The following is a 69,428-nucleotide window of genomic DNA, read 5'->3' as shown; positions in this document are numbered from 1 at the left end:
GAAGAGAGAGGCTGAACTTGAAGCCACAAACATCAAGAAAGAAGTTGCAGAGTCAAGAGTCAAAGCTTTGGAACTTGAGCTTCAGATGCTGCGATCAAGCATCTGTAATTTGGAAGAAGATATTCAGAAAGAACGTGCTCTGTCAGATGAAGCTTTTGCAAATTGTCAGAAACTGAATGCTGAGATCTTACAATTAAAATATAAATCTCAGCTTTGGAAAGCAGCAACTACTGGAGAGGTCAAAATAAATCAGGTAAGTTACTAAACACAGTCTTGAGGACTTGCAACACGAAACTTATTAAGTACTAAGTTGAAAAATCAAAGTTATAAGCTACTACACTGCCATCTGCTTGAATTTCTTTAGATCATCTCATGGTTTCATATTACCTACTTCAATAGCGTGACTCTGATTTTGTCAATATGGTTCATGATGACTACACGGGTTCGGACAACCTATACCTGTCATGCTATTTGGTCTGATTTAGCTATCTAAGTATGTCCTGGACATGAAAGCATTGAATTAGCCTAGAAATACTCATTCCTGGAAATTTCCATTCCTAGAGGACAATTTCAATGGTCTTTACTGATTACTGGCAATGTTTCTTAAATAGGATAGTGTTACTGGTATTTCATCCGCAACGTTATCATCTTGCATCAAGCTGTTGCTAGTACTTCATCTGCAACCTTAAAATGGAGCACTGTTGCCATTGTACCAAGGCTTCCCCTTGGAAAAGCTGAAAGAATTGGCAATTATCCTACAATTGGAGGATTTTAGATCATGTCAAGATTTTGCATTGCCTACTTGGAAAAGATGGTTCTGAATTTGCCAATATGGTTTATATATGATGTCTCATGGATTTGGACCACTGATATTTGTCCTACTATTTGGGCTCTTTTAGCATTCTAAGTATTTTTTAGGGCATAAATTGCTTTGAACTAGCCTGGCAATATCAATCATTCTTGTGGTTATTTTTCAAGATTGCTTGAGGACAACTCTGATTATCATTTGAAATGTTATTATTAATTAGGCACAGTGTTGCTAAGGCTTTGTCAGTAAGATCTGTCATCTTCATCAAGGTGAAAAAACATTACATCGATGCATCAAATAAAATTCTACATGAAGTTTTAGGATAGACATGGTCTAAAATCTTGTTGCTAACAGATGAAACAATGCTTTATCAAGGATGCTTGCAAGGCTTTCTATTTTTCTCAGTATTTCAAAGTTTCTTACACTTCAGCCATTCAATTGTGACTTGCTAACTTGGCCTAACTCTAAGAAAGGCTTGTGTGTTTCTTGGGTTGCATTCATGAGGTCCTCAGCTTTCAAGTAATTGTGTCCTTTCCATTGAAAAACATTCTAGGTAACTCCACAGATGTAATTTGGTTTGGATGTTACTTTAAGTATCCCTTATTTCAAAACTTATCTGACATGAATGAAATTTTACTGATGGCTTTCCTTGGGATCTTGAAGAGGAATCGCACCAATACGTAATTTGTAGATGACACAATTACAATGAGTGGGACAAATGGCACTAAAGACGTTTCTGTTGCTAGACTTCCTTTTTTATTTTACCCTTCCCAGTATCATGTATAAAAGCCTTACAAATAATTTGTTGATCTGTGTATGCTTGTTTGTCTGTCACAGGAGAAGGAATTAGCACTGGCAGCTAGTAAATTTGCAGAGTGCCAAAAAACAATTGCTTCTCTTGGTCAGCAGTTAAGTTCTCTTGCAAAATTTGAAGATTTCTTTATTGATTCAGGGATACCAATAGAGATCAATTAAATATGGACGGCATACCCCGAATGTTGCAAGATGATGGATTTTCTTCATGTATATATCCGTCCTAAAAAGGACATCACAAGCTTCGGTAGTGGTTATGATCTTCACAACATCCCAAAAGAATACCATGAATAAAGAGCGTGAGCTTTATATCTCTGAAGTTCCAGAAAGAAGCCCAATCAACAAAAGGGATACACAACACATTCCAGGTACTTGAATGTGATTAAGAGCTGCGGCGGAATTACTAAACTGGGATTGTTGAATGCAGGAGTTTTAGGTAGAAATACTGGAAGTTGGAAACATAGAGATGTCTGAGTTGATAGAGCTATATATCAATTTACTTATCATTGATTAAATGTTTATACACGAGCCTTACACACATACACCAACTTTTTGCTCTTGGACTTTTTGCAGGCTACAGAAGGTAAATTAATGTATAGAATACAAATTAATCGGTAACGTTTTGCTGTCAAAAGAATGGTGTATAATAGTTTTTGTATGTGCACTCTGTTGAAATGGCTAGCTGCAAATAGCAGCTTCAAGTCATGTACTCTAGATACCATTGACCTCTTCTTTTGGGTTTCTTTCAAATTACTGTGCCGGTTGAGTTAATGTATGAAATAATTATAATATCAGAAAGATGTCGAATTCTACAGGAGGTGTTTCATGTTTACCTTCATGGGGAAATTGTACATGGGTTTATGAAGCATAAATGTGATCTGTGGTAGTATTGTGGAAAAGCCAAAAAAATTAAGTGCAGTTGATTTTAGATTAAGGACTCGTTTGGAGTTGTGGTAACTAATTGTGGAAAAGCACTTTTTCAATAGAGTTTTTAATAAAAGTATTTATTATGTATTTTAAGTGCTTTTAAATATATTATTTGGAAACATAGTTTAATAAGTATTTATTGTATTAAATAATGTGTGATTTTAAAATTTTTAAATATATTTATCTTTTTATTTAGTTTATAATATAGAATAAAATGATTAAATTAATATTTTATTTTTTAAATCACAAAAATTACTCTAAAAGTACCAAATTTGAACTTTTACTAAAAATGATTTTAACACCAAAAACTCCGTTCCGAATTTTATGTGATTATATTCTCCAAATGTCTTAAAAGCATTTTTAAAAGCACTATAATTTCAAACGAGGCTTAAGTGTCCCACGTTTAAGAGTATGATTTTGTCTTTTTTTTTTTTTCTTTTTGTCATTTTCTTATAGAAATCGGTGGATGAGGATAAGTTGTGTATCTCTATGTGTGTGTGTGTGTGTGTGCGTTTTTTTTTTTTTTTTTTGGGATATGAAGTGTTATTAATGGCTCCATTTAGATGCCATTTTTTTGAAAGGAAAAATGTTCTTAGAAAAAGATGTCCATTTAGAGATTGTGTCTTTTTTGAGAATTTGCTTAAAACTTCACTATACTATAAACCACTATACTTTTTTAGGAGTTCACTCAAAACACCAAAGAATTGATATGAATTTTATCGAAACACCCCTTCCACATGCTCTCCTCTCGTCTCTCCTCCTTCCCCATCCTTCTCTCCACCTCCTCCCTCCCAAGTCGCACCGCCCCCCTCCTGTGCTTCTTACCCTCTTCCTCTCACCTCCTTCTCACCTCCCCAGTGCTTCACTCATATGATCGGCGTTTGTAAAAAGGTTGTAGGTTGAGCTTAGAATAATAAATAACTAGGCAAATATACTTTGCATGGCTTGTGAAGTAGACAACACGAGCTGATTTGTTTACTACTTGATATAGGCTATTGCAATTCAATCTTCAAAATCTGATGAGTACATACATCTAAAGAATTAGGCTGCCAATGAATTTTGTGGTTATGATAAATTACTGATCAGTGGTGTCACTTTTACAAGTTTTGTGTATTTTGCTCTTTTATTATATCTTGTTTCACTAGGATTAATAGGAAAGTTGTTGAAATTCTTAAAATACTGAAAAGTCAGTATAACAAGGAAAACTTGGTATTTTTTATCTTTACTTTTTTTTTTTTAAAGTGGGAGGTCACCCTCCCCCTTTTGATCTTTACTTTTTTTTTTCCTAACGATAATAATTCCCTTTTGATCTTTACTTGCTCAAGACTTCTTGTACATAATATGGACAATTTTTTTGAAAAAAATTTTCAATTTATATCCAATTTAAGTCTAGTTTGACTTTTGCAAGTTGAGCTTGATTATGTTCATCAAAAGATATGGAACCGAATTAATATTTGAAGAGGATGTTAGGGCATATCCCAGGAAATTGATAAAGGAAGCCCATAAAAGATAATTACTTGATTTGTGCTCATAAAATTGATTTGTGCTCTTGGCAGCCCATAAAAGATAATAGCAAAGAAGAAATTAATAAAATGGATAGACAATAGATTTAGGTGGTTCAGTCAAATTGACCTATGTCCACGGTCAGATGAGCAAAATTTCACTATGAAAAAGAGAATATATATTATGGAAGCGAATCCCAAAGAAAAAAGTTTCACAAACCAATTCCTATCAACGAATCAACAATTTGTTGAAACGAGAGAAATTTCGTTGTTGATTGGAAAAATCCAACAAAGTTTGATCAAAGTTGATGAATGAATAATAAGAAGTACTTAGGGTTGGCCAATTTATAGACTACAATATTTATGAACCAAAAGAAAAGAAAATAAAATAAAATAAAACGAGGAAATAAGCAGCAACATCAAGCAATGTTCAGCCTTACATCAAGCTCAATGACCGGCGCTAGGGCTGCAAACGAGCCGAGTCGAGTCGAGTTTTGGCTTAATCGAGCCGAGTTTCGATATAATTTCATTGAACTCGAACTCGAGCTTGAAAAAAATAAAAAATAATTATTTTATTTTTTTAAAAAATAAATAAAATAATTTTTTTCTTAATAAATAATAAAATATTAAGGATATATATGTAATTTTACTATTAAAATTAAAAAAATATAAAATATATATACTTAAAATTATATATATATATATATATATATATATATATATATATATATATATATATATATATATATATATATATATATATATATATATATATATATATATACTCGAGCTTGTGAGCCTAACGGGCTTAATATTTTGAGCTCGAGTTCGACTCGAGGCAGCTCGAACTCGACTCGAGCCGCTCGCGAGTCGATTCGTTTGCAGCCCTACGGCGCCCATCATAGTGGCTCTACAAACTGAATAAGAACTAAACAATGACTGGCCTAAGTTGGGCGCCAAACTCTGCTAGGCCCGTCTCATTTATGATCTTTCTTCTTTGCACAATCCATTGTACTCCAAAACACATCCACTATGTGTTCTACATCAGTCCCTCCTACTTGAGAAGAACTCAACTTCGAGTTCGTAGAGAAATCTCACACAAGAATGAACAAGTGCTCCAACAATTCTCCCTCTAAACTTGTAAGGTTTCCATACCATTGCCACACAAGAACGAACAAGTGCTCCAACAATTCTCCCTCTAAACTTGTAAGGTTTCCATACCATTGCAAATTGGAGGTGTGTAGGAAAACGCAACTTTCCTAGGAAAACATTTGCCACGAACTGCATTGTATGAATTGCACCATCCAAGGTTTTGAAACCCAGACCGTTCATTGACTCGAAAAAATGATTGGATCAAAGGTCACTGCTTCAACCACCGGGCAAAACCGTTATTAACCCATGATGTCATAAATATATCATAAATATTAAACATCTAAAAATATGCAAATATTTGCAGAAACATCAATAATAATGTTAAAAAGAATCACTTCAATCCTTATTCTAATCTTTTTTGTCTTACTTGTTTGAAATTCAAGAATAACTTTTATAAGTAAAATGTAAAAGAAATATAGAATAGCATTATTATCTACATCTTTAATTTTTTACATTTTTAATTTTCCAAAATTATATGATAAGTAGTTTATAAGAAAGGAATAAAAATACATAGAATGTAATGACAAACAATTGAAACGCACTAAAGAGTTAACATAATTAACATACTATATGCAATAAATGTTAGACAAAAGTTAAGATATCATTATGAGAGAGAGAGAGAGAGAGAGAGAGAGAGAGAGAGAGAGAGAGAGAGAGTGAGGAGTAGAAAGAAGGTAATAATTGTTAATACCTAACTAATTGGAGGCAATTATGCATTGGTAATTTGTAAGGTTTATCTTTGGAATGTCATTGAATTAGACTAGATGACCAAAATTAATTTTTTTTTGGTTAATTAAAGTTGGGCAAGAAACTGGTCGGTTTAATGAAAACTGTTTCGGTTCAACGGTCTAGCGGTCAAAACATTCGGGCTAATTGCTTTTCACAAAAGAGGGTGGTTTCTTAACCCCTCCAGGTTCGAGGCATAACCCGGCCCGCCTAGCAGCCCAATCGACAGTTCAATTGGTCCGACAAACGGTCCGGGTTGGGTTTCAAAACCTTGACACCATCCATCAAGGTCAAAATGAGCTAGCAATATTCCTCCCGAATAACACGAACTTCTACATTGTTGGGTCTTAATTGCAATCCTAGTGATATCATCTCCATATTTTTGTCAAGAGATAGGGCATCAAATTTATTGTCTTCATGTTTCTCTTTACCTACAATTGACTCGCACTTCAGTAACACAATATTTAACAATTGATAGCAATAAATTGAGACCTCGGCTTTAGAGGCAGTAATATGATCTTCCAACTATCCTTGACAAAACAGTAAATATCATCCCTTCTGCTCAGACTCACATCCATGTCATACTGCTAAGGCTCCCAAGCAACACATCATGTGTCCATGTCAACACATCATAAACTATCTTATCTTTGTAAAATCCGCCTATGGAAAATTCACTTTACACCTCTCAGTCATCCTCACGGGATCCATATTCTTTATCCAACCCACCACCTACAAGGTTCAGGGTGTTTCTCTACAGGTAAGTTGGCTAATTTCACTAAGGAGCTAGAAATAATATTCTCACAACTTCCATTGTCAATAATTAAGTAAAAAATGCAGTTAAAAATTGTTCATGTGGTACTAAAAAGTTGATCACATTGAGTAGCCACCTCTTTAACAGGCTCCACTTTGCGCACCATATACACTGGCTAGTTGTAGTCATACTCAACCACAAGTGTATTCCTCCTTATCCCGTGGTTCCTCTACATCTCTGGTGTGCTAAGCCAAATTAATTTGCCTTTGGCGATTAATGCAATTATTAGACCTGTGTCCAGACTGCTTGTACCTCTCCAGCAATGGTCACCCCCTAGACTTGGCATATGGGTTGTTTGGCTGGTTATTTCTCTGGGAAAGTACAAGATTGATAGGTTGGCATTTAGGAACTGCCTTAGTTTCAGCCACTGGCCTCTTGTTAGCCCTATAACGCCCACGCTGTGACTCTAGTGTTGGCCATAAATATCCCTTGTCAAGAGGCTCTATCGGCCCTTTAAGATGCAAATGTAACACACTACTCCTAGAATTTTTCTTTGTTGCTATTTTCATCTCAACCTTTATGGCTAAATTTTGGGCCACAGATAATGTAAAAATAGGATTACAATCCATCTCATCGCAAATGTTGTCATTCAACCCATTCATGTATCTTGACACTAATTGATTCTCAATTTCTTTGATATCATTCCGAGACAACAAGCATAAAAATTCAAAATTACACTCTAAAATTGACCGGGCACCTTAGACATAGTTTTGCAATGTGAGTAGAGGTACTGCTCATAATCTGTGAGCAAGAAATGCGGCTTCAATAGCCACTTCATCTTTAACCAGGATCGAACATACTGTTTTCCTTGCCTTTGCCTATTCATTTGCAATTGCTCCCACCAAGAGGAAGCCCCACACTCCAATTTGGAAGAAACAAATTTGACTTGCTTCTCCTTTGGAATATCCATATAGTCGAACAAACGTTCAATTTCAGCAAGTCAATCAAGAAAATCCTCGATGCCTAGGATTTCACTGAAAGCCGGGACATCGACCTTCAACTTGAATTCATTGGACTCACAATTTTGTTGAACCCTAGGGTTAGGATTTTTCACACGAGCATCATCATCTGAAGAACTATCCTCAGGGTTCTGATTTCCATAAGGAATATACACCTCATGTTGATTCTGGTGTCAATCTTGAGCAACTCTTTCGACTCGATCACTATCCTCGTCTTGATCCTAACTATTCTACAACCCTATTCGCTCCATGAAAGTAGTTAATATCCTCTCCATGTGCTCAGAGTTTTCTTCCATTGGATCAAAGAATGTGTCCATAGCCCCCAAGCGAGTCGTATGCGCAACATTCATGTTATTTGAACCTCAACTCTATCTTTTGGGTTAGGGTTAAGATTCCTATTATCAATTGCCATTCCAAGAGAAATCCACTATAGTACCAACTAATATGAAAGCGAATCCCAAAGGAAAAGGTTTCATGCACTAATTCCTGAAAACAAATCAACGACGCATTGAAACGACAGAAATCTCATAGTTAATTGGAAAAACCCAACAAAGTTTGATCAAAGTTGATGAATGAATAATAAGAAATACCTAGGGTTGGCCAGTTTAGGCTACAATATTTATGAACCAAAAGAAAAGAAAAGAAAATAAAGTGAGCAAAATAAGCAGCAACATCAATCAATGTTCAGTCTTATATCGGACTCAATGATCGGCACCAGTCATAGTGGCTCTGCAAACTGAACAGGAACCATACAATATTTGGCCCTAAGTTGAGCGCTAGACTCTGCTAGGCTCAGCTCTATCTGTGAACTTTCTTCTTTGTGCAATTCACCCAACTCTAAAACACACCCTTTACATGTTATGCATCAATATAAAAAAGCCTTATGAAAGTATTCTTGTAAAAGGCCTTACGAAAGTATTCTAGGCATAAAAGCACAAATACTATAATATTAATATTGTATACCCTAATTCCAATCGAATTTAGAGTTGTATTTACATTTTTATATTTACTCAATTTAATCATAGCATCTTTATTATTTTTTATTACGCATATTGTTATATACAATGCAAATTATAAAGTTCTTTGAATAATTAATCATATATAGAAAATCATATAGAGTTATGATGATGAGATTATTACACTTATTGTTTTATTTTTAAATATCTCTTGTCACAGTATTAGCAAGTAAGGACATTACTAATATAGGATAGACTAGCAATCATTGCAATCAATGCATTTGCTTGTATAATCCATGGGTGCATTGGTGTTTCTCTCCTAATTGCAAAACATTTCTTTAATATCCCAAATGTTCGATCACATTCCTTAAATATGCATGCCTAGGATTAAATAATTCTCGGGTATTTTTAGGATTCCGTCCAGTGAATTCATTCAAATGGTATTTTATTTTAAAAATGAGAGATAAGATATTTTAAAAAAGCCAATCATGTATCTACTAGGTAGTATTTTCCTACATGTAATAAAATATAACTAATTAATAAGATATTTTAAAAAAGCCAATCATGTATCTACTAGGTAGTATTTTCCTACATGTAATAAAATATAACTAATTAATAAAGAAAATACCAAAACAACATTATTCATCATTAAATATATAAAATTTTATCATTAGAATATTTAATCTTTTAATTACAAGTAAGAGCATAAACCAATATCCTTGAGCTTCCCATCCTGAAATAACATATGTTATTTTTATATCAAATGAGCACACCATTAAAATCTTTTGAGTTGGTTTGCCTTGTCTACCATAAAATTGAGCTACAATTCTTTTTGGTACTTGGGCATCAATATGAGTTTCATCTATTGCATCCACACAATCCTATATTTTAGGAAAATATTAATTGCATAAATATAAGGTTTTTAAAATTATTTAAGGTAACAAATAATTATATGTACCTTAAAATATGGTATAAAGCGTAAACTAGCCAACATTTCTTGTGGAGTTTCCCCAGTTGGTTGTACGATGAAATCATCTCACAATGATATTATTGTATTTATGACCTCTGAAAAGTATCTACATATAGTTTCTCCATAATATTTGAAATAGCATTTTAGATTATGATATTTCTCATTATGACCAATACCATACAGAACATTGCTAATTGTTCCTCAATGCATACATGTAATGTGTCATATAAACTACCAATATCTTTGAGAATGTAAATTAATCTGTTAAAAGCTTAGACATTCATCCTTAAAATATTGTGACATTCTTCATCTATCTCCAATATTTCCGAGTAAATGGTCTATTGGTTAAATATCTATTACGAGGTGGATTTTTATGTAAATAGTCTTAATAATACAATCAAGAATTAATCACCAAGCTATCCATCTAAAATCACAAAAACTGAAATTAAGTTACAAAAATAACTATGATTCATATAAATACATGTACGAAATAAATCTTTTTTCAATTCTGTTTGAAAAATTTAAAACTGTTACACACTTAAAGAAAGATATTTGGTAATAGTTAAATAACACTAGCAAGAAAGAAAGGAAAAAAAAAAAGGCGTGACTAAAATGAAAAAAAATAAAAACTACTATCATTAGTTGGCAAAGGTAAATGACAGTGATTCCATAGCAATTTATTTACACATTACAATCTAATAGCATAGTTCGCCTAAAATAGAACATATAATTCAATAGAAAACAAACAAACAGTCCACCGTACAACCTCTAGTAACACAGGCCTCTCTTGGAAATATAGTCAAGTTCCAGCAACACTAAGATGTTGAGTTAAAAAAAAAAAACTTGTACATAGGTTGATCTAGTCCCTCAAGTATAATAAAAAGAGAGTGGTGGTCACTGTAGCATCTCTCTTTTTGACAAGTGGCTAGCTACTTATTTGACACTTGGCTAGATTTTTTTTAATGAGGGCAACAATGGAACAAAGGCATACAAGAAACCAACGGAACCAGCAAGAAGATATTCCATTGCCCGTTACATTGTAATAGAACCAATAGGACCCATTTCATTTCAACCACTTCAGACGAACACTTCAGACAACCGGCCCATTTCATTTCAAGCACTTCAGACAAACAAGAAACCAGCATCTCTTCTTTTCTTCTTCTTCGGGTGAAAGTACTAGCAAGTACTCTTCCCTTCCTGTAGCTGAGATGGCTCCTTCACATGCTTATTGTACTTGGAAGCATGGAAGGCTTGAAATCCCTCAAAGATTAGGTGTCTTCTTTTTCCCCAAAATTCAGGGATTTTTCCCCACAAAAGTGGCCAGTCGTTTGATTTCTTTCATTTGTACTGGAATTGGTTTTGCAGCCATCCAATTTTCCCATGAACACCGTAATTCTAAATCATATTTTCAGGGATTTGATGTGATAGACATTAAGTGAGTAGTAATTTAGGTTTTTAGGTTTTAAAAAGGAAAAGAAAGGGAAGTGCCCATATACAGGGTGTATATCTTTCTCTGAAGACCTTGCGTTTGGAAGGGAGCTTCTTCTGCCTCTAGCTTTGGTAAGGGTCCTTTTCATTTGTAATACTTCAAACGATTTTTTTTGCTCCTGTAATTCGATCTGTAATTCGATATAATACTTCACTTAATCAGGTTTATTCTTCTTTTCTTTTTCCTATTTAATTTGCATTGCATGTATTCTTTTTTGTTCCTTTTGCAGTTGTGTTTGGGTTAGCTGTTCAATTAGCTTTTTGAGTTTTCATTTTCGGCCAATTTTGAAGCTTAGATATCTTGATTATCAGTTTCGTTTAGATAAAGTGCACTTCTTGCCATTGATACCAACCTCTTAACTTTATTTAAGATATTGGAATTGATACTTTTATTTTTTTCTGAAAAAAAGGATGTTGCTTTTTCAATATTTGTTGACAAATTTTCGTTCCCTTTCAAGAAATTTCTTGTAAATCAAATTTTGGTAGGTTATGGTGCAAAAACTACATATATCATGAATAAAAAATACTACTGCAGAAACTACAGTCACTTAAGATTATGCTCCATGAAGAACCTGTATACTTAATTATTTTCCATTGCACTTTTTCTTTGGCCTCTCCTTAAAAAACAGATTTATCAGTCTGCTTATTAATTAACTAAACATCCATGTAGAAGCCATGTATTATAGCAACTTAGGAAATAGCTACAACTTCAGCCATATACAGGGATATAGGAGACCATGGCCACGTTAACTTCCTATCAACAATAAAAACTAAAATTGTCATTAAGAATTTGTTAATGGTTCATAAATGCCCTGACCTTAGAGTCTCTAAATCTGCAAACTATCACTTCTACCACAGATAGACATGTCTTCATAACCTTATAGGATCAAGGTTTTTTTTTTTTTTTTTTTCAGGTTTTCACCATTATATAACAATATTAGTAAACAGCTTATCCAGACAATGTTTTAGGCTCAGATCATTTGACTATATTTTCACTAGCAGTAAAACTTAACATAATAGTAAACAGATCAATAATGAGAGTTATAAGACCATTATTGATTAATTTGGTTGATTTTCTTCTCACAATGTACTTACTTTACTTGAAAACATATTTTTATACTTCTAGATCATAACTAAACAATAGCACTGCTATTGTAATTCTTCAATTTTCTTTTTCATTGTGAATCTTTATTCTTCCTTTTCTTATACTGATTTTGCTTTTTTTTTTTGCCTATGCTTACAAAATGTTGACCTGTTTCTTCAACTGAAGCTGGCTATTCTATTTGGTGTGCATCTTTTGCTCCAACAAGTTGGCATATACAGCTCTCAGGTTTGTCTAAGAAACTAAATTTTGTGCTGCTTTTTTTTTTGGTCTAAAGGATTTGGATTTATCTGCTGTTGATTATATTACAGGTTGTATGTCTCATGTTAAAAAATTTTAAGCTTCAGGCATATTAATTGCTATCTGTTTCATTTTTACATGATTGTGAGATACATGATGTAGTTAATGGTTTTCTTTCTGTTATGAAGAGTAAAAGCCTTCTCTCAATTGCTGGAAAAAATGGTCCTGAAGACAACAAGCCTGCATCTTCAAAATCTGCTCATATGAGCCCTCTCAAGAAGCCCCGTGAATCTGCAAAATGAAGTAGTCACACAGCTTCATGTTCTCTTTTGTTCATCATGGATACTACTAAACTTCTAGCATACTATCTTTTGCCATCATATTAGAATCCATTAACATTCTCTCTATGACTAGAAGTCAATGAATCCTAATATATGATATTATGTAACTATTAGCATGCATTATGTATCTCTACTTGGGACTTAATTGTACTAAAAGGTGTGTAACTGCTACTGAAATTATTGACAGCTATCTATGAATGGTAATTATGATATTATGTACCTATTTTGCAACTAGATTTGTTATATATGCTTTTCCAATGATCAATATTTTTAGGAGGGCCAAGGCTCTGCCTTGCACAGCCTAGTTCCTCTGGTTCAAACTATAAAGAGACTGCAACTATTGGTTGCTTTCTTTCTGTTAGGGTGTTAATTGTTAGTAACTTTATTGTTAATTTTCCTCTTTGTTCTTGCCAAATATTGCCTAATTGTTAACATATACTTATATTTGGTATTTGGACCAATCTACAGGAAGTGGAACTGAAAAGTGCTAAAAAAATGGAGACCTTCTGGAAAAAATTGCTCCACACGTGGAAGACTTCTAAAAGCTGCACAAACCTGGCCCACAGAGTACGAAGCAACAGACTTCATTTTCCTTTGCTGATGAAGACATGACTTGTATGAGGGAGTCTTATTAGCAAGAGGAAATGGTAAAAAAAAAACATTGAGTAGGGCCTTGTCTTTTCTTCTGATTTTCGGCAAGGACCACGTAGGGATAGGAGATTTAGTCATTGCTTAGAGATAGGACAGTTGCGTCTTTTCTTTTCATGCATTCCTGGTGTTCGACAATATTCCTAACTGAAGAAACATCTTTTACTTCTTGATTATCTAGTGAAAAGCCTGATGTCTTGTGAATCAATTAATTTACGTGGAGTTTACTTATACGGCGTGGCTAAGTTTTTCATCTAGTCAAGGATCAACGCGACGACGCAATTCTGAATATTTGTGAGATCGAATTAATTTTCATGCGTTCCTTAATTTGTTAATATTTGCACGTTATCTGCTTGAATTTTCGTGAGATTACTTTGTTAATTGGATGTCAAGGGTCCAATGTTCAATGCGACTTATTAAACTCCTGCCAAATTAGTCAATTAAATTCATAATTGTTTAAATTGATTAATATCAGTGGCAAATAGCATTTTTATACATTAGGAACGTGCAATCTGATTTAAATAACCCTCGTAACGTGTTATTGATTGGGATTAGGTTTTTCTAGTTCTTAATGTAATTAGGAAATTAATTCCTATGGTCGTATTTAGGAGTATTTTCTGATTAGGGGTAATCAATGGTCGTACTTTGGTTATAAATAAATTAAGAAAAAATTGGTCGTCAAAACTCGTTGGTAACTATAACTAACCTATTAATAAATTAGGTGAACCTCCCTTGCATTAATGATCGGATGAGCGGATTGTGTCTGAGATGTTGTATTCTTGGTTAGAGTTTGTCTTTTATTGATTTAATTCTTATCTATGGTCGTTTTAGTTAATTATTTATTTTTGGTTGAATTGTTTAATTTCTCTTACTCTTATTTCGACAAAAATCCCTTATTGCCAATTGGAACTTCAAAGAGACAAATATCCCAAATCCCCGAGGAGACGATCCTACTTGCCACTATCTATTTGTTAGTAAAATTTGTTAGCTAATTCATTATGGTATATCGGATTAAACAAATTCTTTGAGAATAGGGTGAATCAAGTGACCTATTGCACACCTAGAGTTCCTACTCTAGTAACTAGAATTGATTATTGACTGCTTTTGGTGGTAGTTAGGTTTTATTATTATTATTGCACAGGTGTCAATTTTTGGCGCCGTTGTCGGGGACTAGCGTTAATTATTTGTTTCTTTGTAAGTTTTATTTTATTTTAATTTTCTGATATTTTTTCTAATTTATGCATCGTTCTTCTCGTACAGGCGAATTGATTTTCGACCCTGAAGTAGAGAAAACTGCACGCCAAACTAGGAAATAAACTAGACAACTCAGCGAGGAGCAATCCAGTGTTGCACCTCAAGGACTTGATCCAGAGGTTGAGTCGATGAGTTTACGTGGTGATATTTCGAGTGATTCAGACCAAAAGGAAGTCACCATGGCAAATGCACGCACACTAAGAGAGTTGTCTGCTCCTGATTTAAATCAGCAGTTCTTATGCATTACTTTTTCGCATTTAAATGATAACACATCTTTTGAATTAAAATCTGAGCTAATTCATTTTTTACCATTTTTTCATTGCTTATCAGGTGAGGAGCCTGACAAACACTTGCATGAAACAAGAGTTCGATATTATCTGCAACAGTATGAAACCCCCGAAAATTACAGAAGAATAAATAAAAATGAGAGCATTCCCCTTCTCTTTGAAGGACTCCGCAAAAGACTGCTATACTACCTACCACCAGGTAACATCACTGCGTGGGACTAGTTGAAGAAAAATTTCTGAAAAAATATTTTCATGCGTCTCGGGCCGCCAGTTTAAGGAAAGAAATATGCGATATCAAACAACACCCAAATGAGTCTTCCTATGAGTACTGGAAAAGGTTCAAAAAATTGTGCATCAAATGCCCTCAACACCAGATCAGTGAGTAACTGCTTATTCAATATTTTTATGAGGGCTTACTCTTCAGAGATAGAAACATAATCGATGCTGCAAGTGGGAGAACATTGGTAAACAAGACTCCTCAAGAGGCTTGAGAGCTGATTGAGGGGATAGCTGAGAATTTACAGTAGTTCAGTTCAAGAGAGGATGTCCCGATACGTAGGGTGAATGAGGTAGAAATATCCTCCACCCAATAACAACTCTCTGAATTGACATCTTTCGTGCTACAACTAATTGTGAGAAGTGCCTTACAAGCCAAAGTATGTGGAATATGCACTGTTTTGAGTCATTCTACGGAGATGTGTCCGCTAGTTCAAGAAGAAAATGCAGAACACGTAAATATGGCTGGCCACGCGCCCGCACCAAAAAAGCAATACGACCCATATTCAAGTACATACAATCTTGGTTGGAGAGATCATCCCAACCTTAGTTATGGAGGGAATAGGTAGTCTAACTTTGTACCAAGTAGATAACAAGGGTACCAGCAGCAGTACTAACCTCGACCACCGCCTCCTTCACCGAGCTCTAGTCCATCTTTGGAGGAGATGATGAAACAACCGATGGCTACTACCGCACAACATCAATGAAGGACGGACTCCGAATTGCAAAACATAAGAAATCAAATAAGCCAGATGCAATTCATGCAAAGTCAAATGAATCAAATGACCATAACAATCAATCGTTTGGAATCCCAAGTTCAAGGGAAGTTGCTATCTCAACCTGAGTTGAATCCCAAAAATATAAGCAAAATGACTTTGAGGAGTGACAAGAAAATCCAAGGACCCGAACCTGTGATTCTTAAGGACAAGAACGAGGAACGAATTGAGAAAGAGTTGGAAGAGGATAGTAGAGGCAACAAAAATCCAAAGGTACTTTCGGACCCACTCATTACAGTTAAAACTAATTCACCTCCCTTTCCTAACAGGTTGGAGAAACCAAAGAAGTAGAATAAAGAGAAAGAGGTCCTGGAGATCTTCCGTAAGATAGAGATCAACATTCCCCTACTAGATACAATTAAACAAGTACCCAAATATGCAAAGTTTTTGAAGGACTTGTATGTCAACCGAAGGCGGTTGAAAGGAGATGAGCGAGTGGTAGTGGGGGAGAATGTGTTGGCAATTCTACAACGAAAACTTTCACCGAAATACGGGAATTCGGATATGTTCACTATTCCCTGTAGGATAGGTAATACCTTAATTGGAAAGACCATGTTAAACCTAGAAACCTCAATTAATGTCATGCCAAAATCCATATATACTTCTTTGAAAGAAATTGGGATAATAATCCAATTAGCTGATCGAACCAATACATATCCCGACGGGTTCGTTGAAGATGTTTTGATAAAAATTAATGAATTGGTTTTCACAACGGATTTCTATGTATTTGACATGGATGATGAACACTCTCATGACTTATTACCCTTACTGTTAGGTAAACCTTTTTTTAGTACAACCAGGATAAAAAACTGACAGGTGCCGAACCTGTGTAATAATAATAATAAAACCTAACTACCACCAAAAGCAATCAATAATCAATTCTAGGTACTGGAGCAGGGACTTTAGGTGTGCAATGGGTTACTTGATTCACCTTGTTCCCTAAAAGTTTGCTTAATTTGATATACTAGAATGAATTAGCTAACAAATTCTATCAATAAATAGACAGTGACAAGCAGGATCGTCTCCTCAGGGATTGGAGATATTTGTCTCTTTGAAATTCGTATTGGCAATAGGGGATTTTTGTCGAAATAAGAGAAAGAGCAATTAAACAATTCAACCAAAAATAAATAATTAACTAAAACGACCGTAGAGAAGAATTAAATCAATAAAAGACAAACTCTAGCCAAGAATACAACATCTCAAACACAGTCCGCTTATCCGATCATTGATGCAAGGGAGGTTCACTTAATTTATTAATAGGTTAGTTATAGTCATCAACGAGCTCTGACGATCAATTTTTCCTTAATTTATTGATAATCAATGTATGACAATTGATTACCCCTAACCAGAAAATACTCCTAGGTACGACCGTAGGAAATAATTTTCCAATTACATTAAGAACTAGAAAAACCTAAGCCTAATCAATAACATGCTACGAGGGTTATTTAAATCAGATTGCACGTTCCCCTAGTATGTAAAAACGCTATTTGCCACTGATATTAATCAATTTAAATAATTATAGATTTAATTGACTAATTTGGCAGGAGATTAATAAATCGCATTGAACATCGGGGTCTTGACATCCAATTAACAAAGTAATTTCATGGAAATTCAAGCAGATAACGTGCAAATATTAACAAATTAAAGAATGCACGAAAATTAATTCAATCTCACAGATATTCGGGACTGCGTCCTCGCGTTGATCCTTGACTAGATGGAAAGTTTAGCCACGCCGCATAAGTAAATTTTCACGTTAATTAATTGATTCACAAGACATCACGCTTTTCACTAGATAATCAAGAAGTAAAAGATATTTCTCCAGTTGGGAATATTGTCGAACACCAGGAATGCATGAAAAGAAAAGAGGCAACTGTCCTATCTCAAAGCAATGACTAATCTCCTATCCCTACGTGGTCCCTGCCGAAAATCAGAAGAAAAGGCAAGGCCCTACTTAATATTTTTTTTCCCGTTTTCTCTTGCTAATAAGACTCCCTCGTACAAGTCATCTCTTCATCAGCAAAGGAAAAGGAAGTCCGTTGCTTCGTACTCTATGGGCCAGGTTTGTGAAGCTTTTAGAAGTCTCCCACGTGTGGAGCAATTTTTTCCAGAAGTTCCCCCCTTTTTAGCACTTTTCAGTTCTACTTCCTGTAGATAAGTTCAAATACCAAATATAAGTATATGTTAACAATTAGACAATATTTGGCAAGGACAAAGAGAAAAATTAACAATAAAGTTAATAACAATTAACACCTTATCAATTCCCCCTACACCTAAATCATGCTTGTTCTCAAGCATGAGAACAACTAAACTCATCAATAGCCAGCTCTCACGTCATCTATTGTCAAGCTGTGCTTACACCAAAATCAAGATTCAGTGGCTAAGTGTCAAGACATATTCCTCCCGATTAGCTCCTGAAATCAGAGACTTGTCCAATTCATGGCTAACTCGTCTAGGAAATCGGAATATTAAACTAGCAAAAGTCAGCAATTGGTTCAATTATCAACCAAAACCTCAACATTAAAGAATAAGGATCGGCAGGCTAACATGATCATAAGCTTACATATTTTTCACATCTGTTCTTTTTCTTTGTTCCATTTTTTTTGTTGTTCTCTTTTTTTTTATTTTTTTATTTTTTTGAGAACAAATAAATGTTTAGTTCCAAGTCATTCAAGTCTTTTGACGTGAACTCTAATATTTTTAGATGAAAGAACCTAGTTACTCAACTTTTCACAGCTTCAGTACTACCTACTCATAGATATCGCTATTTTTTTGACGCGAGAGTTGACACTTGTGGTGAAAACTCCCGGTTACTGGGTGACGACACTAGCGGAGTATAGCTATTTGTTATTCATGATCAAAACACCAAAATGCCAGACAATTAAAGACCACAGCCTACGTCATCTCCTAAACATGGAGAACTAAGGTCAACAGGGACCAATCCACACAACAGTTGCCAGCAAAATATTTATACTGCATAAATAAGTTAACCACAATTCGCACAAAGTCATTAAACTCATGATATTCACCAAGACAATATGCTCTTACTTGCCACCGAAACTAAATTTATAAAATAAAACACATCTTATAATAGAAGAGTGAGTTGCAGGCAATTGTTGATCACCAAGACAACAGTAAGACAAGCAAAAAATTAAAGAAACACTAGTCGAATCCAATGCTGATTGTTGTGAACAACGGATTATTCCCTACCGATATCGAGATGCCGCCACCTTAGGCCTTTTGAATATTAGGGCCTACTTTGACTGCTTGATCCGGGTAATTGGATGGCGTCTCTACACTTATATTGTTGACCGTCCAGCTTTTGTCAAGTTGGTTAGGGAGTTCTATACCACATTCGAGTTCGATCTCCCCACTGGTTACACAGTCTCTACCCCCAATGTCATCCGTTTTTGATTAATAGGTCAAGAGTTCCATCACTCCATTACTGATTTCAATCTAACCCTTGGTTTTACTGATCCAACCTATGCCGAGTCTCGGGAGTATGCTGAGAGTGCGTGTGATTACGTAGATCCTTTTTTCTCCAGCTATCGATATATTTGGGAGGATATATCTATAGACCGTGCTGATTATGACTCCCGTCAGTCTAAGAGTTGTTATCTGAAGGACCCAGCATCTCGCTATATCCAGCATTTCTTGACCTATAGTTTCTCGGGTAGGCGAAATAGTTAGGGTATTTTGTCTAAGCCAAATTTTTTTTTATTTGGCGCATGCATAACAACATTAAGGCTAATCTGGGGTGCTGGCTCACTTCTTAATTCAAATCTGTTTTACCTAAAAAGAAGCGTCCCCTGATTTTTGGATCCTATATTCCTCATTTGACTGTTAATTTGCATGTGCTTGATCTCTCTAATCATGATTTATATGTAGCCTGTCAAATGGATCCCTTAGACATTCCTTGTCTAGAGAAAATGGGCTTGGTATGGGAAGGTGACAACGGGTGGGAAGTTGTTCTCCCGAGACCGACTCGTGTCCCCCCTCGTTCCTCTTTGTTCGTTTTTTCACTGCTGGCGATAACCCTGGCCAGATCTATCTCCGCTCATCCCCAGGGGCTGATGATTGGGACGTGTTACGAGCACAGGTTGACATTTTGGATGCTAGAGTGAAAAATATTGACATCAATGCGACCAACATTGCCCAAAATCTAGCAGCATTTATACAGCACGCGGGATTTTCGCCTCCCTTTGGGCCTAACCCGCCATTGTTTTGACGATTTAAGGGAGGTTCCATTGCCTTTCTATTTGCTTTTACTGTTTATTTGTCACATTGAGGGCAATGTGTGCCTTAGGTGTGGGGGGATTTGGATTCGACCAGTGTTTCTTTAATTTTCTGCTTGTCTTATTATTGTCTTGGTGATCAACAATTGCCTACAACTCACTCTTCTATTGCTAGATATGTTTTATTCTATAAATTTAGTTTCAGTGGCAAGTAAGAGCATATTGTCTTGATGAATATCATGAGTTTAATGACTTTGTGTGAATTGTGGTTAACTTATTTAGGCGGTATAAATATTTTGCTGGCAACTGTTGTGTGGATTGGTCCCCTGTCGACCTTAGCTCTCCATGTTTAGGATATGACGTAGGCTGTGGTCTTTAATTGTCTAGCATGTTGGTGTTTTGATCATGAATAACAAATGGCTATACTCCGCTAGTGTTGTCACCCAGTAATCGGGAGTTTTCACCACAAGTGTCGACTCTCGCGTAAAAAAAATGGCGATATTTATGAGTAGGTAGTACTGAAGCTGTGAAAAGTTGAGTAACTGGGCTCTTTCATCTAAAAATGTTAGAGTTCACGTCAAAAGACTTGAATGGCTTGGAACTAAACATTTATTCGTTCTCAAAAAAATAAAAAAATAAAAAAATAAAAAAATAAAAAAATAAAAAATAAAATAATAAAATAATAAAATAATAAAAAAAGAGAACAACAAAAAAAAAGGAGAAAAGAAAAAGAACAGATGTGAAAAATATGTAAGCATATGATCATGTTGGCCTGCCGATCCTTGTTCTTTAATGTTGAGATTTTGGTTGACAATTGAACCAATTGCTGACTTTTGCTAATTTAATATTCTGATTTCCTAGACGAGTTAGTTATGAATTGGACAAGTCTTTGATTTCAGGAGCTAATCGGAAGGAATATGTCTTGACACTTAGCCACTGAACCTTGATTTTAGTGTAAGCATAACTTGACAATAGAGAACGTGAGAGCTGGCCATTGATGAGTTTAGTTGTTCTCATGCTTGAGGTCAAGCATGATTTAGGTGTAGAGGGAATTGATAGGGTGTTAATTGTTTGTAATTTTATTATTAATTTTCCTCTTTGTCCTTGCCAAATATTACCTAATTGTTAACATATACTTATACTTGATATTTAGACCTATCTACAGGAAGTGGAACTGAAAAGTGCTAAAAAGAGGGGGACCTTCTGGAAAAAATTGCTCCACACGTGGGACACTTCTAAAAGCTTCACAAACCTAGCCCATAGGGTATGAAGCAACGGACTTCCTTTTCCTTTGCTGATGAAGAGATGACTTGTACGAGGAAGTTTTATTAGCAAGAGGAAACAGGAAAAGAAAACATTGAGTAGGGCCTTGCCTTTTCTTCTGATTTTTTGCAGGGACCACATAGGGATAGGAGATTTAGTCATTGCTTAGAGACAGGATAGTTGCCTCTTTTCTTGTCATGCATTTCCTGGTGTTCGACAATATTCCCAACTGGAGAAACATCTTTTACTTCTTGATTATCTAGTGAAAAGCGTGATGTCTTGTGAATCAATTAATTTACATGGAGTTTACTTATGCGATGTGGCTAAACTTTCCATTTAGTCAAGGATCAACGCGACGACACAATCCTGAATATTTGTGAGATCGAATTAATTTTCATGCGTTCCTTAATTTGTTAATATTTGCACGTTATCTGCTTGAATTTTCATGGAATTATTTTGTTAATTGGATGTCAAGGGCCCGATATTCAATGCAACTTATTAATCTCCTGCCAAATTAGTCAATTAAATCTGTAATTGTTTAAATTGATTAATATCAGTGGCAAATAGCGTTTTTACACATTAGGAGAACGTGCAATCTGATTTAAATAACCCTCGTAGCGTGTTATTGATTGGGGTTAGGTTTTTCTAATTCTTAATGCAATTGGGGAATTAATTCCTATGATCATACTTAGGAGTATTTTCTGGTTATGGGTAATCAATGGTCGTACCTTGGTTATCAATAAATTAAAGAAAAATTGATCGTCAGAACTCGTTGGTGACTATAACTAACCTATTAATAAATTAGGTGTACCTCCCTTGCATCAATGATCGGATGAGCGAACTATGTCTGAGATGTTGTATTCTTGGTTAGAGTTTGTCTTTTATTGATTTAATTCCTGTCTACGGTCGTTTTAGTTAATTATTTATTTTTTGTTGAATTGTTGAATTACTTTTACTCTTATTTCGACGAAAACCCCTATTGCCAATTGGAATTTCAAAGAGACAAATATCCCTAGTCCTTGAGGAGACGATCCGGCTTGCCACTGTCTATTTGTTAGTAAAATTTGTCAGCTAATTCATTCTGGTATATCGGATTAAATAAACTCTTCGGGAACAGGGTGAATCAAGTAACCCATTGCACACCTAGAGTCCCTACTCCAGTACCTAGAATTGATTATTGACTGCTTTTGGTGGTAGTTAGGTTTTATTATTATTATTGCACAGGTTCGGCACCTGTCACTTTCTTTAAATTCTTCTAACAACTTAAATTTAAAGAGATATTGAAAGCACAAAATGAACAAAGACATCAAATATTCTAAACTGGTCATTTTTTTGGCATCACAGAATTTCTCACATTCTTCATTTCATGGAGATGGAGATCTGATAAATAAGAAGTGGACAAATTTCTTAGTGAATAAGTTTTTACAATTGACAAAAATAGATTAAGTAGTTGAAAGAATTTGCAATCCCATACATTAACTAACTATGAACTGATTCTCATACAAATCATGTATTTTATTATGCCAAAAAAATGTGTTACGAGATATAAGATATAACAACAAATGAAGAACGATTCTACACATACCTGAATTTGCACTGATCCCTTCCTTACTCAAATTGTTGTCTTTCTCTGCATGATTGCCATAGGCTTATTTTTATAGCTGTTTATAAAATCATTTTAACAAAAAAAAAATCAAACTTATTGTACTATAACTTACTAGAAATTTTTATCCAAGATATGAATATGAAGATATGAAGATATGAAGATATGAAGATGAAGAGAAGAAAAAGAATGATTTTTTTAAAAGGAGAAAAAAAGAAAAATTTTAATTGTTGGTGTTTCGATACGTTATAATAGTGGTACGTATAGATGATTGAAATAGATAAAAAGATTTGAGTAGAGATTTTAGAATTAATAGTTCTACCTAAACCATTTGAGGACAGATTTTAGCATTAATATTTCTGCGCGAACCATTTGAAAAACAAGAAACGAGATAAGATACGATTTTAGTATTAGTAGTTCTACCTGAACGAACTAATGAACAAAAAAGTGAGACATAATATGGTATAATCTTCAACAGTATTATCTTGATTTAAAAAGATATTTTGATTCAAAAAATTTATTCGTGAAGATGTTCCCATGACTTATTTTCCTGTGAATTTTGCAAGATAAGTTTTGTTGAAAATTTGACAGTTTTAGGAAATTTTTTTCTTGTAGATCCCACGACTTTCTTATCAAACAAATGACAAAAAAATTGTAAGAATCCTATTTTCCCTCACTTTTCCTCCACTTTACTTACAACCAACACTATCTTGAGGCTTACATATAGGAAAAATTTAGAAGATGAAAATGGGAAGTTTTACAATTCAAAACAAGGGTACCACTTCTAGGTAATTTGTATTTGGGTGATTGCTTACTATTCATACTGATTTAAAATATTGAATATTAGGTAATATGACTAATTTGCCTATTTGGCACTTGCAATAAAGATGAGATCTACATATGACGTGGTTGCTGCATAATAAGGTTGGACCCACTGACAAGTGTCACTTACATCCATGGTTGGTAGGCCCTGACTGATGTGTCCACGATGTCATTTTCCATGTTATTGTAATTAACATGGTACATAGTTGGAAGACCCTATTTAGGGATGTAATTAAGTTGAATCAAACTTGAGTATGACGACTCGAGCTCAACTCAACTTGTAGGAAAGATACTTGAGTTCGAGCTCGAATGAGTAACATTGCTGGAGCTCGAGCTCGAGCATGATATATTGCTCATAGAACTTGAGTTCGACTTGCATGGGCTCGAGTCAAAGCGAGTCTTATAGCGTTCGAGTCTAGATGATTTCGAAATTTCATTTTTTTGACAAATTTTTACCAAAAAAACATTATCGCCCTTCAAAAAAATTCATACAACCTAAAACATTTCGTAAATTCAACCACTCTTGTGGGCAGAAGAGTAATTTCATAATAATAATATATTAAAAATTAAAATTAAAAAACTCGATAAAATTCGACGAGTCTTCGAGTCTTGCTACTTAATACTCGAACTTGATTCGTTAGGGTCTATCGAGCTCTACTCGGGTTAATCGAGTTCGAGTCGATATCATTTGTCATGTTAGTGCAATTGACATGTTTACCATCAAACCATCGTAATTTCTTGTGACATTCTATAAACTATTAGTGGCAATGGCACATGCAATGTGTGAGCAAATCTAAAAGGAAAATATTCAAAAAATATGTTAAATTTTTTAGTAGCAGTTGGAGTTTTGTTTTAGAACTATGGATGAGAGAATTGTGTTTTCATTTTTTCATTTTTTTGGATAGGAAGTTGTAGACAGTTATTGGCTTATTGGAAGTTTTTTAGGCTAAAAAAGGGGGTATGTATATGTATTTGTGTGTTTATTGTGCTGGTAGTCATGTAGGGGTGGTAAGTTTAATAGATAAAATATTAATAGATAATAGTGAATATTAGAAAGATATATTTGGCAAAACCAATAAAGACACTTTTCTTTTTACACCAAACCCTGCTCAAACTTTATATATAAAAAGATATTATACTTATACTTTTTTTAATACACCATTGAATGTTTTTCCAAATAGTTGTATGTGCACATTCTAACAGATATCTGTGCACATTCAGATATACACATATATTTATCAAAGTGCAATTATATTTAGTTACTCGTATGTATGCATTTACATATGTATACATATTAATTAAGTTGATACAAATTTTAATATATACTTGTATTCTTCGAAATGCACAACTTTATTCATTAAGGTGCACATTACTATTCAATAAAATGCATATGGCAAATAGGATGATTTAGTCATCTAAAGATATATTCATTAACCATCATAAATGTTGAAAAATAATTCATTCAAAAAATTTTCAAAACTTAAACCGTTTTGATGAATTTTGGATCTTTGAGTTCCTATTTTTCAAATATTATATAAGTTGACTTCTATATTACATTTTAGCATTGTTTTTTTTGCAAAATAAGAAAACACTAGGGTATTTATATTATATACAGAGTTCGAATACATTGCATGCACACATTTAGTATATTAAACACATTATAATTGTGCATTTTGGTACAAAATTAAATATATGTATAGCATATTAGAGAACAAAATCAGCCTTAAAAAAGGCATTTCATATGTAAATTTTTATCTACTTTTTTCAAAATTTGTTTTAAGTTGTAATTTTCTAATCTAATGATGATAAAATTAAAGCTATGCAAGGACATGTCGGCACACCCTTATTTTACTTCATAATATAATAAAGGACACAAACAAAATAGGCATGTACACAACTATTTTGTTTTTGTTACACATAGATTTTTCCAACATATGAAATAAAGTGTATTTCTAGCACACACAACATATAAACTTAGCTATCTTACTAATAATATTTACAAAAAAAAAGGATGAAAATGATGTTGATATAATATATTAATTGCATTTAATTTTACATAATGTGAAAAGAAATGATATGTTCAAAACTTTGATTGGTCAATCGTGTAGAATGAAGCAATGTCAGACATATCGAAAAGGATTAGTATTTAGTACAATAGATTATCATTTGGTACATGTATTAGATTTTTTTGATTACTACGTAAGTACCATATATATAAGAGTCGTTGTATAAATCAAATGTAATTAAGTTATGAATAACATACTTGTATTATAGGTTAGTTTGTTTTAGACAACAAAATCAAATTTGGTTCATCTATGGAATGTATGTATTGCTTGTATAAAAGTACTCATGTAATGTATAAAATATATCACTTGTTATAGAAAAAGTACTTATGTGGTGTTCCATTGTCATCAATTGCGATTAAAATGATGAACATATTCGTATTATAGGTTAGTAAGTTTTGGATAACAAGATAAAATTTGATTCATTAATAAAATTGACATATACAAAAAGTATTCACATGATGTATGAAATGTATCATTTATTATGCAAAATATATTTGCATGGTGTATGAAATATACCACTTGCTATAAAAAAAAGTGTACCATTGTCATAGTTGTAATTAAGTGGTGAAGAACTTACACGTACTATAGCTTAGTACATTTTGGATAACAATATCAATTTTGTTTTGTCTATGAAATATACACATTCTTGTATAAAATGTACTTACGTAGTGTATAAAATATGCTACTTGATCCATAAAAAGTACTTGTATATTATTCTATTGTCATCAATTGCCCTAAAATGGTTAAGAATATGTTCGTATTATAGGTTAGTATGCTTTCGACAACAACATCAAATTTGATTCATTAATGGAATGTACATACTACTTGTAAAAAAAGTACTTACATGACTTATGAAATTTACCACTTATTATACAAAAGGTACTTACATGGTTTCTGAAATATATCATTGTTTGTAAAATATAATGTATTTAATTTATGTACAATTATGATTACTTATAATTAATTGATGAAGAACTTACATGTACAATAAGTTGGTACGTTTTGGACAACAATGTCGAACTTGTTTCATCTAATGTACGTATGGCTTGTATAAAAAGTACTTATATGAAATGTACAACTTATTGCATAAAACGTACTCATATAGTGTACTATTGTCAATAATTGCAATTAAGTGATGAAGAACATATTTGATAAATCAGAACGTTTTGAAAAAAAAAAAAAAATTTCAAGTTTTACTTCATTTATAGAACGCACCACTTGTACAAAAAAAAAAAAAAAAAAAACGTACATGGTATATAAAACATATCACTTGTTGCACAAAAAGTAGTTATACGTGTACTATTTTTGTCTTTAGCCATTTATAATTGTTCAAAAAAGATACGTGTTAATATTTTTGTCCATTTACCCTATTATTTCCAATAATATTCCAAAAAAATAAGGAATTTGATCATTTACATCGATTGAACATTTCTAATATAAAAATATGCAATTAATACATAATTGTTTAAGATGATTTCATTATAGTGACAAAAAAAATTTAATGATTCTAGAAGGATCTAATAAATTAAAGATGATTACATGTTTTAGTCCCTTAAAAAAGCCCTAAGCATAACAGTTTTTAAGCATAATGTTAATGATAATGCTATTAATGTAAAAAAAAAATACTAAAATTGTGTATTTAATGCATTTTTTGTTTGACTAGTTTGTGAAATTAATTTCCTTATATAGTAGGCAAAGAATTGGTGTGTTATTGTAATGTATCCAAAAACGTGTGTGGTACTATATAATGTTCATTTCAATAAATTTAATACTATAAAAAAAGAAACTAAAAATATAAGTTTAAGACATCAAGAGGAACCATTACATAAGAAAGATCTTTTATTTATTTTTTTTTTAAAAAGAAAACATACCAATACTTTCTACACTACCATAAAAGGATGTTATCTCAAAAGAAACCAAGATATTTCCTTCAATAAAAATTTAAGGAATTGTATACAAAAGGTTGAAGCAAACAAGCAAATGTTGCCCTCACCTTCAAAACTTAGGCTTGACACCTGGTGGTAACTTCCAAGTACTTTTGGAAGTTAACTATTATGGCATGGGCTTTTTATGATGACTAGGCATTGGAAACCTCTTAGTACCTTCCAGTTAGTTTTGGAAGTTAACTTTATGCACTTTCCAATCAGTTTTGGAAGTTAACTATTATGCCACGGGCTTTTTTTTTTTTTGCAAGGCATGCATGCGGATATGAGTATACCTTTAATTACTAGACTTTCTTGTTAACATGAAAAAAGAAGACAGGGGCTTGCAAGGTAGGAGGAAAAAAGGGGAGGGGCTGTAGAGGGCGTGGGATGGTGGGCAGAAGGCAGAGAGGGGAAGATGGTCGGGATGAATGGGGAGATGTGACGGGCTAAGGATGCAAAGGTAAAAGATGGAGAGGAATAGGAAGGTAGCGAGGGACAATTGTTGGCGGAATATACAAGAAAATTGAGGGGAAAATGCCCGTTTCGATTCTCAAACTTTGGTTCATGGACACATTTTGTTCTTAAATTTTCTAGCGCTAACACATTTAGTATCCGAGTCTCAACTATAAAATTTTGGACAATTTCATCATCAAATTGGAAATTAATCAATTTGAATGGAATTGGGTACGTGATGAGTACGAATATGTTAAGTAAAAAGTTTTGCATGATTTAAAATCAGTAAAATAAAACAGGTATCTTCACTTTCTCAACTCTAATACCGCTCTTCCCAGCTCCGATTTTCGTTCAAATTGATTAATTTTCCTCCATTTGAGAATGAAATTAGTCAAAAGTTAATAGTTCAAATACTAAATGTGTTATGCTAGAAAGTTTGAAGATAAAATATGTCCATAGCCCAAAACTTATGGGTGAAAACTGGCATTTTTCTCCAAAAAAAAAAAAAAAAAAAAGAGAGGCCTGTTCCAACATTTAAAAACAATACTAAAAAACACAAAAAACAAGTACTCTGTACACATTCCACTCATAAATGTTTCTAAAAATACTTTAGTATATAACTTTTTAAAAATATCCCTTAAAAAGGAAATAAAACAAACACCCAATCCAATCTAAACTGTGTATTATACTATTATCTCTTACTAGTCACCACTACTATAACAGAACCATGAGAAAGTGACCATAATGAATGAAGTGAAATGAGGTGTGGAAGATTATTATTCAAAAACAAAAACAAAATGAAAGTAGTAATTTTCTAATGAATATTTTTAGAACACTCGTTAACACACATAATATTCATATAATCTATCATATATATATTAATAATTATTATTCTCCCTTATATTTATATATATTTTTTATTTATTTTTATTTATTTTTTTTTGTATTTATTTATTTTTTAATTAATTTTATATTTTTAAATATAAAATCGTTGAAATATATCTTAATCTATAGAACTGTATTGTTTGTATTTATGGACTGAGCTGTGGATTGTACCTTTATAAGTATCAGTAGTAGTCTGAGTAGTCCCCACCACCCATGTGCCCCTCCTCCTGTCTCCACCAACTCCTGCCCCTCAATCATTGATTACCCTCTCCCTCTTCTCTGCTTCCCCCCAAGGCAAAAACCCCCCAGCCCTGCCCCCGGAAAAACACACACTCACACACTAAAAAAAAAAAGGAGGAGTTTTATTTTTTATTTTTTTTTAATCCTTCGCTTCATATCGTTATGGTGAAATAGAGCTGAAGAAAGAAAAACGTCTAATTTTTACTCAATCAAGAAAAGGGGGGGGAAAGGTCTGTTTCTACAGCCACTGAAAGGTTGCAGCTGCCAAGACTACTACTACCGATGTCATCGGCGTCGGCAGACGGTAACGGTAATGGTAACGGAGCAATTATTGACCCGAGTCAAAGGGTTACGAGCAGTAATAACGGCTCTGCTGCTTTGGCCGTTAAGAAGCCGCCGGCGAAAGACCGGCATAGCAAGGTGGACGGAAGGGGCCGCCGTATTCGTATGCCGATTATTTGCGCAGCTAGGGTTTTTCAGTTGACGAGGGAGCTAGGTCACAAGTCCGACGGCCAAACCATTGAGTGGCTTTTGCGTCAGGCTGAGCCGTCTATCATTGCAGCCACGGGTACCGGAACGACTCCGGCGAGTTTCTCTACTGTTTCTCCTGCCTCCGCGAGGAACTCGGTGGGTACACTGTCAGCTCCGCTGGACCATAAACCGCCGTCACAGCAGCACCAGCAGCAGCCGTTGATTGCGCCGACGCCGTTTATTCTAGGGAAGCGACTCCGGTCTTCCAATGAGGATGATAGTATTAACGAGAAAGATGATGCTTCTGCTGCAGCGGCAGCAGCTACTGTTGTGGGGTCTGCAGCACTTGGGGGAGGGTTTTGGGCCCTCCCAGCCCGGCCCGACTTAGGGCAAGTATGGAGTTTTGCTGCTGCGGCGGCTCAGCCGGAGATGGTAGTGCCGACATTGAACGCTCCGCAGCAGTCCGGTATGGCTAGGTTTCTACAACAGTCTACCTCAATGGGGGAGGCTTCTGCTGCTAGGGTTGGGAATTATCTGCCTATAGCTCACCAAGGCCACCTGAATTTGCTGGCTTCATTATCTGGTCCTCCGCCACCTCCCTCTTCGGAACAAAGAGAAGGCGATGCCCGTTGAAATAGTAGCTCTCAGTTTAAATTAGTTGTGGTTATTATTGCCCCCTGTTTGTTGTTAATATGTGTGTGTGGATTTGTTTTTTTTATGTGGTTTGCGTTGGTTTGATTTTGTCTACTTAGAGACAAGAAAAGCAGTAGTATAAGTTTAGTTTGTGTTAGGACCCAGAAGAAATTTTCTTCAATGCACAATCGTGGCGGTTTAAGGAGTTTGTTGTTGTTTATCTTGATTGTAGCGGTTTGGCTGGGTACTCATTTGAATGCTGTCTGGATAGCATCTTATTTTGTATTGTATCGTTCAGGGTGTTGTTTCTAATAGCACTCCAAAGTTCAGCTGCTAAACAGCACTGGTAGGACCCAAAATAGGCAAGGGCCTATTTTGTTTAGTGATTCCAATTTGTGTATCAACTAGTCAAATAATGAATTTATTCATTTCTCTATATTGTTTCTATGTCATATAAGACTTACTCTTCTGCTTTTCTTTCCCACTGGAAATTATTCTTGCTAAATTAAAGTGTAATCTATTACGATACAGTGTGATTTGCTTGGTTTATTATGTATCTGTGTTGGAAAAATAAACAGGATATAGCTTTGAGTATAAAACTGCCAAAGATTGCCACAGCTCAGGTAATACCTCTTGTGGTGGACATTGGTGTGGATAAAAAATATTCTGTAGATGGAATTGTTATTTGGCTAAGGGTTCAGAAAGAAAACATTTGCTCCGGAACACTGAATTTGAAACATCATCAAGTCTTGAGTGTGAGCTAATGTTTTGACATCAATCAGGCCCGTTGCATGAAGTAATTTGGATCAAGGAAGAAATGGCAAGGGGAAATTATTGGAAAATTTTGAAGAAAGTGCACAAATTCAAAGAAGGGACTATGATCAATTTACTTGCCAACAGTTTGAAGGAGCTGTCATCGAGGGTTTTTATGAAGCTAAGTATTGGATTTAACAAATTTATTCCAACAAGGGGCCTGCTCTACTGAAGAACCATTTGAAGAGCAATTGGAATTTTTGGTGCTGATGGGATCCTGAAAGAAGGCATGACGGGCATGATTGATACTAGCTAAGATCAAGCAAAGCTTTGTCTGAAGAAAAAGAAAGTGAATATCTTTTAGTTGTGCATATTTAGTCGGAGTCCAGCTGGAAATCAATATGGAGCTGAAGCTGCAATTACAAGTTTCTGTTCTCTTTGGAGGCTTTACAAAGTGAAAGGGCTGTCTTGGCAGAGCTTGATGGTAGTATCACTATAAAAGCCTGTTGTTCAATATGCAACTCATGCTAGCTTTACAATGTTTAACTAGAATGGTCAATCGCCCTTTTCTTTGTCATCAATAAGTTACTGTAACAGAATTATGGTGCTCTATACTGCTGCTTACACCTACATGTTGAAGAAAATTTATGTATCATCCCTACTAAATCAGCGTGATGTACCAAGTTTTAGTTCTCGTCTTCTACAATGGGGATATAGCTACTTCAATGCTAGCTTCTGAAAGGATAAATTCGGTGTTGTAGACCAGTTTAAGGTGCAGAAATTCAGACTGGAGAATGAGTGACAAAGCTTAGGTCCAAGCCTGCATCTACTCCATGTATATATGGTAGTTGGTTGGGAATAATTTGCAAGCATATCTAGGAATCTCAGGCTAGGAGAATTCAATAAAATTGAGTTGTTCATGAACGTCAGAATGGATGTCACATCACATGCTTGGATTTAGGCAGCAACTAAACCATTGGTTGATGTTGTCTCAGTTTTCCACACCATGTGGGCGAGCCCTTGCTTGGAAGCAATAGCATTTGTTTATCTTTATGCGGCACCATCAACACTAATTAGTGCTTCAGGTTGTCCTGGTTTCCCTCACCATTTGGGCGAGCCCTTGCTTAGAAGCAGTAGCACTTGCTTATCTTTATGTGGCACCATCAACATTGATTACTGCTTCAGGTGAGACTCTTCACCGGCTTTAGAATGCTAGTTAAATAAGATTCAGTAAGCTGAATACCTGGCTAAGTATTATTTCTCTTGTTTAAAATGACAGGTATTGTGTTGTCCTCAAAATCCTTCAGTGGGCAAAAATGAGCAACTTAAACGTACTTTATTGGAGCTAGTAAGCATAAATTTTGACACTTTTGGTAGAGGAAGCAGGAATGTGAATAAAATCAATCTGTTGGTTGATATACTCTTCCATTTTTGTGTTTTATACATGAAAACCCAGTGTGTATTCAAAAGTTGAATGTTGTAGCTGTAATTTCTTTGAGCTTTTGTTGCAAAGTGACACCTTGGCTTTTTCAGCATTCTCTGTTCTTTTTCTATATTAATTACTACTTTTTACGTATAAGCTTCCGTCATTGTGAACTTGTCATACCACATTGCTTAATAAAGTGCTTTCTTTTCTATGGCTGGGTCTGGCTGTGAGCTTTTACGTTTATTTCTTGTGCTCCAGTGGTGCAGTGGAAGTAGTGTAAAGGTGGTAAAGGACACATCAGTGCTTTCTCCTCTTGGACCTTTATTTCTGATCTCATATTATCAATGATTCTTAATTTCCCTGGTTCTAAACCATTCAATTGCACAGGGTAAAACTGGATAGTATAAACTGGTTAATGTGTAAGTTTACCTTTCTGTAGATTGGCGCTTGCCACAATTGATTCCATTATTCTTTAGCTAACTTCATAATGTGCTAGATTAAGTTGTCCAATGCTCTGCTTTGATTTTGGAAACTTGTCGTCATGTGCTGTTTATGAAATGGTCACTTAAAATGCAAATCTCATTAAATTTTTGCTTTTGGAGTCATATACTTCTTCTAGGTGTTTGCATACTTGTCAATTTATTTGTTTTGAAATTTTTGGATATTCAATGATGAATTTCTAGGCGCTTTTGTGATCTTCACTGCTATGTGTTTAATGTTTGTATGATGAAATTTTGAGGAATTCAGTTATAGACTTTCTCACACTGTGATAATGTTGATTAAACTCCCAAAATTTAGATTTATTGTTAAACATTGCATAAAAATGTTCTAACATAACCTCAAAAATATATTGCTTTCATGATTTCCATTAAAAAATTTGTTATTTAATTTCTTTTCTTTTCTAGTTCAATAAATAAAATCAATACAACAGGATTATGTATTGCAATGTTTAAATTTTCAGGAGGGAACATAGGGATCATGGTTTAAGTTGCTTGAATTTACACTAGCATTAAGTTGGTCTTTCCTATCATCTGTGAGCGCAAACACAAAGCTTTTTGAATCCTACATTCATTTAAATGTTTTAACTGAAGCTGGGTTCGTTGCTTTTTTCTCTGTGGACTTGTGTCATTTTTTACTTTGCCGTTTAATTTTGCAATCTTGTAGTTGTGGCTTTAGTGATTCTTTCTGTCGCTTCTGTAGTACCTTTAGTAATTCTACTTGGAGAAAGTTAGACATGAATTTCATTTCATTTGACAAAGTATTACCATTCGGTTGTCACCTTTATTTATTTTTTATTTTCCTATGGATTGTTAATTTTCCTCGTGTGCTTACCAACCTCTGTACATTTTCTATTATTTTTGAAATTGTTGATTAGCTTACTGACATAAAATGCAACTTCCCTGCCATTGTATGTGGATGTTCTAGCTAATTTTGCCATCAAATCGATCTATAATTGAAACTAGTATAAGAAATTGTGGTGTGTAAGTACTCATCCATTGAAGGCTATATTAATCACTTTTTAGATTGCTAAAATGGGTTACAGATGCTGGCATAATGGCAAATTAAGTGAATTAAGTCATCTGGACCCATGGTGAGTTTTAGATGTAGGGTTTTTGACGTTTTTTTCAGTTTCCTGGAGTATACTCTGCTATGAAGTCCACTTAGACCTAAAGAACTCCTGTTTTTGATATAAATGACATATAGTAGTTTCATGTTAAGGTTGGATGGAATTGAGACTATTATCTTATGCTGTGTCTCATTGGAGAAAGTCAGAAATCCTCTTAACTTGTAGTTTCTGCTTTTCTCCTCTAAGATTCTTGCCTTTGTCCTGTCCTTTAATATTGTTTCTTAATCGTTTGTACAGCTAAAAATTCTAAAATACATCTTGCCCACTGTCTCTTCTTTGGTGCTGCATCATTGGAGCTTCTTTCATTTGCAACAGCTAATTGATGTTCAGATTTCGCATTGACTCTGGAGATGACCACTCAATTTTCGTAACTCCTATTTTGTCTCCTTTAGAAATATAAAGTAGAATCAAACTCTGCAAGTCTAGCTGATACTAGACAATTGGTTACAGACATGCTCATACAGTAGGTACATGAGAGCATTGAAATCTTAAACTCTAGTTTTGACTAGTTTCTGTCCAAAGAAATGCTTATTAAGTGTTCTTATCGAGCAGTATGGAACAGAACTATTTCTTGTATATTGACTTTACTATTGAGATTCGTTGAAGCTTATCTTAACTGACAATCAAATGCTATTTCACTACTTTCAGTGCTTTATCAAATCCTTTGTTGAGCCCCCCTTTTGCATCAAGTTAATTCCTTCCCTGATCACCTCAAGTTTAACAGATGAAAAGCCAACCTAGTGAAGTTATATTGAGTAGAAATAGAGATCAGACATTGCAAGAGTTCACCTTAGAAGCTTTAGTCTGTTTTTGATTGGTTGTGGCAGTTTGTGGTAGCTTTAATGATATTCTCTATTTGATAATATTGTCTTCCTGTTTTCTTGCTGTGGTGTTTGAGTCCAACTCTATCAAAAAGTTCAGGATTTGTGTTCCTGTAAGGATGGATGCCTGGTATTCCAATTGTGTGCTGGATAAAACTAGCATTTTGACCATAATGCTACCAAGTGGTGTTGAAACAGTATGTATTTGTGGAACAATTCAACCCTTTTTGGTTATGGTTATATTAGTTACTTTCTTCTCAAGAAATATTTACTAGCAACTCTCTTGAAGGGGCGTCTAGTAATGATCAGAGGACTTGGTTAAAATGATAAAGATTGTGATGAGGACCTCTCATGGTAACCTATGTTTTGGTAACATCATGTTAAATACGGACTATGAGTTTCTCTGACCACCAGTAAAATGAAGTTTTGCGATAATAAATTACTGCTTCTAAGCTACATATCGAAAGCAAAGTTCATTAGGTACTATACTTGTAACCTAGTAAAAGTTGAGGATTAAAATGGAATCCTCGATTCAATCAAGTTTCGACAAATGTTGAGTTTTTCCCAATTTGCACCATAAATTCACCATCTTCCTTGTATTCTTTATCCTTGCCCATTGTGGACCTATATTCAAGGCAATCTTTAATTGTTTCTATCTTTATCTGCTGCATTCATTTTGTAGGAGTTACCCGTAACCTTGAGTATCAGAATATGTCTTGTTTTTGTGGACATGGTGATATCTGGTTGTGTATATTAAGAAAATTTCGGCTTCCTCATCGTATCCTGAGTTGATTTTGGTCCAGAAGAGGTTGTTCTCTTAAACCATTATAAGTAAAGGACTTTTTTTGGTGTTTTATCTACATAAGCAGTATAAGTGCAAAGGCACTTCTTATTTTTCATTGTCCGACCATGCGAAGTCCACATGATCTTTTTCTGCCAACGGTATTTTGTTTAGTGCATTGTGCGGACTTCATTTTCCTCCTTTGCTTGATGTGTTGTGCGGTCTTTTCTCTTCTATTAGATTGACTAGGGTTAAGACAACAACTATTCTTTCACAAACTGCCTCCACTTCGTTTACCTGATTCCTGCTCTCCTCTCTAGAATTTCCAATCTCCTTTTTTATTTCCCCATTCTTTTCTTTTGGGTCTTTTCTTTCTTTCCCCTCTCCTGCATTTATCTTTTCCCTTATTTTCATTATTCTGTCCCGTCGCGGACAGAGTTGAGCTATTTTCATTTCTTTCAAATGGTTCGAATATGGAGTTCCAATCACCTACGGATTGTCAAAGTTCTCCCAACATCATTAACTCCTTGATATCTAACCCTTTTTTTAAGGTTCTTTGTCTCACATTCCTTGTATGCGTGAATAAATTTTTTCTCATTATGGTTTCAGTATAAAGCTTTGACCTTACGACCAAATTGAAGAAGGGGCTCATCCAACCAAATTACAACCGCATCTTCACCAAGGAGCCAAATCTGCATATAGTGCAGAGAATACTGCAAGGCCTGGTAAGATAGAATAACTAGAACCAAATGCCTGGTATCCTGTAGTATGGTTTGCAAAGGTTGTTCCTAGGCTTGTATTTTTTGTTTTGTTTTTGTTTTTATAAGTGGGGAGGTCTTGAACTCATGACTGCCTGCTTACAATCCCTCTCACCTTATCATCCAACCCAACTCTGCCCCCGTTCCTAGGTTTGTATTTGTTCTCTATATGTTCTGCAAGATAGATTAGCTAGGTTTGCTTTTGTTCTCCGGATGGCGTGCAAGAGGGATTAGCTATCAATGGCAGGTTATTACAATGTAAATAGATTTGTATGTATAACCGCTGTAGCCGTGCTCATCCTTTGGAACTTTCATGATGGAGCAAGAACTAGCATGAAAGTCGATCGACTATGGCCAGTGCAGTTGAGGTCTCCAAGTGAAATCAGCCCGCGCTTTTTCAAAGAATCCTGCACCCATGGGCCGGAGAAGCAAATCCTGATCGAATTTATATTTTCTCAATGGATACAATCTGTTCATGGTAAAACTTCATATGGGTTCGCATGTTTATTAGTTATTACAGGATGCATTCCTCTGGTAACATGTGAATTCAGCTGAGAAGGAGAGAGAGGAGGACGAAGTAACGCGTCCTTTGGTTTGGACAGTACAATAGTCCATCAATCAGTTACTTGTACGCGTGATTCCCGCCTATTTGTGGACTCGGTTGCATACTTGTACCATGCTATATTGTGGTGCTTATCAATGGCCTAGTGAGATTTATTGTATGGAACAGAATTTAAAGTCTTGGTTCTTTTCTGAATCGGCTACAAAATCAGTAGCTGTATCTCATATGAAGGTAATTTGGAAACTATGGCAGTTCACGCCAGCACAGGGTAGATGCGGTCGAGTTGGAGAGGGATTCTTTGCCAGTTTACTTGTTGAAATCGTAACTCTATAATGATTGAGCACTATTTGTTGCTTTATGATTGATTAATAAAATTTACCTTTTACGTTAAAAAAAGAAAAAAAAAAGAAAGAGAATTTTTTTTTCAGACAAGTGTTACGCTAAGGCTTTGTTTAATAATTCAGTTCAACACTTAAATTCAGGACTCGAATCCGAGATCTCTCGCTTACACCCCCTCTCCCCATACCATCCAATCCATCCCTCCTCCCATATATTTAGATCGTTTGATAATAAAAAATTGAACATTCTAATTAATCAAGTGGCATTGAATTTTTTGGATAAAATTTGCTTTTCATAATTAAGTGATAAGTTATTTACTTATCACTGAATGTGATATACACTCAAATATATTAGATTTAATACTTAGCAATTCAATAATTCAGTGGATTCAAATTTTAGATTTCGGACTTTAATTTTATCAAATGCACCCTAAATCTAAAATCATAGCTTCGGATAAGTCCCTGGATCATGGTTACGACATAATTTCTCCACATTGGCTGCCATGATTTCTCAGTCAATGCTTTTCTTATGCGAATTAAATCCTGCCTTGTCTTGTTGAAGGCACCATTAGGATTCATTTTGAACGGCGCTTGCTTTGGTGTTTCTGACTTGTTGAATGAGCTTTTTTTAGTAGGTTTTTATATTTAAATTTTATAAAATTTTTTAAGTTATCTAACTTGTTAAAGTTCAAGTTGCAGGCATATTTGTTGTATTCTATCCAACTATTTTCATAGTTGTTAGATTAAAGGATACACTCAAAATCTAAGAGAGTCATGCATATATGCATGCACATGATTCATATCCTACATAGATCCAAACTATAAGAGAGTCACGGGTCTCGGTAAATGACATCGCGAGATATATATATAACAATTAACTCATTCACTGTCAAATTTTATATTTATAGAATCCTAAATACTTTATACATGATTTTTTACAAGTCTTCGAGTCGCGATTGAGTATAGGGTATTAAGAATTGAACCCACAGGAAAGATTTTTAATTACCGGTGACTTTCGAACTCCTTTATTATTTAGACTATCACACATGCAAAAGATTAAATCTACAATACAAACATTAAATAAAAGTAATAAAATTAACAATAGAAAACTCCTAGAGGTATGGAATTTATTACTACTTTTGCAAATGAAGTTACCGGTTAAGTGAATGCTATTATCTTGGCTAGTTATGACGTAATTTCCTAATGTATATGAAATCTAGTTTCGTAATGAATCAACTATACTTATAATTAAACCATACCTACTCTCGTGGTTATGAAATTAGCTACAAGTTCATTTCTTCCATGAAATTACATGAAACAAGTCACTAAAGCTACATAGGTGCTCCTCTACTCTCGTGAGTGAACTCCTTAGGTTTATCACTTCCTTGAACTAGTGTTAAATTTCAATTCTCATTGCAAACTTAACACCTTAAAATTATCATAATTAATGGCAGGTTAATCATGATTAGAAAAGCAAAAATGATAAATAACTTGTTCAAAATAATATCATCAAATAACCAAGTAAGTATCACTAACAAGATATAGTAAATTCATTCATAACTCTAGGTATAAAATTTAACTAAATATGAAGAAAAACAGATCCAAACTTGTATTATAACCAAACATGAAATCAAATACAAAAGAGAAAGTGATAAGAGAGAAGTCACTCTTATCATATGAGGTCTAACTCTCCATCTTTACTGTCGCGCCCCATTTTTTCGCGATGGAAAAGAAAGAAATAAAAGGTGTTTATAAAATATGTGATTCTATTTAAAAAAAACCAAGTGAAAAAGGATCTAAAATGGGACTTAAAAAAAATGCGACAATTTGGGTCTAAAATTTAGTCTAAAAGGGTTTTGGAGAAAGGTTAGGAGTCGCCACTTGGTATCGAGTTTGGGTGTACCAAGTCACCAAAAAGTGTTTTTAAATAAAATAAAATAAAATAAAATCCTTTTTGACAACTCCAGATCTTTGAAAACAGAGAAAATGAATTCGGGAGTCACGGTTGAAGAAAGGAAAGGCAAAGGTTCGATTAACTCAAACCTAAGACACCCTTTCAACCTAGTCTAAGCTAGTTGCGTGGTTTAGTCAAAATTTTATTAATCTAACCCTTAAATTTATCACGTTTGGATGTTTTCTACATGGATGCAAATCAAAAATATCAAAATGTTCATTCAAGGGTTTAATTGAACCAATCACATTAATTGCGAAGGCCAAAATGATTTCTTGAAAGTATCACGAGTATGCAAATGATGAAAAAGAAAAGAAAGTTAAATTATATATATATATATATATATATATATATATATATATATATATATATATATATATATATGTATGTATGTATAAGTGACCAAAGAATAGGAATGCAACATAATGGGTACGGGAAACAAAAACTCGTAATAAAAATTTTCTTATACAAGGATTAATGGAGTATTTAAACTAAAAAGTTATAATCACCCATATCCATGTTCAAAGAATAATTCTCCTAATATGAACAAGCAAATGAACTAATTTAAATGAGATGCAATTCTAAATGACGTGATTAACACATATAGAGGATAGGGGATAATATAATAGGGAATATTATACAATATGAGAAAAATCCTAAAAATAAAAATATGCATGAAAATATAGTGAATAGCACACAAAGATGAATCTAGCGCAAGACGATCTAAAGGGTCTAGCATTGGACTAGCCTGTTTCTAAAAATCCTTACTAGCGTTGGACTAGCAAGTAAATAGAGGGAAAAGCCACAACTAGCGTTGGACTAGTGTGATGACGTCATGCATTAATAGTACATAGTAAAACAAATAAAACATAAATTAAAACAAATAAACACATAAGAGCATGTAGCACATAACACGTAATCATAATATCTAGAGGCAAAAATCCTAAGGAAAGCGGGTAAAACACATAACACATAAGCCACATAAACACGCAACCTATCTATTACATCGGGGAATCTAACTACAATCTAAAATGGGAAAGATATGATAAAATAAAATTAGTTATCCTATCTATTACATTTTTGAGGTATTTAAATGCCTCTCGAATAATTATAAAAATTAACTAAACAAATATAATATAAGAAAATTTAAATGAACATTTAAATCTAATAAATAAAGCATATAAAAATATATAAACACATAGGAGCACATAAGAGCACGTAATTGACATTGAATTATAAAAGAGGAGTACCTCCCGTTTGAAGTGATGACTAAGTGGAGTCAAATTGTCCTATTTATACTCACAATGAACAAAAGAATTATGGCACTAATTTAATTGAAAAAATAATAATAATAAAAGTACTAAATTCATACTAATATGTCAAACGTAAATAAATTTAAGAATATTTAAAAAATTACAAGTTAAACATACTCAAAAGTAACATAATTAGCTATTAAAAAAAAAAAGCAATCATAATAAAGAGAGTCAAAATTCACCAGGGACTTAATTGCAAAAATTGAAAAACTTTTGGGGATAGAAATTATATTTTTCCAAAGTTTAGGGGTCAAAATTAAATGAAATATAAAATTTAAGGACCAAAGTGAAATTAAATTAAGTACCTAAGTGAAAGGAATTTAAAATGTTCTAGGCCACAGTAAAACTACTCCAAAGATCAGGGGCTAAGGTGCAAATTTCGGTTTCTGATTTGGGCAAGAAAAAAAAGGCCACTGGGCCATCATTTTTATTTCTTTGGGCCGGATACTACCTAAGCCCAGCCGAAAGCCCAAGCCAAAACACACAGGCCAGCCCGTCTTTTTATCACTCAAGCCCAACCAAAAAGTGCATGGGTTCTGACCTTCTAGCCCAACCAAAACCCAAAAGAAATGAAACAAAAACTCATTCCCGAAACCCAACCAAAACTAACTCTTGGCCCATCAGAAAAATAAACATTAGCCCAATTCCCTTTTTTTTTTCTTTCATTTCTTTTCTTTCTCCTCCCTCACCTTCTTCTTTCTCTCGTTTCTTCTTTCTTCTTCGGCCAGCTGAAGCTGAAGCTAGCGGCCATGGCGGCTGCCGGCGGCACCACCGCCGGATCGCCGGTCGTCGACGACCTCTTCCGTCGCCAAAATTTCTCAAAATGCACCTCCCCACTCCATTTTTCGCGTAGGTTCCATTTCCGGAGTTAGTTTTTACAAAAAATGAGCCGAAAGTGGTCAAAATGCCAAGAAATCAGTTCAGTTTTTATTCTTTAAAACCCTCAAATCTTCACCAAAAATCATAAAAATTATGCCAAAACCCTCCTTATAACTTCCACAATACAACTATAATCTTAGTTTAACAAGTAAACAACAACAAAAGGATGCATTAAATCAAAACAACCCCAAAAATGAAGAAAATTATTCTAATGTCTTTAAAGCTCAAAACTCCAAAAAATTTAGGGTTCGTTTGGATTCCTTGTTTTTGCACCTGTTTTTGAAAAACTGTTTTTCACATTCCAAATGCTACAGTAAATGTGTATTTCAAAAACAATTTCAAAAACACCCATATCCAAACATTATATCAAAAACAACACCAAATATACAAATTTAATATGTATATTTCAATTATTTATATTATATATATTATATTAATATAAATTAAAATATACAAATTGAAAATTATATATTTATATGTTATATATTATATATTATATAAATATTTATATACATTAATATTATACATAATATAATATACATAATATGTAATATTGTATACATAAATGTATAAATATTTATACATAATATATTATGTACATTATATTATAATATATACATTATTAATGTACTTTCATTATTATGTACATTATTGTGTATAATAATGTATAATAATGTTATGTATAATTCATAATATACATAATATGTAATAATGTAATAATGTATATTATGTATATTATATTATATATATACAATATTATGTATATTATACAAATTGCAAAATTTTATATTATATATTTATATATTATATAAATATTTATATAATGAAATATACAATAAATATTACAAATTGAAATATTATATAAACACCATATTTATTAATATTCAAATATTTATAATTAATATTAATGTATATTATATATATTAAATATTTATAAATATATACATAATATATGTATATATATATATTTATTCATATTATATATAATTTATTTATTTAATATATATTTATATAAAAAATATATTATAAAATTATATATTATATTATATAGATTATACATTTATATAAATGTACATTTATACATAATATGTATATTTATGTATATTTATAATATACATTTATATTATGTATTATATATAATATAATACATTTATACATTTATATTAATATACATAATATTAAATGTACATTTATACATAATATATATATTTATGTATATTTATAATATACATTTATATTATGTATTATATATAATATAATACATTTACATTAATATACATAATATTAATTTTACATTTATACATGATATTAATACATTTATATATTGATATTAATTATATTAATACATTTATACATAATTTTAATATATATTTATGATATATTCATTTATAATTTATATATTTATAATAATATACACTTATACATTTCTAAATATATTTATATTATGTATTATATATAATATAATACATTTATATATTTTTATATAACTATATAAATATATTTATTTATAAATATTTATAAATGTATTATAAATGCACAAATATATATTTAGATAAAAATATAAAATTTATAATCTTTACATTTATATAATATTTATTTATAATTTATACATTTATAATAATATACATTTATACATTTATAAATATATTTATATTATGTATTATGTATAATGTAATACATTTATAATATATTGATATATTTTTATATAAATATATAAATATATTTATTTATAAATATTTATAAATGTATTATAAATGCATAATTGTATATAAATATAAAAATATAAAAATTATAAATTATAAAATACTCAAAAATATGTTTTAAAAATACCTCTAAAAATAATCCAAAAAACATTTACAGTAAAAGTTTTTCATATAGTTTTTGAAAAACAACCCCAAAAACAACTAATCCAAACGGACTTGTATTTCAAAAATGAAATGCTACAGTATTGTTTTTGAAAAACAACCCAAAAAACAGCTAATCCAAACGGACCCTTAGATAAGCACACATTTCCAGGCCTGGTGCTAGCTAACGGTCATCCGTTTGACAACAACATGCACAATATTCAGCTTTTTAATCCGTTTTTCCCTTTCGGCATTTTATCAAGCATTTGGCATGCATTCACAGCACCGTTTCTTTTTTTCTTAATGTCATCCAGGCTTGTCCCAAAAAAACTTCAACAACACCACAATAGCAACAAAAATCAGTGAAAGAAAGAGACAAATAGGTAGCCAAACATGCATTTAATCTAATTAATTAAAAAAAGGAAAAGCTGGAAAGAATACCTCAATGAGGTTGTGGTCCTTTGACTAAAATTTTGAGGAAGCTCCAGGCTCTTTGTCCAACCGGCGGCTGCCTCCTTGTGTCTGAATTGAGTGTTGAGTTTGCTGGAAAAAAAAGAGAGGGAGCCGAGAGGGAGAACCCAGGGAGTTTCTTTTCTTGTTGTGGCTTTTTCTCTCCTCTCTCAAGAGAGAGCCGAGAGAGTGTATTTTTTAGCCCAAAAATGGAGTTTGTGTGTTGAATTTGCCCAAATGATGATTTCTCAACTAATGAAAAGGCAAGTCCATGACCATTGAGTGTGAAATGGATTAATAGTTAATTTGGTGAAACAAAATGATCAAAATAATTTTTTGATTTTTTTTTGATTTTATTTTTTTTTCTTTTCGTAAAGCAAACCTACAAAAATGAGAAAATGCACATTAAAATGCAAGAAAATAAATAACTTATTAAATAGAAAAATCTTGAGAAAATATTAAAAATTGACAAAAATTTGGTGTCTACAGCTTGCCCCTCTTTGTCTAGAGTTTCAAAGAAACTCAAAACAAAGACATAGACACCAAATTGCTTACCTGTCTTTTCTAACTGCACCTGAGTTAAAATAAACAAGCCAACACTTGACTAAAATTATTGAACAAAAGATATAATGAAATTACAAAACACGTGACCGAACTCATGTAGAGTTGCCTACGTATCCCGCCATGGGAATCAGGTCAAACGTAGTTCAAATTAAGTGAATCACAATGAAACAAGTGCATTGACCATCTGTATTCTTTGCAAAGTCAAAGAAGTCTGAGCTCTCAGTACTTCTAAACATGAAATGCAAAATGAATGATAAAGTACAATTATTGAATTTGATTGTCAAGAAATAACAGATTGGTGGGATAAAATCCGAGACCAATAAAATTAAACGGTCAGTGGGATAACACCCGAGCCTGCCGAAACTGGTGGGACAAAACCCAAACCCAACAAAATAAAAATGGTCAGTGGGATAAAACCCGAGCCGGCCGATCCCAACATGATATACAAAAGACACATTAATGGGTTGAACCCGATGCTAACGGATGTGAAAAAATATAACACACGTTAGTGAGTCATACTCGATGCTAACGGTGATAGAAGACACGTTAGTAGGTTGGACCCGATGCTAACGGATGCGAAAAAACATAACACACGTTAGTGAATCAATACTCGATGCTAACGGTGATAAAAGACACGTCAGTGGGTTGGACCCGATGCTAATGAAAATAAAAACGGTCAGTGGGATAAAACCCGAGCCTGCCGAGGTTGGACGGATAAAATCCATGCCCAACGAAATAAAAACGGTCAGTGGGATAAAATCCGAGTCTGCCGAGATTAGAGGGATAAAATCCATGCCCAACGAAAATAAAAAACGGTCAGTGGGATAAAATCCGAGCCGGCCGAGGTTGGAGGGATAAAACCCAAATCCAATAAAATAAAAACAAATGGTCAGTGGGATAAAACCTGAGCCTGCCGAGGTTGGAGGGATAAAACTCATGCCCAATAAAAATAAAAACGATTAGTGGAATAAAACCCGAGCCTGTCGAGATTGGAGGGATAAAATCCATGCCCAACGAAAATAAAAGCGGTCAGTGGGATAAAACCCGAGCCTGCCAAGGTTGGAGGGATAAACTCAGGCCCAATGAAAATAAAAGCGGTCAGTGGGATAAAACCCGAGCCTGCCGAGGTTGGAGGGATAAAATCCATGCCCAACGAAATAAAAACGGTCAGTGGGATAAAATTCGAGCCTGCCGAGATTGGAGGAATAAAACCCATACCCAACGAAAATAAAAGCGGTCAGTGGGATAAAACCCGAGTCTACCAAGGTTGGAGGGATAAACCCAGGCCCAATGAAAATAAAAGCGGTTAGTGGGATAAAACCCGAGCCTGCCGAGGTTGGAGGGATAAAACCCATACCCAACGAAAATAAAAACGGTCAGTGGGATAAAACCCGAGCCTACCAAGGTTGGAGGGATAAACCCAGACCCAAAGAAAATAAAAGCGGTCAGTGGGATAAAACCCGAGCCTGCCAAGGTTGGAGGGATAAAACCCATGCCAAACGAAATAAAAACGGTCAGTGGGATAAAACCTGAGCCTGCCGAGGTTGGAGGGATAAAACCCATGCCTAACGAAAATAAAAAACGGTCAGTGGGATAAAATCCGAGTCGGCCGAGGTTGGAGGGATAAAATCCATACCCAACGAAAATAAAAACGGTCAGTGGGATAAAATCCGAGCCTGCCGAGGTTGGAGGGATAAAACCCGTGCCCAACGACAATAAAAGCGGTTAGTGGGATAAAACCCGAGCCGCCGAGATTGGAGGGATAAACCCATGCCCAACGAAAATAAAAACAAATGGTCAGTGGGATAAAACCCGAGCCTGCCGAGGTTGGAGGGATAAAACCCATGCCCAACGAAAATAAAAATGGTTAGTGGGATAAAACCCGAGCCTGCCGAGGTTGGAGGGATAAAACCCATGCCCAACAAAATAAAAACGGTCAGTGGGATAAAACTCGAGCCTGCCGAGGTTGGAGGGATAAAACCCATGCCCAATGAAAATAAAAAACGGTCAGTGGGATAAAATCCGAACCGGCCGAGGTTGGAGGAATAAAACTCAAATCCAACAAAATGAAAACAAATGGTTAGTGGGATAAAACCCGATCCTGCTGAGGTTGGTGGATAAAACTCATGCCCAACAAAAATAAAAACGGTCAGTGGTATAAAACCCGAACCTGTCGAGATTGGAGGGATAAAACCCAAGCCCAAAGAAAAAACGGTCAGTGGGATAAAACTCGAGTCTGCCGAGGTTGGAGGGATAAAATCCATACCCAACAAAAATAAAAATGGTCAGTGGGATAAAACCCGAGCCTGCCAAAGTTGGAGGGATAAAACCCATGCCCAACGAAAATAAAAAACGGTCTTGAAGTAACTTTTGAAATTGCAATTTTTCAAAATTTGCCCCGACGTAGGGCCCCCCCTTTTTTTTCTTTTACTCTTTTTTTTTCAATGTTGATTTGGAATGCATTACCAAAATTGGAGCTCACTCCTTTTAATATTAGCCTTAGTGTAAATCATGTTTAACAAATGCCATATTTCTCATGCTTTCGAGAGAACAGAAAGAGTGATCACATAATGCCACCACCATGTGCTCCCCAGGAGTTGTGCTGCAACTTATGTTGAATCTTCTCAATTTTCTAGCATCAGTCAGCCATACTCCACCGTGTATCACAAAACATCTATTTCTAATGACCAAATTTGAATGAATGGCTCTTGACAAAGAAAGATGTCACATTTGATCCCTTCGGATGTCGTCCATCTTGATGACCTTAACCCTTTAAATTTTCACTAAGGTCACCCCCATTTTCCTTTCCTTTTCTTCTTTTTTTTCTCTCTCTCTTTTTCTTTTCTGAAAGAAATAAAATTGCCCCAGTTTGACTCTAATTGGGCTTCTCTTTTCTTCTCTTCATTTTTTCATTTTTTTTTTACATTTCTCTTTTCTTGCTTTGTTTTTCTTTTATTTTCTCACTCCTTTTTTTTTTTTTGAAAACGAAGACCAAAAAATTGCCCTAGTGTGGGGCTTACAATCTTGAGAGGCTTGACCCCATCTCTTGCAGTAATTTTAGGACAAAATTTTCATAATCAGATGAAAAACTTTTTGCACATGTTTGAGTTGATTGGTCGAGAGAAAATTGACCTATCTATCTCCATGAGAATAAACGCTCCTCCAAATAGCATTTTTTTGAACAATAAATGGTCCTTGCCAAGTTGAATCAAACTTTCCTTTAACCTCCTTTTGAATCGGAAAAATTCACTTCAAAATCTTATCCCTTACTTCAAATAAGCGAGATTTGCCTTTCTAACCAATGAACCATCATTTGTTGATAACATTGTCCATGGCAGGTAACATTCAATTTCTTTTTCATCCATTGGAGATACCAACTCATTGTGCTCCTTGATCCATTTAATTTCTTCTACCTGAATCTTCGTCAAAATGTGCAAGGACGGGATCTCAATTTTGGCATATATTACCACTTCTATTCGAAGCATAAGAAGGTAAGGTGTTGTCCCAACTTAGCAATGTAATCTCCAATTGAAATGCTCCCAAAGTTCAATAGCAAAATTTTCAAAATTGAAGGAAAAATTCTCTTTTTCATCTTTCACTCCCCTTTTTCTTTTCTTTTTCTTTTCTTTTTTTTTTTTCTTTTCACTTTTTTTTATTCCCCTTTTTTCTTTTCTCTTCTTTTTTTCCTTTTTCGAGTTGGCTGCCTAACAAATAGCCAATTCTCCACTTTGCAATGTAGCATTATTGCCACCTTTTTATTCGTGATTACCCTCCAAATTTGCAAAATTTTCACTTGCATTTTTTTCTTGAACTTAACCATAAACACCTGCACAGGGGGGATTTTTCAAAGCACTTGAATTTTTTAAAATTCTTTTTTTTTTTAGCAATGATATAACAATTAAGACTCATGCAAAGTGTTGAATTATCAAAATTTAAAAAATATGTACTTGATATTGGACATACCCTACAAATGTGTTATAAAATTTTGCCTCAATTTGAACTTATTTGGTGAAATCTCGCAAATATATTACAAAAAATTGCCCCAATTTGGGCCTACTATAAAATTTGATTTGAGCGATTCTCCATTTATTTGGACAAAACCAGAAATTTTTTTTTTTCAAAATTTAGAAAACTAACATGCAATGTGAGTTGATGTACAAATGAAAAATGCATTTTTTCCATAAAAACTTTAAATGTCATGTGGAAGACTCCATGATAAATCTCTCAAAACAAGACCAAATTGCAAAAGATCTCTTCCTCATCTTGGGATCGGTGTACAGGGAAAAGGGCCCCTTTCTTGCTGACTCATCTTTTAGAACGAACCAAATGGGTATTATTCATGATTTTGAGGTGACTCAGGGAGATGGTATGTTAGGATCTGTCTCCTTTTTTTTTTTTGGCCCAAATTGTATCTAACACATTCAATATCACATCTTGGTGAAAGCAAATAGTTTATCACTCTTATTTCTTGAGAAAACTCAGTCAGCATATGAGCTGTATAGGCTTGTAATATATGGGTAAAAACAATAGCTAAACATATGAAAACAGGTTATGGCTTTATGATCATGAGTGATTGGTAGATTCCTTAGAGACAAGATTTTCAATTCAAATTGTCATGAAAGATAAGTCAACAATGGACTTTATGAGCTTGTAATGTGGCTTGACAACGATAGTTAAAAAAAATAAAATTTTCAAGGACAATGCACTTAAGATCGCACTTCTTCCCAAAAATCGCCATAGTTTTGGACTTAAAATCCGGAATCCTATTTTGACTCCCTTTTTCTTATCAATCCTCTTTTTTCTTCAACAATCACTAAGGGGAATGCAGCATTGGATGTTTTCGCATTTTTCTTTTTCTTTCTTTCATCATTTTTCATTTTTTCACATTTTTCTTTGTTTCTCTCTCTCCTTTTTTTTTTTTTTACCAATACTGAGATCCCACATGTCAGTGATAGAATTGAAAAACACCCTAATTTTGAAGTATAAATGGCCCCTCTTTCTTTCCGATATTGAAAACCAAATATCAATGATAGAGTCAAATTCTCGTAACTTGTAACATTTTCTCTTGCAAAAATTTTGAGCATCTTTGCCATTTTTCCCAATTCTCAAATCTCCTTCCCCAGTGTGGGGGTGCGATCATAAGTGATTTTGGAACGAACCACCAATTTAGGTTCAAACGAGGATACAAAGGATAGATAGTGTTTGGATAGTAGAAACAATGGCCAAAGCATCATTCTTATTTCTCATGACAACCAAAGTAAAGGATAGCCCGTTGAGAAAATTCATTTCCTTTTGACATTTGAGAATTTTTTTATGGATGGCCATGATCATTTAGATTTTTATTTGAAACGAAATTCTACTTTTAAAGGCTCAAATGGAAAAACAAATGATAGAATCTATATAGATAGAGAAACGAAAGCCTAAAGTATCATTCCAAATTTCTAAAACAAATAAGAAATAATGTACATTTTTGCTTTCACTCAGATGTGGATTGAATTTGGTTAGACACACTGGACATTTTCACAGTAAAATTGTCTCACTTTGAAGCTAGTCAATTAACGCGACTGACTTTGGAGGTTCAATAGAAGTGGACAAAAAAATGAAAAAGAAAAGTGTCGGGGTTGATATTTTATGACAAACTATCAAATTTGTATGACCCCTTTTATTTTCGACTACTCTAATTGAGTAGTTTAGACCACAAATTTAGTATATACAAAGATTTTTGGGAATTGGACATACACTCATGAATTTTTAAACAAGAGGTCGAAAAATCTCAATTTAATCTTATTTCTTAGGATTCATCATGAAATCTCCCAATAAGCGAATAAAGAATGAATATATACAAAATAATAGTTGTCTAAATAAAACTTTATTATTCCATTTTTTTTTGCTCAAATATAATATATATGAGAAAATAAAAATCTCCAAAGAATATATTTTCAAATATATACACACTTTCTCTTTCTATCTTTTGAGACAAAATGTATTAGAAACAATGAATCAAGAGATTTTTGAGATACTTTAGATTGGCATTTTCAGATGAAATTTTTCATTCATCATTTAAAAAATTTTTTTTTTTCATTGTAGGATCTGCCCAAAATCAAGTAACACTTGTAATTTTCAAAATTTATCAGATCAAAAATATTATCGGATATAGGAAAAATATTTTTACCTTATTAAAATAACTTTTATAAATGCAGGGGAGGGGGAAAAATTAAAAGAAAAAATATCCAGAGTTAGTAATCAAAACTGTAAAATTGGTATGCATGTCCTATGGGAGAGCCCTTTTATGCCAAAGGGTTAGCCTAGCATGAAAAATGCAATCCTCTGGGGTAGGCATCATACAATACCTGATGGATCCAATCGACTTATTGAGATTCAATTGAAGAGAATTTGAAAAAAATTGGACTAAATGGATCTTTTTTTGGAAATGATAGATAACTAACAAAATGAGGACAAAGTTCGAATGGATTGATTGTTTTGATTGACACATAAAGTGATATTAAAAATCAATTTAGTGTGAAAAACTTATTTTGAAAGGATTGAAATGTCTCGACTAGTTTCTTCGGTGAACCATAGATCGAAACTTTAAAAGAGAATAAATGGGTTAAATGAATCGAATGAAATTGATGGTTAGTTCAAAAATTGATTGGATTATTCTAAAAATGAATAAAACTGGTCAAATTGATCGAATGAAATTGATGATTTATTAAAAAAAATGATTGAATTGTGCTAAAAAGAATAACGAATTGGATAGAATTGATGATTTATTCAAAATTGGCTAAATTATCCTAAAAGTAAATGAACAGATCAAATGGATTAAATGAAATTGAGGATTTACTCAAAAATTGGTTGGATTGTCCTAAAAAATGAATAAACTGGTAAAATTGATTGGATGAAACTGACGATTTATTCAAAATTGACTGAATTATCCTAAAAGTGAATGAACAAATCAAATGGATTGAATGAAATTGAGGATTTATTCAAAAATTGGCTGGATCACCCTAAAAATGGGTAAATTGGTCAAATGAATTGAATAAAATTAATGATTTATTTCAAAATTGACTAAATCACCTTAAAAATAGGTAAACTGATCAAATGAATTGAATGAAATTTAATTTATTCAAAATTGATTGAATCACTCTAAAAAGGGGTAAATTGGTCAAATAAATGAAAATGACAATTTATTCAAAATTGACCGAATTGTCCTAAAAATGAATGAATTGACCAAATAGATTGGATGAATTTGATGGATAATTTGATTAAATGAATTAAATGAGAGTTTATTGAATTGGCTACCTATTGATAGTTTCAAAAAATTCATTGCGATGCATCAGTCTATGAGCCTTTTAAAATCAAGATTTGGCCTCAATTATATTTATCGTCTTAATCAATGTGAAATTTTTTATGAATTTCTTCAAATTAATATCTTTTGCGCAAAGGAATTTTACCAAATATGTTAAAATGGCCAAAAGATGATTGTTAGATGCTCATATTCTAATGTGTAAAAACTGTTCCATCATTCTCAATGTCGTCACACGGAAATGATCGAATTCTACCTTACCTTGTGCACTACCCCTTTGGATGGTACAAAAAATATAAACGTGCAAGTCTTATTGAATTACATATCCGAGACACAAGGCAGCTTATTCCTAACGCGGGATCCCCTATGCGGCATTCCCTCTAAAGTTGATGTATGATGCCAATTTATTAAAGCGGTTAAATATGCAATGAAATAATTGACATATGATCTAAAAGTGTCCCATTTAAATGCCGGGGTAAGCCTAAAATGAAATGTATTCATGCTGCAAATGCGAAGCATTGAATTTAAACGTGTCACATCAAATAGGGTAGGCTCCTAGAGAGTACCATGCCAGGACTCTTATTTCCTAGGGCTTATGAATGCAATAGAGACAAAAACCAAGAAAAATTAGTTCAATCATACAAATACACATAACACATTGTAACAAAGCAATACAAAAAGAGAAAACAATATAAGGAAAAGAGGGGTTGGATCCCTCCCCTCGTGAATAGTGTCCCTAATAGGGTAAGACAGACTCTACCCTAGGTAAACTATCATGGATGCATGAGGTATTGGCTTACTAATGCATCTAGACTCGATAGGTTTTAGGTCCCCGAGCCTTCAGATTTGGAAACCAAAGGTCATCAATCCCAAGGTTCTTTGTCAGTGGATCGAGCGATTCCCCAGACATTGCTACGTGCACATCGTGCCACGGCCACATGTCCAAGTGAATCTATCAAAATCCTCAATTTTCGACTAAAAGCTAAAGGCTATCAACTCAAAGCTTAAAATGGAAGATTGAGTGACCCCTCGGATCATGCTACGCACACGTCGTGTTGCGATCACACGTCCAAGTGGGTCGCTTAATCCTAATAGGGAAGAGTGGCGTGACAAGCCACTAAAAGAAAAAAAATGAGGGATAAAAAATAAAACGTATGCACGTATGCTAGTGCTCGGTTTGAAGGGGAGGAATCGAGAACCAATGCGAGACTCTAGGGTAATATCCCCCACCCCAAATGCAAAGCGCGATACATATAAGTAAATAAATAAGCCATTCATCACATACACGCAAGACGAGGAACGATTACAAGTGTGAAATGCAAAGCATCCTAAAAAGGAAAAAAAATGCGACCTAAAACATCCAAATATGATAAACAAAAAAGATTAAAAAAAAAAAGACAACTAAACCAAATGCTTGGACTCTCTAGCTTCCCCAGTGGAGTCGCCAAGTTGTCGCGCCCCATTTTTTCGCGATGGAAAAGAAAGAAATAAAAGATGTTTATAAAATATGTGATTCTATTTAAAAAAAACCAAGCGAAAAAGGATCTAAAATGGGACTTAAAAAAATGCGACAATTTGGGTCCAAAATTTAGTCTAAAAGGGTTTTGGAGAAAAGTTAGGAGTCGCCACTTGGTATCGAGTTTGGGTGTACCGAGTCACCAAAAAGTGTTTTTAAATAAAATAAAATAAAATAAAACCCTTTTCGACAACTCCAGATCTTTGAAAATAGAGAAAATGAGTTCGGGAGTCACGGTTGAAAAAAGGGAAGGCAAAGGTTCGATTAACTCAAACCTAAGGCATCCTTTCAACCTAGTCTAAGCTAGTTGCGTGGTTTAGTCAAAATTTTCTTAATCTAACCCTTAAATTTATCACGTTTGGATGTTTTCTACATGGATGCAAATAAAAAATATCAAAATGTTCATTCAAGGGTTTAATTGAACCAATCACATTAATTGCGAATTTTAAAATGATTCCTTGAAAGTATCACGAGTATGCAAATGATGAAAAAGAAAAGAAAGTTAAATTATATATATATATATATATATATATATATATATGTATAAGTGAACAAAGAATAGGAATGCAATATAATGGGTACGGAATACAAAAACTCGTGATAAAATTTTCTTATACAAGGATTAATGGAGTATTTAAACTAAAAAGTTATAATCACCCATATCCATGTTCAAAGAATAATTCTCTTAATATGAACAAGCAAATGAATTAATTTAAATGAAATGCAATTCTAAATGACGTGATTAACACATATAGAGGATAGGGGATAATATAATAGGGAATATTATACAATATGAGAAAAATCCTAAAAATAAGAATATGCATGAAAATATAGTGAATAACACACAAAAATGAATCTAGCGCAAGACGACCTAAAGGGTCTAGCATTGGACTAACCTGTTTCTAAAAATCCTTACTAGCGTTGGACTAGCAAGTAAATAGAGGGAAAAGCCACAACTAGCGTTGGACTAGTGTGGTGACGTCTTTCATATGTGCACGTATGAGGTTTGTTTTTTACATAGGTTAGTTTTTTTTTGGATAATCATTTGTCAATGAGGTTTGCCTTCAGGAGTCACGTAGGTGTGAATAGTTGGCTACATTTTGTTTGACGTGATGATCAACTAAAAACTCGAATGTTAAGTTCATGCTAATAGAACAATGTTGAATGATTAGGGAAATGAATGGCTATGGCGGGTTTTTACATTATTCTCTATTCTATTAGGGATTGAAATGAAAATTAAAAAGTTATCCTTTTTGCACTATTTGCTCTCTTTCTTCTTTTTTCTTTTTGGGTTATGTTCTTAAAGTTGTATTTGATCTGAGCATTGTTATAGTCACTTCATATCTACTTGGTGATTGGAAAAGAAAGATTCTATAATTTGGTTAATGTGGCTGAATAACAAAGATATGGAAATTAAATGTGTAAAAGAGCACATGCATGGCATATTAATGAAAAATAAGTTTAGAGACATCATATCTTTTGGCGCTCATTGAAGATTTATACTATTTCACCTGATAAGAACTTTTCTGAATTGAATTAGTTGCTTGAGTGGAGATATGGATTGAGTAAAGTAAAGAAAATTTAGTAATATGGATTTGTACATGGATTATATTCATTAATATTCATTCTTATACTTGGTAGCAAGTCTTAAGAGTTTCAGTTTTATTACTAAAGGATACTCAGGTTGTTCTTCAATTATCAAGTTAAAATGTTTATTGTGCTTTGAATTTGACTGATCTGCCAGGTTGAGTTAATTAGAAAAATTATAGATCCTACTCGACTATTTGCCCTATTGTTAAGCAAGAAAAATGATCTCTACATTTGTTGATACTTGCCTATTAATATATGTAAGCTTTCAGTTGTGCTTTTCTAGTTTCAAGGTTATGTCTTGGATGTATGGTAATAGTGTCCAATGATGTACAACAATTCAAGTCAGACTCATGGCTGATTAATGTAAATATTCAATAAAGGGTCAATTTAAGCAAAAGCCTGGCAATTAATTCTTAGTCGTTTAAGTAAAATTACTTGCTCTCTTCCTCTTCATATCAACACAAATACTTGGTTTAGGAGCTTGAGATTCACTTTCCACTTCTGTCATTGTGTTTGACTAATTTTCCTTATTTGTCTTCTAATTTGGTTAATGTCTATCTTGAACATATCTTTAACAAAGTGGTTGTATCTAGGTCATTGCATTAGAGCTTTGATGTCAATGTTTCTGTAGATGACAAGTTTCTCTTATTTAGGTCATTGCATTGGAGTTTAGAAATCAATGTTTCTGTAGATGACAAGTTTCTCTATTCTCTACTTTTCATTTTTGTTTTAGCTTAAAGTCAGATATTGCCTAAAATTTATAGCAAAAACATGTAGATTGATGTTCGGAATCCTAAGGTGAATCTATAACTCAATAGTGAACAATCCTTTGTGCACATTTATGAATCTGCAAGTCATTGCTTTATATCCATCCAGAAAACCACATGTTTTCTCATTGTTTTGTTGTAATTGCTCTTTCACTTGTTTTATATTTGTAGGATATCTATCCATGATAAGATCATCTCAATTAAAGTAAAATTTGAAATGCTAAGGAATTGTATTCCTATATCAGCGTCTTGTTGCAACTCTATAGTTGAAACCAAATGAGATGAATTGGTCTCCATAAATATTAGAAACTAAATTCATGTATTGGAATTGAATTGGTTATCTCATGATGATTGCTTTGCTATAGAAAAGCTTTCCATTGTGAAATCTTCTGAAAAAAGGAATTTTTAGTAATGACTTAGATCGTAGTTTAGTTTCTTTGGCATGATTTGGTATGGTTTTAAATAGGAAGAAAATAATTGCTTGTCATCTCTCTTTAGGTTCTTTGGAATGATTTTGTTTTATCCTTTGAGCTGTTATGATTTATTACATATCACAGTATGCTTGAATGTTAAAATTCCAGTGCCAATGAATTTTCTCAACTAGGCTGATGGAATGGTTCCCCCTTGATGTCTTGAAGATAACAAGACTAACAACCACCTTGAAGCAAAAATGACCTGAGTAAGTTTTGAAGGACCACTTAAAAGAAATGATTGTAGCAGGAGTTTGGATAATTTTGTGAATATATTTTTCTTGTATTGATAAACATATGTATGCTATTTTGCACTTGAAATGTAATTCTTAAGTATTTGTTCTAGATTATGTGGTTTTGTGTTAGATCTTGATCATTAGGAATAAATAATTTATTGATTGGGCAAGCATTTAGTTTTTTTTTTTTGTCATTTTCCTTCATCTTCTATTTGAAATTTATAAGAAGCATATGAAAGTGATGCTATATAGGAAACATTCTTATTAGAATTGTTTAGGAATGAATTTCTTTTAAGTTATGAGCATATTAATTCTTCTTTCTATATATATATATATATTAATTTATATTATTGTGGGTACATATTCAAGTAAAAGTTCAATTTTGTAGAAGAGAAGACACTATAATTTAATTTTGTATACTCTGGTAGAAAGACTTTCCATCAAATAATTAATTTGTGCAAATTTAATCAAGTTTTATCTTTCAAGTTTCTTCCAAAAAATATAAGTAATTTTGAAAGGAACCACCAATTCCAAATATAAGTGTTAAAAAAATTTGAATTCCAAATTTAAACAATTCTAATTCTAAACGAGTTCTTGTTTCATTCAAACAAAAGATTTGGAATTCCAAATGAATTTCTATAATAATTCTATACATTTACCAAACAAAAGAATTCCAAAATTTTGGAATTACTATTCATAGAATTTCAATTCCAGGGAATTGTGATTCCATTTCATTTTCAATTCTATGGAACCAAACACAGCCTCCATAAAACCTTGGGGATGCTTCTGAAAAACCTTATAAAACCCTAAACACACTTCAGTCTCTCCCCAATTTTCAGTATGGTTGGTAACTTTACATATTTTTATTTGAATTTAGTAAAATAGGACTTAGGCACTTTTGCATTTTGAAGCTAATATTATTCAAACTTGAAAGACTAAAACTGCAAATTTCATAAACCTCCAAACCCTTGTAGATTGTTATTTCAGCAAAGCCCTAAATCTTTTTAAAGAGAGTCCTTTAGTTACACCCATCCCTCTGAAGTTGCTGTACTCAGAAATGGCTTCCTATCCTAATAGTCTTTCCATCCATTGATAGTTGTATAAAGAAACCTATAATAAAACCTATATGAATTAATATTTCTTAAATTAATAACCATTATTAAATAATAATTTTTTGGGTCTCAACTTGGGCTAACAACCTAAATTAATAATTTTGATTAAATAATGAGATAATAATTTTTTTGAAAACCTTACATACATACCATTCATAAATTAATAATTCATTAAAATTACATATATTATATTCATATAATGCTTTATGCAATTCATCAGTTATTTATGAATACCTTTTAAATGAGAAGCCATAATTTAACAATGAAATATGTAAGAAGACTTTGTGTTTATTTATTATAAGAAGACTTCCTTGCATTTAATAAAAATATATATATAGTATTATTAATCTGATTCATTGTATGCATTTAATAAAATAGAAGTGAAATTATTTAGTATTCCTAAATCCTTTTGACCCCTTAATAATAGGAATATGATATCAATTACGTACATTAGTAGGAATTAAATTACACTTGCAAATCATGTAGATATGAATTGGTTTATATTCTATGGACTTTTAGTCTCCTTTGATTAATAGAATAATTCATATTTTTATAAAATAAAATAAAACTTTAGTTGATCAAATGAAAGTTTTTTTGAATTGCTAATACGCTTGATAAATTAATAAATCACTATTTTATCAATTAATTAATAACTCTTCAAATTAATAGAATTTTTATGGTTCGAAGATTATTAATTTATAGAGATTTTCCTGTTTTTATTTAGCTCGAGCATTAACAAATGGGTTTACATATATAATTAAATTAGATTCAAACGGTTAACCCAATTAAACTCATTAATTTAGATCACTTATTTTGACCTAATTAAATTAAATGTAGATTCGAACTCAACCATTAGTGGGTGAATCTAAATTACTACCAATCTAATAATTATATTCTAATTTTTGCAGAGAAATATTTTGCGCTTTTCTTCTTCTTTAGTTTCCATTCTTTTATTTTGTTTTAAAATTTATCATACTTCCTCCCTTCCTTTCATAAAAGTCTCCTAAATTTCTTGAGTGTTAATTGATCGTTTGTGTTAATACCTAAATTAATTTTAGATTCTTGTAGAGTGACAAAATTTGAAACTTACCATGATCACCAATTTAGGTTCCTCTGTGTAACATTTTATGTTTTTTCGCTTTATTTGGGCAAAATTTACTTATTAACTTGATATGTTGTCATTTTTTATTACAAATTTAGAACGATATAGTGTTTTATTACTAAACAAAATGTGGGAGAAAAAGTAAATAAAATTTAATAATGGGCCGTGAATAAGCATGAATAACCCAAACCCATCTAAAACTATGTTCATTTATGACTCATCCATTTTGAATTATTAACTAAGTAGTTATATATAGGTTAATCCAATTATAACTTGCTTAAACCCACATGAATCATCTCAATTTGATAGCTCTTCCTCAAGTTCTATCGTCCTCAATCCTACGATCCTATATTTTCGATTCCTTTTATTATTTAGGATTCATTGCCTCATTTTTCAAATGTTTTTATCAAATAAAAGCTAGAGTGGTTATCAAGAAAAAGTTTAAAAATTTGGGTATAAGTTTGGGGAAATACTAAATTTTCATCGAAATATTGCTAAGATGCCGCCAAAAACAACCATCTAATTTTACCATCTATATTTTCGATTCCTTTTATTATTTAGGATTCATTGCCTCATTTTTCAAATGTTTTTATCAAATAAAAGCTAGAGTGGTTATCAAGAAAAAGTTTAAAAATTTGGGTATAAGTTTGGGGAAATACTAAATTTTCATCGAAATATTGCTAAGATGCCGCCAAAAACAACCATCTAATTTTACCTTTATTGATTTAGAATTCATACATAAATTTTCTTTTATATGCACTTTTTGATGTACATGTGCTATATGAAAAATCATCTATATGCTTGCACAATAGTAATATTAAGTTTATTCCAAGTGCAAATAAAATGTCATAATTATTATTTACATACTCATATTTAATTTTAAAGTATAAGTTTCAATGTTAAAAACTTAAAATTTTTTAAAAAACAAACTTACTAAACAAAGTCCACCATAAAAAAAAACTTACTAAAGTGCCGTAAGCTGACTAAATACAAAAAAAAAATGATAACAAAATAAGTTTAAACCCATAAGAAAACTGATTTAGTTATTATGGGGTGAATCATTAAAGCACAAGAGTAATCAAATATATCATTAGAAGACTTAACAAATGATTATTGCATTCAGAAGGAAAGTGACGAAGGTATAATTGGGTGAATGACTTAAAAATTGGACTAATCACACTATTCCTGAGAATTTGACTTGACAAATAAAAATTGAAGGAGTAAAAAGGGCTAAAGTGATAAAAAGATAATAGGGTGAATGATTTTAAAATGGAAATAATTAATTATCCCATAGTATTTGGCTTGACAAATGTATTTTCTTTAATTAAGGAGTAAAAAGGGTTTAAAATCTGAATAGTAAACTATAAATGATTTATGAAACAGTAAATTATAAATGATTTATGAAACACTCAATTAATTTGCCTAACATGGAGAGCTAATGGGAAAGTTTGAGATTTTAAATTTGATTGGTGACAAAATTAGTTATAACCTCCTATTTCAAAGTTTTTAATTGGATTTTATATATTAAAATAATTAAAAAATCTAAAAAAAAGAATGAATTTATAGTTTGATCAAGATCTGGCCCAATTAATGGCATATTAGGTTTGGCCCAATTGATGGCATATTAGGCCTGACATTGGATCGTTAATTGGACCGCAGATATATATATATACGTAGTTATATATCGCTATGTTAAAACCCTAAACGCACTCTCCCAATTCCCAAACCCTCAGTTACCCGCACCAGAAATGGCTTCCGCCGCCGCTCTCCCGGTAGTTACCGTTATCCCTCTTGAGAATGAAATGGAGGCCGACGCCAACTCCCTCCCTCTGCCTGACGTCATGAAAGCCCCAATCCGCCCCGACATCCTCCAAGACGTTCATCGCGACATTTCCAAGAACTCCCGCCAACCCTACGCCGTCTCTAGGTCCGCCGGTCACCAGACCTCCGCCGAGTCCTGGGGTACTGGTCGCGCTGTTTCCCGTATCCCTCGTGTTCCTGGCGGCGGCACTCACCGTGCCGGCCAGGGTGCCTATGGCAACATGTGCCGCGGCGGCCGCATGTTCGCTCCGACCAAGATCTGGCGCCGTTGGCACCGCAAGGTCCCAGTCAACAAGAAACGGTATGCCGTGGTTTCTGCCATCGCCGCCTCTGCTGTGCCTTCCCTTGTCATGGCCCGCGGTCACCGCATCGAATCTGTCCCGCAAATCCCCTGTGTGATCTCCGATTCTGCTGAGGCCGTGGAGAAAACCTCCAATGCTATCAGTCTTCTCAAGAAAATTGGGGCTTACCCTGATGCTGAGAAGGCTAAGGACAGCCAGGGCATCCGCCCAGGAAAGGGCAAGATGCGTAACCGCCGCTACATCTCCAGGAAAGGTCCTCTGGTTGTGTACGGTACTGAGGGGGCCAAGCTCGTGAAGGCCTTCCGCAACATTCCTGGAGTCGAGGTGGCCCACGTGGACCGTTTGAATTTGTTGAAACTTGCTCCGGGAGGTCACGTTGGGAGGTTTATTGTTTGGACGAAATCAGCATTTGAGAAATTGGATGAGATTTACGGGTCATTTGATAAGCCTTCCTTGAAGAAGAAGGGGTATGTTTTGCCCAGGGCTAAGATGGTGAATGGTGATTTGGCCAGAATTATCAACTCTGACGAGGTGCAATCTGTGGTGAGGCCAATCAAGAAGGTGGTGAAGAGGGCACCAATGAAGAAGAACCCTCTTAAGAATTTGAATTGTTTGCTCAAGCTCAATCCTTATGCCAAGACTGCTAGGAGGATGGCTCTCTTGGCTGAGAAACAGCGTGTTGAGGCTAAGAGGGAGAAGCTGGCCAAGAAGAGGAGTCCAATGACGAAGGTATATGGTTTATATTATTATTTTTCCCTCTCCTTTCTATGCTTGATTCTGTTGGAATATTGATGCAACTGTAGATGATGTATCTATCTGCCCGTGTTGGTATGCTTTAGGCTACAGAATGCGTGTTCCATTTTCTACTGAAAACCTTGATGTCTATATGATTCAGATTGAGTCTTTAATAAACAAGCTCAACCCTTTTGGTAAATAAAAAATTCAGATTTTCTTGCATCAAGCATTAGTGGCTTTATAAACTGTTGTGTTCTCTAATAATATACAAGAATTGAGGAATTTAGATGACTTCCTGCCATGCAACTGATGTTAATTTAGATAATTGATAATAGCTTTGAATATGGACAAGTTGTGATGGAAGGAATACAGCTAATAATTATCGGAACCCACTGTGATTTAGTTTGATGATTTAAAATGTTATCATGATGCAAAGTTAACTTAATTAACATCACAACTTGTGCTTCTGTTTGTTTCTATTGGTTGTCTGGTTCATCCTTTTAGTTGGCTTTCAAGTCCTTTTTTTTTCAATGTAGTGGTGCGTTGGATGTTTTTCTTTCTTTGTTGTAGTTTTGGTTATTGCTACTGACTTTTGTTTCTATACATATGAACTCGGGCGCAGAGTTGTGTATTACATGATATGGTGTGTGTGCTGATATTTTCTTATCTTGTCCTGGACGTTCTTAATAGATGCTTGTCCTAAATTAGCATGCTTGGTTACATTCTAAATGATAATCTGGTTTCATTACATGTCTGGCACTGTAGCTTTGTTTGACTGGCTTTTTCTAGATGTCTTAACTGGCTTTATGGGTTCTGAGTAATGATTGATCATTTCTAACAACTTTACAGGTTCTAGGCTTTGTGCTTTTTTAATTGATGATGAAATACCTGATCTAATAGAGTTTTGGATTTATCTGACTGGTTTGCAGTAACCGATGGGTCTTACTTTTTTGTTTTAGTGTCATCATTGGTTGATAGTTTCTTGCTATCCTGTTCTCTTTGCTTTTGCTTGATAATAGTTGAAGGGGCCTAAGACTTGTTTTGGGCATGAGTGGCCCCAACTTTCTTGACTTGGTCAATTTGGTATTATTTAGTTCTAATGTTGCCTCAATGAGCCCTCGTTCATTATACTATTTTTTGCTTCTGACAGGAGGAGACGTCTGCTGTAAAAGCTGCTGGAAAGTCATGGTACAAAACAATGATCTCAGATAGTGATTACACCGAGTTTGAGAACTTCTCAAAGTGGTTGGGCGTTTCACAGTAATTGGTTTCACTTTGAAGTTTAGTAAATCTCGTGTGTTTATTCAGTTTTGTTTTATTTCAAGTAGGCTATTTGGTAATTTAAGACGTGCAAGAGCTTAGACTGCAGTGACTTAATTCCTCAGTGTACTAAGAAATATTTTTGCCTAAAGGTGATCATCTTGACTAGGAGTCAATAGCTTCTTGTTCTGGAATACTCAGCCATCAACTCTGTTTTCTGGTCCTTGATTATGAATGTTACATTGATTTTAAACATTCAGAGCAGGTGCAGCTTGCATTGGAATTTGTTGTACTCGTCTTTTTGTCCTGCCTGTCACTGTTTGTTAGATGCCAGCCTTACTTCCATAATTCTGCTTCTGATTGTATACCATTGTACTACTTTTTTGTGCTATAATTTGATAACCAGGCCTCTGATTTGTCTAATCTGATTTTTGGGTTTCAATGAGTTCTGAAATCCTTTTGGTCTGTTTTTCCCCTCTGAATTGCATGTTTCCTTTACCGCATGACCTGTTTGTATTGGTAAAGTGAAACCAAAGTATGTCGAAAGTCTTCGAACGTTTGGTGAAATATATAACTATGGAATTGTAGTCTCAGTGATTGTTTTGGTTTGACATACTGTTTGTACGTGGAAAATACCAAATACATATTCTATCCCATCCATGGTTGAATGGTGAACCTAGATGGGGCTTGTAGTTCCTGGACTTATTGGTTGACGAGCTGCTGCTGAGTTCAACTTGTTTTGAGTTGAGTTGGTTCGTCTTCCAGCTTGTCTTTCCTCCTAAATGTTCTTTGTATCTGCTTTTACAAGAAACAAATTTGCAAAATGAATTGTCAGCGAAGTTAACCTGGCTTTTCATGATGGTAAAAAAAATCAATTAGGCTACTTGTTATGACGGATTCTTTGAAGATGAATACCTTGTTAATTCACGCTTTTACAGTACCCGAAGCTCAATGTCATATTTCTGCAACTTCCAGAAAGTTTCAAATACTTAGAATCTTAATAATGCATCAGGGATAGATATAAGAATCGACATACTTTATATAGCTGCAACTTCCAGAAAGTTTCAAATACTTGAATCCTGATAATAATCAGGGAAGGGAATAAAGACTATAAAGAAGAATCGACATAAAAGCAGGACAAACTAAAAATTCAAAAATGTGTCCGTTTAAGATTTGTCTATTTAAGATTGGTCATTAACTATGCTTAGCTACAATAACAAATTGTACTTTTTGAACTTGCAATAATGAAATGGGATGATATCAGAAATCTCCCTTGAAGTTTATCCTAATATCACTTGGCACCTCACAGGTTTTGAAAATGTCACTTTCCTCCTCTAGTAATTGTAAAAAGATTATATTAACCTTCACTTAATACGTAATTTACCAATCAAATAAATAGAGCTCAAAAAATTCCAAAAAAAAAAAAGAAACCAAAAGTCACTTTCTTCTAATTCATCTTTCTCCAACATTTTCTCTTATTTATTTTTTTGGATGATTATATGATTTTTAATTTATAATTTATAGTAAATTGAATTTTATTTATTTTTTACTTTTTGTGATTGTGATAGAATGGGATATGATTTCTTTATTTATTTTGAGTTGATTTTTTTAATGATCAGTACAATTTAAAGGCTTGGGTATCGATTGAGAAGAAGTTAGAAAAAAAATATAAGGCTCATAAGAAATTAGTTTTGAGCACAGAGTTAAATTTTGCTAATGTATTTCTTTACAAATATCTTTTTTGTTTTTCAAAATTATATTTTTGTGGACTATAGCATTGTGATGCGGTAGTACTACTAGAGATTGTATTTTAGGTGATGGTTTTCTTGAAATAAGCAAAGTGGTTTAAGAGTATTTTTATTTGGCAAGCAAAGGGTAGTTTAGGGTTTTCAAAAACTTTTTAACACAAATAACAAAAGTAAGAAAGGTAAGTGATATTTTTAAAATCTTAGAAATGCTAGATGATATTGAGAGAAACCTCAGGACAGGTTTCTGATGTTATCCCTAACGAAATAAGTGCAACTAGTTACTTATTCTAATTATATGAGGTTTTAATAATATTTTTCTTCCATGAATATCTCTAATCAACATTTACAACCTATACAAAGATTCAAATTATCACGATTGGAGTCCAAACGTTTGATCTTCTTTTATAGAGTGCAAACATTTATGTGGGGAAAACGTTAATAAAGTCTAAAATTACTATAAACAAATGGTTAGTTGCGTTTTTGGATAGTATATGGTTAAATTTTCACTAGTAGTGTCCATTTTATCTTATTTTTCACTAAAGTATAAGGGGTGGAAGTGGATACTTTTAAATTATAAGGGGTGCATTTTTTAAACTGCTTAATCATAGGGGGTGTATGTGCCCATTATAATATTGACTTTGAAATTCGTGTATCTTAAGAAGTGCTGATGCAATTACAAAGGTTTAAATTTATGAGTTTGAACTTTGAACCAATCTAAGCGCCATTTTTTCTTATTTCGTATTTTTCTTATTCTATATTTCTTAATAATATTTCACCGTTGAGAAAATTGATATGAATATATTTCATATTTAAGTGACTATTTACTTCATTCTGTGTTTCTTCGGTTACAAGAATATAGATTCAAGAAAAAAATTCATTTTCCTTAATCAGTTCACCAATTTCATTCTTTCCTTGAAATTGATTTTTTAATTTAAAGTCTAGACTCAAATCCTTTTTTCTCTCCCAACCCCTTAAATCATGGCAATAATATCAGAAACCTCCTCTAAGGTTTTTCTTAACATCACCTAGCACTCCTAAGGTTTTAAAAAATTACTTACCTCCCTTAGTAATTACAAAAAGACTATCCATTTGGATTAGCTGTTTTTGGAGGTGCTTTTGAAAAATTTTACTATAGCAGTGTATATGAAAAACTTTTACTATAAATATTTTTTGAAATGTTTGATATATTGTATGGATGAAATATCTTTTGAATTGATTTGTGTATTACTGTAGCATTGCATTTGAAAAACTTGTTTTTGGAAAAATTTACCTCACTTGATACATAATTCACATATCAAATACATGGAAGTCAAAAAAATTATAAAAATAAAAAGAAACAAAAGACAATTTCTTTTCTTTCCCCCTTTTCCAATACTCTCTCTTACTCTTTTCTTGGACGACTATGCAATTTTTTATTTTTAAATTATAGATAATTGAATTTTATTTATCTTTTACTTTATGAGATTGTAATAGAGTGGGATGTGATTACTTTGTTTATTTTGAGTTGATTTTATAATGATTGGTGCAACTTAAAAACTTGGGCTAGGGTTTGAGAAGAAATTGGGAAAAAATATAAGGTTCATAAGAAGTCATTTTAAGTATATAGAGTTAAATTAGTCCCAGTATATTTCTTTACAAATATCTTTTTTGTTTTCCAAATTTATATTTTTATGAACTATAGTTTTGTGACATGGTGATACTACTAGAGATTGGTTTTTAGATGGTGATTTTTTTTGAGTGAATAAAGTGTCTTAGAAGTATTTTATTTAGCAAAATGAACAAAAGGGTAGTTTAGAAATTTTTAAATTTTTGTTACACAAATAACAAAAGTAAGGGAGGTAAGTGATATTTTGAAAACCTTAAGAGTGTTAGGTGATATTAAGAGAAATCTCAGGGGAGGTTTTTGATATTATCCCTAAATCATACCCTTCCCTTGTTAAAAACTTTTCCTTAAAACAAAGGTGCATGTTTTGTCTCTTTTCATTTCTTCATAAAACCATGTAATGTTAAATTTTCCGCTTTGAAGCTTTTGTAACTTTGTGAATATTCTGATTCTGGCATATAGTTTTATTGAGATGTGAACTTTATCTCATCTAACTATAACATGTCATCCAATATGTTGCATCCAAAATATTTTCGGAACTTCTAACTTTTACCTTTCTTGTTTCTTTAGGTGCTAACCTACTCTTTGTTTTCGCTATAAAACAAAAAAAAAAAAAAAAGGTGCAACTTTTTGATAATATCTTTAATCATTAACATGGTTAATCATGCTTACCTAGTCTAAAATTTGTGACAATTCATTACTAATTTCAAGTGAGTTTTCGACAGACAAAAACGAATTCTCTCAGATAAGCATATATTTCTGAAACCTGATAAATTTTGCAAGTTCTTGTCGAGCAAGTTTCTAGCGAATGATTTATGTAAGAACATCAATAACTTTTGCTTTTAGTTTTCCCCAAAAAAAAAAGATATTTTCTCATGCTTAAATCATAAAAGATAAGAATTTATAAGATGCAAGTACAAAAAATTGTGTAAATTTGGCCCTAGACATATAATCAAGTGTGGCAATCATATCAAGTTCATAGAGTGTAAGTTACATGATGTTAAGTTCATGGAGTGTATGCTCATAGAATGTATTAATGTATGCAAATATGGCCCTAAACACGGTACATGTTACATATTTTGTCATCACCACAAATTATAGCTTTAGCCTTCGTTGCAATATAGTATCTGTGTGCAATATACTCTAAGAGTAGTTGTTGATAGGAGTTAAAAAAATACATTCCATAACAAAGACAAGATGCTTTAGAGTTGTGCGTTTCTCGAAGCTCCATTGCAGCCTCCCAGTAAATTTATAACTATTGAAAACTCCTTTTCCTGTAAATTAAACTAAAATAAAATTAGTAATAAAATAAAGACAAGTAATGTACTTAAGACTCTTCCTTAAAGTAGGATATATGTCAGCATAGCCGGCTTTTGACAAAAGAATCTGGTAATATTACACACGTTGTGATTTTAAGAGTTGTAAATCTACAAAAATTACAATATTATTTTTAAACATATAAAATTCTAGATATCTATCCGGACTTTAGAAATTGGGTGTGACAGTAATGCCTTAATTATAAGATAAGGGAAGAAAACAATTTTAAGTTTGAGAGAATTAGATAGTATATTTTTACGATCTAAATTTTAAATGAAAAATATGTAACATTTTTTTTAAAAAAAAAATTTGACAAGAATGTCTCAGTCATGTTACTCCATATATACTGGAATACATTGGAATACAAATCGACAACCTGATTTTTAAGGAAACAACTGCAGAAATGTGTTTTGAAGAATATAAAAGCCGCTTCTAGATTGAAGGTTCTTTGAATTTTTTCCCTCTTATATTATTGGATAAATCTTTCCTACACTGACAGTGTATACATTATTAGCATTGGATGAATGACAACTATGCAAAATTTGAATTTGAAATTCAACTTTTGCACACATGTCATAAATCCAACGATGATAGTGTACACACCGTCAGTGTAGGAAAGATTTACTCTATATTATTTACTGTAACACGTTGAATTGGACACTTTTCCCAACTTTCAAGTCATTACTTAAAAAAATGGGTATTGTATATATAAAATAAGAGTAAGTTTTACATACACTGACAGTATATACACTATCACCGTTTGATTCATGACATGTATGCAAAAGTTGAATTTCAAATTCAAATTTTGCATAGTTGTCATTTATTCAATGTTGACAATGTGTGTAGGAAAGATTAATCCATAAAATAAAAGGTTTCAACACTGAATCATGAACAAACAATATTTGAATGCCTTATTCAAAAACTCATTTTAGCTCAACTATATAAGCCGTAATATGACACATTAAAGTCAATTCAAATCCAACTCAACCCCAAATATTTATATAGTTGCACAAATGTTGACCATATCATACACTATGTTGTAAAATAAAAATTTTTAAGATCGCATGTAAGTTTTTCCCACAATCATAAAGTGCTTTTCCTGTCCAATTAGTCAAAATCACATGTAACTTCACTATTGCACAGGAATCAATTTCCACAAAAATTGCACACATTATTGTGCAAATCAAGTCCTAAACATGAGACATAAAAGTCATCTATAAAAGTCATCTAAAATTCACTGTAACAACTTTCCTTAATGACACGTGGCACTATAGGTAAATTTTGAGCTTTTATTTATTTTTTCTTTCTCTTTGGATTTGCTGAATGTCTAAAGTTATTGTAGCAATTTTCATTGCTCAATGACCTAAATTGGACTGGATTTGGCATTCCTTTATAAGGTTGAATTATTTCAATCTTTACACTTTGGATAGATATAATTCAATTAGAATTTACATTTATTACTATTTACATTATCATTTGAAATTATATTTGACAAAATAACTTATGTCTTGGTCAACTGTAATCGAACTACAATATTATTATCATTATCATTATTATTTGAATTTATATTTATTTCAATATGAATTGTCATTTAAAATTATATTTGACAAAATAAGTTTCACTTGCTAAAAATTATACAATTACATTGATCTTTTCAAAATGTTATATTTTTTTTATTTTTGCTATTTTGTTAATTTAATGTAAAAGATTATTTAAAACTAATTCCATCTTATTATAAAGAAAAAGATTATTATCACTACTTAATGCAACGTGCATTTTTCTGTTTCAATTTTATTTTAATTTTTTCATATTGAAATGTTTGGTAACTTTTGACTTATGTTTATTCATAT

The 69,428-nt window shown here is 33.1% G+C and overlaps 3 protein-coding genes and 2 long non-coding RNA genes across 8 annotated transcripts in view; all 5 read left to right on the top strand.

Annotated features, from left to right (window-relative positions):
- LOC140010802 (filament-like plant protein 3) overlaps nt 1-2,453 on the top strand; it is an 8,100-nt gene extending 5,647 nt beyond the window's left edge. The window contains exons 4-5 of the mRNA XM_072058354.1: nt 1-253; nt 1,646-2,453. The exon at nt 1-253 is cut by the window's left edge and continues 1,297 nt beyond it. Coding sequence (XP_071914455.1) covers nt 1-253; nt 1,646-1,783 — 391 coding nt within the window. The 3' untranslated portion in view covers nt 1,784-2,453. The remainder of the gene's footprint in view (nt 254-1,645) is intronic.
- An 8,176-nt stretch (nt 2,454-10,629) lies between these two features.
- Nucleotides 10,630-13,651, top strand: LOC140010801 (uncharacterized). 4 transcript variants are annotated; one of them, XR_011817948.1, is made up of 3 exons: nt 10,630-11,184; nt 12,383-12,442; nt 13,264-13,651. It is a non-coding gene; the product is annotated as an uncharacterized lncRNA (long non-coding RNA). The 4 variants fall into 4 exon arrangements; XR_011817949.1 differs by having other exon boundaries at nt 12,643-13,651; XR_011817950.1 differs by having other exon boundaries at nt 12,383-12,757.
- A 15,816-nt stretch (nt 13,652-29,467) lies between these two features.
- Nucleotides 29,468-31,065, top strand: LOC113699381 (transcription factor TCP7). The gene has a single exon (XM_027219722.2). The coding sequence runs from the start codon at nt 29,808-29,810 to the stop codon at nt 30,627-30,629; it is 822 nt and encodes a 273-aa protein (XP_027075523.1). The 5' UTR covers nt 29,468-29,807; the 3' UTR covers nt 30,630-31,065.
- A 2,440-nt stretch (nt 31,066-33,505) lies between these two features.
- LOC140010800 (uncharacterized) lies at nt 33,506-37,603 on the top strand. The gene is made up of 2 exons (XR_011817946.1): nt 33,506-36,064; nt 36,647-37,603. It is a non-coding gene; the product is annotated as an uncharacterized lncRNA (long non-coding RNA).
- A 22,870-nt stretch (nt 37,604-60,473) lies between these two features.
- Nucleotides 60,474-63,193, top strand: LOC113698711 (large ribosomal subunit protein uL4z-like). The gene is made up of 2 exons (XM_027218615.2): nt 60,474-61,644; nt 62,801-63,193. The coding sequence occupies exons 1-2, from the start codon at nt 60,541-60,543 to the stop codon at nt 62,912-62,914; spliced, it is 1,218 nt and encodes a 405-aa protein (XP_027074416.1). The 5' UTR covers nt 60,474-60,540; the 3' UTR covers nt 62,915-63,193.
- Nucleotides 63,194-69,428: the final 6,235 nt, after the last annotated feature.

The sequence above is a fragment of the Coffea arabica genome, chromosome 7c, assembly GCF_036785885.1.
Source record: "Coffea arabica cultivar ET-39 chromosome 7c, Coffea Arabica ET-39 HiFi, whole genome shotgun sequence".
Classification (NCBI taxonomy): domain Eukaryota; kingdom Viridiplantae; phylum Streptophyta; class Magnoliopsida; order Gentianales; family Rubiaceae; genus Coffea; species Coffea arabica.
The sequence above is the reverse complement of the archived record's forward strand: the minus strand, read 5'-3'. Positions and strand labels throughout refer to the sequence as shown.

Excerpts from the sequence above, each read along its gene's own strand:
- LOC113699381 (XM_027219722.2), top strand. The coding sequence starts at position 29,808 with ATGTCATCGGCGTCGGCAGACGGTAACGGTAATGGTAACGGAGCAATT.
- LOC113698711 (XM_027218615.2), top strand. The coding sequence starts at position 60,541 with ATGGCTTCCGCCGCCGCTCTCCCGGTAGTTACCGTTATCCCTCTTGAG. Across the intron at positions 61,645-62,800 it reads AGAGGAGTCCAATGACGAAG|GAGGAGACGTCTGCTGTAAA; the intron begins GTATATGGTTTA and ends TGCTTCTGACAG.